Source organism: Melospiza georgiana, chromosome 3 (genome assembly GCF_028018845.1).
Source record: "Melospiza georgiana isolate bMelGeo1 chromosome 3, bMelGeo1.pri, whole genome shotgun sequence".
Taxonomy (NCBI): Eukaryota; Metazoa; Chordata; class Aves; order Passeriformes; family Passerellidae; genus Melospiza; species Melospiza georgiana.
The window spans coordinates 104438675-104510374 of NC_080432.1; the positions used below are offsets into that span (position 1 = coordinate 104438675).

At 39.1% G+C, this 71700-nt stretch overlaps 1 protein-coding gene across 3 annotated transcripts; it reads left to right on the forward strand.

The window, feature by feature from the left end:
* Positions 1 to 2991: 2991 nt before the first annotated feature.
* On the forward strand, positions 2992 to 56863 carry IBTK (inhibitor of Bruton tyrosine kinase). 3 transcript variants are annotated; one of them, XM_058020480.1, is made up of 29 exons: positions 2992 to 3141; positions 11511 to 12178; positions 15486 to 15582; positions 15914 to 16038; positions 16882 to 16992; positions 18190 to 18360; positions 19455 to 19572; positions 21316 to 21496; positions 22824 to 22947; positions 25645 to 25822; positions 26537 to 26711; positions 27536 to 28129; positions 29479 to 29565; positions 30481 to 30563; positions 30664 to 30701; positions 32505 to 32598; positions 32986 to 33087; positions 33843 to 33960; positions 35620 to 35680; positions 36374 to 36501; positions 37814 to 37926; positions 38506 to 38654; positions 38844 to 39007; positions 40155 to 40247; positions 41361 to 41516; positions 46381 to 46533; positions 52934 to 53002; positions 53103 to 53235; positions 55526 to 56863. In XM_058020480.1, exons 2-29 carry the CDS (start codon positions 11855 to 11857, stop codon positions 55649 to 55651), a joined length of 4065 nt encoding a protein of 1354 aa, XP_057876463.1. In that variant the 5' UTR covers positions 2992 to 3141; positions 11511 to 11854; the 3' UTR covers positions 55652 to 56863. The 3 variants fall into 3 exon arrangements, with proteins under 3 accessions (XP_057876463.1, XP_057876464.1, XP_057876465.1); XM_058020481.1 differs by having other exon boundaries at positions 41364 to 41516; XM_058020482.1 differs by having other exon boundaries at positions 36374 to 36469; positions 37812 to 37926.
* Positions 56864 to 71700: the final 14837 nt, after the last annotated feature.

Below are 71700 nucleotides of genomic sequence, written 5' to 3' on the forward strand. Positions count from 1 at the left end.
ATTGACAGACACATGTTACGTGTGTCAGGAACTTACAAATCTACCAAAACCAAAAAAAGTAATTTAAACAGAGCCTCAAGTTACCCTGTTTGAGCTACTTTTGCTTTACAATATTACTTTTGCATCTCAACATAGCTCTGCAAATCAAGCTGTAGCATCCTGGTTCTGTGAATAGTTTGCTGCTGCTTTTGCAGAGCAAACAAGATAGCAGGAATTTCTATTATTGTGTAGGCTGGAGTAAATTAGAAAAACCTAAACAATAAACAACAGGCAAAGCAGTTAACAGCTTATTTTCCCAAGCATATATTAAAAGTTCTGCAAAGATAAAACTCTTGCATAGAAAATGATAGCTAAAACCCTTTGGTTATTCTGTCAAAGTTTTGTCTGGCTTGGACTCTAATCAGGTTCTATTCATGACTCTGTTCTTTTCCCACTTTTCTGTGTTGCTTGCTGCAGTTTTCTATTCTTCACAGTAGCATTTATTATAAAGGACCTAAGGGGCAGTCCAGCTTCCAGATATTATCATTTTTTTCATATGGAATCTTAGCCATTATTCTACTTTAAGCCTCTTCATCTTTCCATCAGGCTCTTTGCTGCTCCAAATTCGGTCCAGGCTATTCACTTGAATTTGTTATTATGCAACAAAGCATTGCTCAGAACTGACTTGAGCCGTATTTGGACCTCCTCGTGTCCCCAGATGGTCATCTCTGTCCTTAGGCCAGCTGGCAGCAGACTTGGAGTGTGGCCACCTCCAACCTTTATTTGTGACTGAAGCACTAAGAAACTATCACTGGGAAAATAATGCATAAATAAATTTCATGTAGCTTGCAGTTTTAGTTATAATGGTGAATGTCTGCTGGCAAACCAAATGTTTATACAGAGAAAATCATAGAGCAGATTGTATGGTTCACATTAACTGAGTCAGATGGCACGGGTAAAAATGCTTGGGATTCACCTAAATACAATTCATACTGGATCTTTCCCAAATTGAACTCCTACTAAAGAGCATAACTTTTTTCCCAACTGTTTTGTGGTATTAAAGATAGCTATGCTCTTTCAAGGTCATAATGCTCACACAGCATGGATAATGCTGTGGCTTTAAAAAACATATAGGAACTCTGGCCATTACATTAATATCAATACATCATTAATGTTTTTCTTGGAAAAAAATACATCAATTTCTTTTATTTTTTTAAAGCTGATGTGTGCTTGTTTTACTCTGTATTTTACTTTGGGTACCGCTTGTCTTGGGCTCAGCTTCCTGCCCTTAAACAGCAAACCCTAATCCTGTCCCTGATTTAATTTGTAATCTGTGCCGCCTATTGCATCACCCAAGACATCCACCAAGAAGGGCTGAGCCCTCCCGGAGTGCCCCGCAGGACTCACGGCTGTGCCAATCCTTGTGCCCCGCAGGACTCACAGCTGTGCCAGTTCTTGTGCCCCGCAGGACTCACGGCTGTGCCACTCCTTGTGCCCCGCAGGGCTCACAGCTGTGCCAGTCCTTGTGCCCCGCAGGACTCACGGCTGCGCCAGTCCTTGTGCCCCACAGGACTCACAGCTGCCAGTCCTTGTGCCCCACAGGACTCACAGCTGCGCCAGTCCTTGTGCCCCACAGGACTCACAGCTGCCAGTCCTTGTGCCCCACAGGACTCACAGCAGCAGCTGTGACAATCCTTGTGCCCCGCAGGACTCACAGCTGTGCCAGTCCTTGTGCCCCGCAGGACTCACGGCTGTGCCACTGCTTGTGCCCCACAGGACTCACGGCTGTGCCAGTCCTTGTGCCCCGCAGGACTCACAGCTGTGCCGATCCTTGTGCCCCGCAGGACTCACAGCTGTGCCAGTCCTTGTGCCCCACAGGACTCACGGCTGTGCCACTGCTTGTGCCCCGCAGGACTCACGGCTGTGCCAGTCCTTGTGCCCCGCAGGGCTCACAGCTGTGCCAGTCCTTGTGCCCCACAGGACTCACGGCTGTGCCACTGCTTGTGCCCCGCAGGACTCACGGCTGTGCCAGTCCTTGTGCCCCGCAGGGCTCACGGCTGTGCCAGTCCTCGTGCCCCGCAGGACTCACGGCTGTGCCAGTCCTCGTGCCCCACAGGACTCACGGCTGTGCCACTGCTTGTGCCCCGCAGGACTCACGGCTGTGCCAGTCCTTGTGCCCCGCAGGGCTCACAGCTGTGCCAGTCCTTGTGCCCCACAGGACTCACGGCTGTGCCAGTCCTTGTGCCCCGCAGGGCTCACAGCTGTGCCGATCCTTGTGCCCCACAGGACTCACGGCTGTGCCAGTCCTTGTGCTCCGCAGGACTCACAGGAGCAGCTGTGCCAGTCCTTGTGCCCCGCAGGACTCACGGCTGTGCCACTGCTTGTGCACACACCGCCTTTGCTTACGAGACTGCCCCGAGACGGTGTCAAAAGCCCCACAAAAAATCAAGCTATATCCGACACATTAGACCATTTGCTCTGTCAGAGAGAGAAGCTGCTGTGGTGTAACACGGTCTGAGTGGGCACAGCCCCCTCCCTGCTTTCTCGCCATTACTTTAGGGGACCCACAGGCTGGGTATTTAACTATTTGCTTTTGAGCCCTCCAGGAGGGAGGCGTGACCTTACCAGAAACCCATCCCACCCCCCGCAGCAAGGCACGGTGCTTCTCCGGCCAGGACTGCCAGAAGGAGGCCTCTAAGCTCTGCCCCCTTCCGGATAACTCCAGCCCGTTCCCTTGCCCCACACGAGGACCGATAGCCACAACCCAAACCCCGCCGGCCATCTTGGTTTAACCCCTGCAGCGCCACAGCCGCCCGGGCCCCGCCCCCTCGGCCCCCTGACCCCGCCTGTCAGTCAATCCGGGCTCGGCAGCGAGGGGCGGGGCCGAGGCGGCAGCCGGCAGCCGCAGCCAATCGGCGCGCGAGGTGCGGCGGCGCGGCGGCCAATCGGCGTTTCGCTTCTTCGTGGGTGCGGCGGCCGCTGTCGGTGCGCCCCGCTGAGAGCCGCGGGCCCCGCCTGTCGCCGTCGCTGTCGCCGGCGGAGCTGTCGCGGTAGCGGCTGCAGCCTTAGCCTGGCCCTGCCCCGGAGTCACTGAGGATGAGCCCCCGCGCTGCCCAGCGCGCGTCCCGCCCTGCCCGCCCGAGTCCATTCATCTAGCGACTGGTGAGGGGCGGGCCGGCGCGTCCGGCGGGGGAGCCGCTCGGGGGACGGTCCTGGCGGAGGGGTCGGGACCGCGGCGGTGGGCGGCTGAAGGAGTGGGGAGAGCTCCGGGCAAGGCAGCCAGGGCGGGTAAAGGACGGCCGGCCACGTAGAATGGGAGGGGACCGGCTTCGTGGCTCGGCCTCCTGTGTCAATAGTGTCTCGGCGCTCCTCGGCTACGTGGACGCGTGCGGTGGGAGCCGGCCCGGCCCCTGCCCCTCTGCCTGCCCCCGGCCCCGCTCTGGCTCCCCGAAGCGCTGCAGACCTTCCCCCGCCCTGACACTGGCAGGAACCTCTGGCCAGGTTTCCTTAGCTGCGGCTTCAGGGAAAGCCTGGCGTGTTTCTCTCCTTCTTGGTGCTGCTTGTCTGTTTTTGGTAGCCGCTCACGGTGCTGCTGTGTTAGACCAGCGCCGTAAGCACTGCAGAGCCGCGGTCTCGTTAAAGTGTCCTAAGTTATCTTAAGAGCATACTTCCATGCAGCCTTCCTAGGCGAAATACAGCTCTTTTTTTGGTTATGTGGTCAGTGTAGCTGTCTGTCTTTGTGGAAACTGGTCACAGTTTGTGGTTTACAAAAAACAGTAATCGCCCGCCAACATCTGGTGTGGGTAGGCTGCAGTAAAACTGTACCAGAAGTTCCCAGTTAATTCAAAAACGTCACTTTTTCCCAAGATGGAAAAGTCCTTGATGGATTTATCGGACATAATTTGAAGTGGGGTGAAGTTCTTGTGCGCACTTGTGGTTTGTTGTGTTTAACTTCCCTTCAGCATTATCTGTTTCAATAAAGCCTGAAGCAAGATCTTGATGGATTGTGGAAGTGACTGCAGCTGCACTCACTGTACTTTTGCCTATAGCACTTTGTTTTAATTTTTTTAAATAGTATTAAGTTATTAAGCATAAGCAGTCCTCGGTATTTCTAGATAAGCACAGCACAGTATTTCACAGTTTACTGTTTATGTCCAACGATTCCCAAGTGATAGATGTGCTCTGACGTTTGGAGCTGAATTTAGCTACCAGTGGTACTTTGGTCTTTTTTTGACAGATGTGTCAGCTTGTAATTGGCAGTGCTGCTTAGCTCAGCTAGGAGCAACTGAATTAGGGTTGTTGCATTGCTGCATGTCTCACTCTGATAAGGATTATGCTGTTGTTGTTGAAGGTACAGAAAATCTGGAGAGAGCCTCTAAAGGTCACTTGTGCTGGGGTGTACCTGTGCTGAGTGGTGGCACGGAGGCCCCATCCCAGGAAAAGGAGCAGCAGTGGCCCAAGGGATGTAGTGGGCATGGTGGAATGTGGTGTCTTTCAAGGCAAATTGGTTTTCCTTCATAGCTTTGCTTCTGGGCAGGTCACATTTTTTTATAACTTGAGCAGTTTGCTTGTTGTCTGGCTTGATTTGAGAGCCTCACGTGCATTCAGTTTGTCATTTGAAAATCCTTCCTGACATATCATCTGAATCTTTTATGAAATTTGAACAAAGGATGCTTTGTCCACTGTCTGGAGTAAAAGGGACTGGAGTTTTGATGTTTCCTCTTTGTGTAACAGACACCTTATTCAGAGGCTCTGGGTGGTCTGCTGAAGCCACAGCTGAGGGAGAAAAGAGATCCAATTTGCTTGTACTCAGGGGTTGTTCCATAAACATTCTGAATCCTAGTGACTCTTTCTAAGTTTTTCTCTACTTACTTGCTTCTCTTAAAACTTGCTATCTGAACTAGAAGCAGGACTCTGATATCAATTTTGTGCATTGAGGAGAGCAGAACCCTTGTTTTCTGTGTCTCAATGCTCCTATTATATAGTCGAGAAGAAGCTGCTTTTTTAAAGGTCTCTGTGGGAATTTCAGGCTGCTAAACCACTCTTATCTACTGCATAGCTTAGATTTACCTGCTTTTCCTTGTACACTCAATCACTTTACTCCCCAGAAAATACATTTTGTGTTCAAGGGGTTGGAAAGTGTAGATTTTTGCCTGTTCTTCAACAAACATACAAGGAATTTGTGGCCAGGTTAAACTATCTCTGGATATGTAATCTGAGCAGCAATTAGTAGTCTAACTGTTTTTAAAGGCTGTGTGCCACCTGTGCTTTGTTTATCTAGGAATTCATCTGTGTTTCCTTGAGGATATCTTGCTTAATGCCAGTGCTAAGGCTGTTATATTATATATATACACCTAGCCTCAATTTTCTGGTCACTTTTGTCAGATTCTAAACTGTTTCTTTAATAGGTGTTAGTGAAAGTTGCCTTGAGGTAAGAATGCAGTCAACAGAAAGTCCTGGAAAAGTGGTAACATGATAGCAAATTCCCATGGCTTTATTTCTGTAAGCCGTTTTTTATTAGCTTTCTAATCAAGTAGTCTGTTTAGTGAAGTTTGCTTTAGGTACAAATATTTTAAGGATTTCTGTGCTGTTATGGTTACAGGGCTTTTGTGATGTTATGAAACAAATGTGAATGGACCAACGTGGAGAAATGTCAGCATGCTTGTTTAAAAAACAATCCCCTTCCATTCTGCCCTGGAAATATTTAAGATACTGCAATACCCTTATAAGGATAGAGCTAACCTTCCTGAAATGTGTGATGTTGCCAGTCTCATTTCACTTTGCAACTTATTATCAGAAGGAAAAGAAAATTAATTTAGTGCCTTCAGAAAAAACACATTATTTTTACTTTTCTTTTTTTTTTTTAAAGGAAGGGTGTTAGGCTTGACAAGGAAAGCTGTATGCTTCTTTTATATGAAAAATAGAAACCATAACTTAGTTCTTTTTTAGGAGAGCCAAATTAGGGGAGCTAGGTAATTTTTCACCATGTGCATTTTAGGTGTGACTTAGTAAAATTAAGTGTAAAATTAGTAAAATTCGGGTGTGATTTAGTAAAATTAATAACACTGAAAAAATAAATTATTAAACTCTGACAAAAAAGCAGTGAATGGAATGAAGTTATGCCAATTTTAAGGTCTTTAGAAATATGTTTTTAGTAAATCAGGCCAAGGATGGGTTTCAGGGCCATGTGACTAATTTGACAGTTGAGTTTCTTTAATGCAGTGCACATTGAAGATGCAAACCCAGCAATCTGTCTTTGAGTGGTGCTGAATTCTGAGTAGCTGAATCTCTTCTGTGTTCTCTTTCACTTCCATGTAAGACCATTGTCTGTATTAAATGAAAAAAGGCTCAACAGCAGCTACCAGCCACTGTCTTGGTACCAGTACCCACATCCCTGTCAGCCAGGTTTTGGTAGCTCTAACCAGTCCCCACATCCATGTCAGCCAGGTTTTGTTATCTCTAACCAGTCCCCACATCCATGTCAGCCAGGTTTGGTAGCTCTAACCAGTACCCACATCCATGTCAGCCAGGTTTGGTAGCTCTAACCAGTACCCACATCCATATCAGCCAGGTTTTGTTATCACTAACCGGTACCCACATCCATGTCAGCCAGGTTTTGTTATCTCTAACCAGTCCCCACATCCATGTCAGCCAGGTTCTGTTCTCTCTAACCAGTATCCACATCCATATCAGCCAGGTTTTGTTATCTCTAACCAGTACCCACATCCATGTCAGCCAGGTTTTGTTATCTCTAACCAGTACCCACATCCATGTCAGCCAGGTTTTGTTATCTCTAACCAGTCCCCACATCCATGTCAGCCAGGTTTTGTTATCACTAACCAGTACCCACATCCATGTCAGCCAGGTTTGGTAGCTCTAACCAGTACCCACATCCCTGTCAGCCAGGTTTTGTTATCTCTAACCAGTCCCCACATCCATGTCAGCCAGGTTTTGTTGTCTCTAACCAGTACCCACATCCATGTCAGCCAGGTTTTGTTATCTCTAACCAGTACCCACATCCATGTCAGCCAGGTTTTGTTATCTCTAACCAGTACCCACATCCATGTCAGCCAGGTTTTGTTGTCTCTAACCAGTATCCACATCCATGTCAGCCAGGTTTTGTTATCTCTAACCAGTACCCACATCCATGTCAGCCAGGTTTGGTAGCTCTAACCAATACCCACATCCCTGTCAGCCAGGTTTTGGTAGCTCTAACACCTGAGTGTAGGCTTTCAGGAAGAATTGAAAGGACCACAGATGGCAGTTCTAGTATCAAATCAGACTGAATGTTAGAGACATACATTGACACTGCCACCCATGAGGTGAGGGTTGGTTGCTGTTTCCTTGTACCTCTGAGCTGAGAGCACACAACCTCTGTGGAAATGCTCTCTGGAAAAAGAGAAAATTTGGGATGCATTGATAGCAATGATAGAATTGATAGAATATGGTACACAGAGAGAGGTTTCTGGAACTTCACAGTGGGAGGCTTCTGCCAACTCTGCTTTTCCCAAATGTTGAGATTTCATGTCTGCTGTTTGCAGGAAATGAAATCTATCACCATCATCCTTAGTCACTAAGGTATTTGTAGAGTCTTTGTTCACTTCATACTCAGGAGAGGTGTGACAGCTTTGATTTTTGTAGTGGCTTCCTGAGAGAAACAGATTTTTGAGACAAGCACAGTGGGTGCAGAGCTGCTGTTGAGCTGTAGGAGTTCTGCCTCCATAGGGTCAGATGATGCATGTGCCACCTTCCTTCTGGGAGGTTGTCTGACAGCTCTGGTGCAGCGGTGCCTTGCCTTCCCTGAGGGGGAGAGCTGAGTAAGACAGCCCTCCCTGCCCACTTGCAGGAGGTGAGATACCACAAACACTTTCTTGCTACTAAAGAATTGCTTCCAAATTGGTTCCAATCTTTTAAATTTTCCTGGGCTGTGAACATGTATAATAAATAGCTCATGTCTCTGAAGGCTAGAAACCCACTTGCTGCTGAAATAAAATATCTTTGGGATACTTTGGATGCTGCTCTAATTCCTTCATTTTTTATGACTTTTTTCTATAACGTTAATTAGGAATCAGTTTTTAAAAATAATTTGAATTCCAGATAATGCTTACTGTATCATAAAAGTGTTAAAAATATTATAGCCTTCTTTAGCTTTTTATGTCTTTTAATAATTACAACATTAAGAAGACACTGGTATTGTAACATGGATGTGATTCATGCTGAGAAGCCCACAGAAATATCTGCAAATTAAAGTGGAGACAGATAATCAAAATGGCACCATGTTCCAGATCATCTTAATTCAAAATTTAAAAAATGTTGGTGCTTCCTGTTTTGTGCTTGTTTTAGGTGCTCACTGTTCAGCTGGGACTCCATATACTAAAAGTAAGCATTTCATAGTGGAAATGCTTTCACACTGACCTGAGCTTCAATTCACAATTTGAAAGTTTTAAGGTTTCTCTTAAGGACTTCCTTTGTGGACCAGTCAGGTTTGATGATCACCTTTTTCCAGATTTTGTTTTAATGTGACAATGTTTGTTGCCATTGTGACAGCCTTAAGTGAAAACTTGATCTACAGCCTTCTGTCTTGAGCTCAAGGTGTATATATATATATATATATATATATATATATATATATCAATATACTAATGCCATATTTAGTTTTGTAATGTTTACAGTAAAGAAAGGCTGGGTTGGAATGACTTATAAAGAAATAATTCAGCAGGGTCAGGTTTCACATAGCTGAAGTAAATGTCACTGTGATGGAGTTAGTGTATGATAGGCAGGCTTATATTTCTGTTTACTAACAGGCTTTTTATTCTTTTAATACTTGATTTGTTATTCACATTATTTTGGTGTTTGGTAGGCTGGAGCTCAGGTGCCTTCAATAAGTTTTTGTGTGGCCTCTGTTCTTTTCTTGTAATGGCACAAATCTCAGGATTTGCTTTCTTCTGGATCATTTTCTCATGCGATTCAGTGCTTAGATAGGTGTGGATCTACACAAAGGAAGGTATGACACAGGGGACAGCAGGACTTCTTTCTTGGATGGTGGTGCCATTTCAGACCAGTTTAACAGATTAGTCAACCTTATGTCTCCCCTGAGTGATTTTTCTTAATGTTGTTTTTATCATTACCTTTATTTTCCTGTGTAGCAACAATAGTAATGCTTAAATAATGAGCTGTATTTAAGATGTGCTTTACAAGGCATGCATAAAATTTTTACTTCTTCCATGACATAATTCTGTTGCCTAGTGTCATGTTGGTGAAATGTGATACATTTTTTCCTGTAGATCTTGAAATGTTTGGGTTTTTTTGTAGATTTTTTGTTTTGGTCTGTTTTTTCATGAGGGTGTTTTGTTTTTAATTATTAGTTTTAGAAGAGTGTTTGATGTGCTGGCAGTCTGAGTGTGCTGATAGTTACCCATCACACTTCGATTCATTGGAACAAGAAGTCAGGTTGTATTCTTGAAATCAGAGCTTTTTTCCAAACCTGTTACAGTGATTTACTTCTCTTTACAATCTGAGGCTTGAGAAGGTCAGAGGACAAAAGTCCACACATATATGTGATAAATTTCTAGTGTTACTGCAGAAGTTTGTATGTTGTTTGGAAAATGCCCTGTAGAGTGAACTAAAGCTTGCTGTGACAAATCTAAGCTGAACAGTTGTGGTGAGTTCAAGTCTTGTAAAGATTTCCTGGTGCTACCCCTGGTCAGGGATGAGGGACAAATTGTAGTGAATAAAAATGATTTTTGTTTTCTTTTTCATTTGCCTGCTCTTTGAACTTGTTTTGAAGGTATACGCTGAACAACTTCTGGTCCATAGATTTGCATTCTGAGTATTGTAACCCTTCTGAATGAGGTTGAAAAGTAATTGTTGGAGGCTTGGTTATGAGATATTTAAATGAATACTCTGGACTAGATTTTTTTTTTCTTGAAAGTTTATTTTCTATTGCTAATGTTTGCTCTAAGCTGATTGCTTGCAGCTTTATGAAAATCTTGATTCTTAAAACAGGAGGAGGACTGGGATTTCTCTTTTCCAGACAAAATCATATTTTTCTGATATGTCTTTGCAAATAAAGTTATTAAGAAAATATGGTTTTAGATTTAGTGGCTGAAAAGCAGTGGAAGCTAAGCTCAACCTTTTTGATGGGGTTGGAGTCAAGGAGTAGGATGTGAACATTTATAATGAATGCTAAGCTGAGTAGGATGGGAGACTTTTGTGTTTTGTTGGTTTTCTTTTTGGTGTTTCTTATCCCTGTCTTATCCCCCCCCATTCCCCACTCTGAGGGCTTGTTAACATTTTTAGTTTGTTCTTTTTTAGCTTTCAGGATGGCATTGCTCAGCTTCTCTTGGAATATTTTAATTGTGGGTAGAACAACTTTAAATTGCGTTTTGCATAGCAAACAAAAACTTGAACTGAATACTGTTTCACTCAGTTTGAAACATATCTGGAAGGCTGAAGAGTGAGTTTTTGGGGGTGTTGTGCATAGTGATGTATGTAGTTCACTTTTTCTGCTTTCTGAGTTTGTGTGTGATTTTTGTACTGAAGTCTGCACATCTTGTGACACTTCTGACTGTAACTGCAGACATTTCGTAGGCCAGGTGAGTGTTTCTGTCAGGCCTCCTTTACTTTTGAGAAGAGGGATGCCAGAGAAAGATGTATATGCTAAAGATAAGTATGCACAGCTAAGCAGAAGAGCTGGATGCCCCAGACTGTAAATATATATTTTCATGAAGAATTATTCTTATTTTTGCTTCCTTTCTCTTCTTTTTTATCCCTTACCCCTTCCAAGTTAGACCTCTTTTCTTCTTGCCTGTTTCAGGAGCTTTAGACCTTAGCCCTGCGTGAGTGCTAACAGCCTGAGTTCATGTCTCTTGTACAAGCTGCTTTTATTTGCTTTGGTGCCATCCTCCATCCCACCTTTGTGAGCTCTGGGAGTGGTGGAGAGGATCCTTCCTATTGATTCTGCAGAGTAGAATTGCCAGGGACATGGAAAGGTGTTGGGGCCAGGGAAGAGAAAGTGGGACACAAGCCTTTGATTGCAGTGGCTGTGAAGATTGGTGGTCTCTCCTTCCTTCCTTCTGCCACGTTACTAACAATGCCTCTGTTAGCAATGGTGTACTCAGCAGCTGAGGGGATTTTCTGGTGGATGGCTTCCACCCCCCCCAGTCTTTTAGGTCAGTTCTTAGTTTCTGATGACAAAGTAATGATACAATTTGACACTAAACAGTCAGGATCATGAGGATTCTCAAGGTGGGAAAGCAAACTTTTTTGGATCTAGTTTACTTTGTGGCCTAAACAACTTATGTCAAAGAAAGGTAGGAGGTGCCTTTGGAGGCTGGGGTGGAGAAGGGAGTAATGCTATTTTAATCTGATTGAATGTCTGAGTATAAGCTCAGATGGCATGGGGCAGGTCAGTCAGCCCTTGTCACATTGTCTTGTCCTGTACTTGCTAGTTTGATATGCAGTTAAATCAGTACAGTTGCAGGGGTAAAAGGCTTTTGTTTACTAATCTGTTCTGGTATGCTCTCTTTCAGGTCTCCCTTGCAATTATGGAGTTTTAGAGGAATAAGGTAGTGTGGAGGGGGAATCCCCCTCTGCACGCTAGAGGTAGTTCACTTTTGGAATTTTCTACGGACAAGATTATTTGTTATATAAGATGGTGAAATAAGACTTCTAAAAATATATATTTATAAATATTTATTTGGATCAAGTGCCAAACATAACAGTGCAAAGATTTCTAATGGCAGCTCAATAAGCTTGGATTTACATCCTTGGAATTACAATTTTTCTAAGGCACTGTGTTGTGTACTGAATTGGAGTGCCTTGATACACTTAAGGGTTGTTCCCCTTAAGGAGAAGAGCAGCTTTAGCACTGAAGATGAATTCTTACATGCCAGAGTGCACTTCAAAGTGTCGATCTCTACAGCATGCTCTGGATGTTATTTCTGTAGTTACCAGAGGAAGTGAAGGCCAGATCAAGGCCTTTCTCTCTTCTTACTGCTACAATGCTGCAACTATCAAAGATGCCTTTGGTAGGAACGTTATACATCTCGCTTCGTCCTGTGGCAAAAAAGGTGTGCTGGACTGGTTGGCTGAGACCAAAGGAGTGGATCTCTTGGCAAAAGACAAGGAGTCTGGATGGACAGCTTTGCACAGAAGCATATTTTATGGATACATTGATTGTGTTTTGTCATTACTGAAGGTGAGTGATTTGCAGCTGTAATTTTCCTTGGCACCTACAATTTTTAGAGTTGTATTGCTTTTGTAAAAGTTTTTTAAACTTGTATTTTTAAACTTGACTGGAAGCCTCCTGAGGCTTGTCTTAATACTGGGCTCAGATTGCAGTGCATTGATTTACTTGAAGGTTGTTTCTGTTAATACAGATGTCTGCCTCTGCCCATGCAGAAATCAGCACTGAGAAAGGATCCCTGATTATTTGTGGACTTCCTTGAAGACTCGTTTGTGTAGATGATATCAGGCTCAGGATCTTAAAAATAGAGAGTGATCAGACTAAAGATACTCTGAAAATAGACCTGCAGTAATTGTATCAATTGATGTTAGAGAATATAAAAAATAAGGGAAAATTAAATGGAGTTTTAATTAAAAATTAATCTTATATTTAAGAGATAAACAATTAAAGATATGGAGCATTCTATTAAGTGACTCCATTTCATTAGTATTTTAAACCAGGGCTTTTGCTCAGTCCCCCTTATTCCTTTCTTACAACTATTGTTTCTTGCCATCCAATTAGCAAGTTGTATATATTTTTAATTAATCTTCCTTCTGTTCCTCCTTTTGCAAGTACAGCAAAGAGAAGAGATGTTTGTTTGAGATGTTCAGAGTCTCTTTAACCATGTGAGAAAATGAAATATTTGTGGTTCAGGGTTTTTTAAAAAGAAACCTTTTAAGGCAGAGAATGTTCCATTTTGAATGCAGTCTTTTAAAATTACAGTGACTAGCCATTTGTAGATGTAACTCTCTGCTTCCTACAAGACTTTAAATAGAAAGATGGTGGATCTGGTAGGGTCTGATAACTGTTAAATATTTATTTCATGTGCTGTCCCCTTACAGAGTGGGGAAGCTTTCATTCAACTTGAAAAACGTAGGTGTTTTTATAAGCATTGTACGTATGATTCTGTTCTCTAGAAAAGTGGAAACTGTGCACGTGACATATGAGAAAGTTTTCAGTCCTCTAGTGCATGTGTGTATATCTGTATCTTTGATATTTGCTTACAGGAGGCCTGTACAGCCTTTCCCCAATGTCTTTACTTTTCTGTGAGTTACATAAGTGAATGAGATTTTTTTGCTAGCCAGCTCTGCTGATATTCTTCTAAGAAGCAGCACAAAACGGTTCATGGAGGGTGCTCTCTCCTCTAGTTCCTTAACTGAAGTCTGTCTGCTGTACTGTGTTATGAAAAGGATGTGTTCTTAAGGTATTATAGCAACAACAGAAACTGATGGAATTGTGAAATAGTGGAATTTCATAATGGAATTATGAAATAGGTGAGATAGAAGGAGATCTAAGATTGCCTAATCTAGCCCCCATGCTCAGGCAAGGTCAGCTAGAGCAGACCAGGGCTAGGTCTGGTTGGATTTTGAGCAGAGCATCAGACATTTCTGTTCCAATGTTTTACTATCAGTGCAGTAAAAGTGTGTTTTAGATTTAAACAGGATTTCTTACATGATAGTTTGTGCCCATTGCCACTTTTTCTGTCGCTGGATATCATTGTCATCCCTACCTCTAACCTCCAATTAGGGATTTATTATGTATGGTAAGGCATGCTGTCCCCCTCCCCCATCCCAAACCTCCTCTAGGCTAAGCATGCCAGCTCTCTCAGCTTCTCTTTCAGTGTCAGATGCCCCAGTCATTATCTCGATGGTCTTTTGCTGAGCTTGCTCCTGTGTGTCCTTATCTGTCTGGGAGTCCAGACCTGAACCCAGCCCTCCAGTGCTGAGTAATGCTTGCTGGCAACACTCCTGCCTGCAGCCCTGGATGCTTTCAGCATTCTTAACTCTGAGCCTGCTGGCTTGTGGTCATCTGGTGGTCTGCAAGAGTCCCTAAGTCCTTTTCTGCTAAGGTGCTTGCTAGGCATTCAGCCTCCAGCTGTACCAGTTCACCGGGTTGTTCTTCCCCAGGGCCAGGATTTGCATTTCCCTTTGTTGAACTTCATGTGGTTCCTCTTCCTGTTGCTCTAGCTTGTCAAAGTCCCTTTGAATGTCAGCATAACCCTCTGACTTATCAGCCACTCCTCCTGCTCTCCTGTCATCACCTTTGCTGAGGGAGCAGCACTCTAGCCTGTCATCCAGGTTATAAGTCAAGATGTTAAACAGTACTAGCTCCAGAATGAGCCTCTGGATTCCTAAACTAGTGTGGATGACAGACTTCTGCTGTGGGCTGGAGGTGTTCTTGGCTTATTCTGAGGCTGTATCTAACTATAAGATTTGCCATGCTGCAGTTGGAGTTTGTTTTCACAAATTCCAACCATGTGAATATCCCTACAGCCTCTGTCTGCTTGTGAACATTTTAAACAACTTCCAGAAATGAAGAATATCCAGCTATCTGTTAGGTCATAAAAATAGGTCAGTCTTTTCTATTATATGGTGAATTAATCCCAGCCCTGTTGCACTAGGGTTGTCTTTATAATTTGGAGAATGTGTGCTGTTGTTCTTCTGGGGAATGTTTTATTCAGAAAAAGTTGTATTTCATGTGTTTGCCTCTTAAGTGTGAGGTTTTTCCAAGGTATCCTTTGTATTAGCCATGACCTCAGGTACAAGGTATGCAGGTACAGCTGAGTTGGCTATTGGGTTCTGTTTGAGGACATCTGGACTCCCCTTTTGGGAGGTGATTGATGGAACTTGACTTCCTTCCTAAAATCAATGCTGCTGTAGCAGCAGTCTTTTTTATTGAGAAAATGGTATTTACAGAGATTGTCTGTGTCTGTCTAAGTTCTGAAAGAATGACCTGTGCATGCTTTGTGCCTCTGAACCTTCCCTAATTCTCTCTTTCCTGGCTGTTTGTGTCCTCTTGCCTTTTCTCAGCAACCATGAAACTCTGTTCCTTGCTTGTTTTCAAAGTAATAGTATTTTATTTTTTATTTTGTCACTTGTCTAGCTTGTCAAAACTGATTCTGTAGAATGCCAGTTTAAGAACATGCATCCTTTGAAGCTGGTAAATTAATTTTTGGTGAATACTTGCCATTCCTAGATGTCAGTGCTTTATCTTCACATCTGTTTCCTTTGTGTTTTGCTGGTTACAGTTTATTATACAGTCAGTGTTGAGACAATAAAATCCATGTTAATATATCAACAAGATGTATACATGGCAGAACAGATTTGCAATGTTCTTGGTTTATTTTAGATTTGCATACAGTTTACTTGAATCTGAAAATTTTCTTTTATCAGTATTAAACTTCAATTAAAGATATGATTTGCTCCTTAAAAGGTTTACCTGGTTTACATTAAGCTATGCAGTTAAAATTAACTTCAGTTCTTCTCCTCTCCTCTTTCAGCATGGTGTCAGTCTGTATGTTCAGGATAAAGAAGGCTTATCAGCCCTGGATCTTGTGATGAAAGATAGGCCTATCCATGTGGTGTTCAAGAAAACTGGTAAGAAATAAAATAGTCTAATTTGTATTTTGCAATGAGATCTGTTTCAACAATGTATTAATGAATGCACCAGTGTATACAATGTTTTCTATTTTTAATAGTGACTTCTTAAATTGTGAGATGCCTGATGCTAGTGTTGATCATCTGTACAATATTATTGGAATATTTTGTCATGGTACCTTACTTCTTATAATACTAAATGTTTTTAAAGTTCAGTTTTAGGTAAAAAAAATTTCCTCTTCAATTTTTAGATAGAAATAGCAATTGCTGTTTTTTGAAGTCAATGTGCACAATACTGATACATTTACCAGAGAGGATTTTTTCATTACAGATCCCACAGAAGTCTACACCTGGGGAAACAATATAAATTTTACTTTGGGCCATGGTGGTCAGCAGGGTAGACATCACCCTGAATTGGTGGACCTTTTTCCTCGGAATGGCGTGTACATTAAACAGGTATTCCTCATGTATTACACAGGCACTTCTCCTGGGGAGGGGTGTGCAGGGGGGAAAAGTGACCAAGGGGAGTTATCAAACATTGAAGATTTCCATGGAAAAACAGTTCTTGGTGCTTTCCCCTCTCTGCCCACCTCCTTACCTCCCTTCACCCCCATTCACCATCACTGAAATTGTGGTTCTCTGTTTTCTGGGGAGAACAGGGGTTTCTGTGTTATTTACTTTGGATATATGGCTTGTGTGTCATTAAATACATTCAGGAACTTGACACTTCTGTAACTGTTTTGAGCTGCTGACTTCCTGTGTGACTCCAGTCACACTTTGAACTGAAGTGGAATAATAAATGTGCTTGGAACTTGTTGAATTAAAATTCATCTTGTGTTCAAAGCAGCATATGCTGTTAAGCACATGTCTCTAATAACTTCTTGTGACTTCAGTTTGAGAATATTTGAAAGTTTAAAGTACAACTTGAGCAAACATTCAGGGCAGACAATCTGTGCTGCAGTCTTAACATGTTTTCTTTGGCATTTCTGAGGCAGCACCGTGAACCTTAAAATTCAGTCTTTCGAGTTTCTGTTAGCCTGTGGGGCCATGCTTGATCTTATTTTAATAAACTGAAACTGTTGATCTCTTCAAGTAGCTTAAGGCAGTACATAATATGTTTAAAGCAAGTATTTTATGTGTCCTATGATTTAATACCACTATCTTACTTGTATTTTCATGAATATAGCTTTAAAGCAGAACTTCTTCACAAAGTACTTACGACAAGTGTTTTCAGATTATCCAGAAAAATTAATCTGTCCTATGTTGCCTCTTCCCATGCATTTTTTGCTCTTTTTTCAGGTGGTACTCTGCAAATTCCACTCTGTGTTCCTTTCCCACAAAGGCCAAGTGTATACATGTGGACATGGACAAGGAGGGCGCTTGGGTCATGGTGATGAGCAAACCTGCTTGGTATGCTGTCTTGTGTTACTCCTTGTAGTCTGCTATGATGTTTCTTTTATTTCTAGCAGCAAGGCTAAAAAGGGAATTAGAGTTTCTGTCAGTGTACTTTCAAAATGATTTTGCTATTCATTTCAAACCAATCTCCTTGCTTCCCACTAAGTAACAGAAAAGCTTTCCCAGTGCTAATAGTGAGGTGGCAGAGAGTAGAGAAGTGTGCATTTAATTATAGTTTAACTTCAGATAGCTAGATGCTGTGGTCAAACTTGTGTTATGGCTGAGTTGATTTAAAGGCCAGCTGATGCTAGATAAGAGGAAGCAAATGTTTTTTGTCTGGGCTTTTTGGCAGAGGAACAGCAGTACAGTGCTGGGAAGCTGTAGTGGCAGGAAGAGGGCTGGTGGGGTTGTTTTTTACTAGACTTATGCAACTTAATTGAAAAGTCATTTTCATTTGAATAGTACATTTGCTGCAATGCACAAAATTAAATTTGAGAGGACTAAATATGATAACAATACAATTCTTAGATGTAAGCATCTTATCCTACCTTGTAGCATGCATTTATCTTGCAGCATAGTCAATTTTAAAAATTTATAATATTGAGTATATGGTAGAACTTGATATTCTGTTGCTGAATGCTATAGTGGAGACTGGAGCTCACATTTTCTTACTTTTTTTAAAAGAAAGTAATTCTGTTAAATTAGGATTTTTTTTTCAAATTGTTTTTCAAAATTGTGATGTTACTTGGTTGAATAAAGGAGAAGTCATGTTAGAGTGCATCGAGACTCAAAGATACAGAACTGCTTCCTTATTCTGTGAAATAAGAAAGCAGGATTCATCAGGATTATCCTGTGTTGGAGGGAGATAGCTTTAGTGTTTGTGGTACTTAAAATACCACGTGATAGTTAATATTTGTTCAGCTGTTCTGAAGATGTAGTTTCCAACCTAATTCCAGAGCAGGTGGTTTAAAATTCATCTCTCGTCATAGAAAAGGACATTTCCATGATAGCATTTCAAATGAAAGTAGTTAATCTTACTGCACTGGATGTGCTTGTTATGTTAATGAGTGTGTTGTGTGCTCAAATGCATTTTATCTTTATTTCAATATTTGGTCATGACTTTCTGTTGGTGTCACTTTAGTTTCATGGATGGCCACTGGTTAATAACAAAACAATATGCTTTTGTATCAACTCTTTTTTTTCCTGATTCAGGTTCCAAGACTTGTTGAAGGCTTAGCTGGTCATCAGTGCTCCCAGATAGCTGCAGCTAAGGATCATACTGTTGTTCTAACAGAAGATGGATATGTTTACACATTTGGTTTGAATACTTTCCATCAATTGGGTATTCTTCCTCCTCCTTCTAATTGCAGTGTTCCAAGACAGGTAAAAATAACATCAATCAAAGCTTAAATGTTTGGTGTTGCTGTTTTGGTTTCTCTTAAAAGAAAGTAAAATGTGAAGATTATAAAAATAACCACTAAGCTTTTTCAGAACAGTAAAGTTTAATGTGAGTTCAGATAAATCTTGATTCTATGTTATCAGACATCTCAGATCTTAACTGTATTCTGATAAATGTCTGAGTTTGTAACCTGAACAAGACCAAAATTTGTAGTATGATACAAGGTACAACTGCCAAAACCCTTTTCTTCCCTCTTCCCCAAATTGTTCTGTAGCTAAAGTATGAATAGATATGTATCACTTGAGAATCATGGTCTGAACTCCTTTGGATCACTGGATGATGGATCTCAGGGTTGGAGCATTACATCCTTTGCTGGAAGCACTGGAGTTGGTGCTTTGGGAAGAGTAGTGACAGGGAAGAGGGGGTATGGGCATCAGCAGCTTAACTATATTTCTATGCCTAATATCTATTTTTTTTTTTTGTAAGTAAAGAAGCTTTAACTTCATCTGAAGTAGAGCAACATGGCACTATTAGTGTCAAAAAGAATGATTGGCCAAAATGCAACAGGATAGTGTTTTGGGGTACCGTGTGTTCTTTAGTAGTGTAATGACAGCTCTATATCCACAGTATTTGCCATGATTTTATCATCTTAATATGGAAAACTTAAGTTAAATGTGAAGTGTGGAATTAGTAGTGTAGCGTTCTGCAGTGTGTTTAGGCCATTAGGACTTGCAAGTTTGAACTTCTAGTTGACATTTTGCAGCACCTGAGTCTTTTGTGGCTGTGCTATTCATGTCCTGTTCAGTCTTGTTCAACATCTTACATATGAAGACAGCCTAAGGAGACTTGATTCTAGTTCTGATTAGCTATTACAAAAAGTTTTGTTCTTTTTTTCATTAGTGCAATAGTACCCCACTTGACAAACTTCTGGAATAATCTGATTTATTAGACTGTATGTGGATTGATATTAGTGCTTCATTCTTAATGACTTTAGGAGTTAAATGTTGTCAGAAGTTTGTACATGTGAAATTCACCTGTTGCTACTTAATATTAAGATGTACTTTGGATTTGTGCTTAGGTTCAGGCAAAAAACCTGAAAGGTAGAATGGTGATTGGAGTGGCTGCAGGCAGATTCCATACTGTGCTATGGACTAAGGAAGCAGTGTATACCATGGGGCTGAATGGCGGCCAACTAGGTAAGGTAGAAGCATTCTGACAGTAAACCCAGCCATTGAAAGATGTTGTTCATGCTTAACCTATCATCTGCTTCTGAGAACAGAAGCCTGGATGAAGCTTTTTTCTCTCTCTCTGGTTGTTTGTTTTTTTTAACCAATCTGATGACATCATCCTTTCGCACTTCTTTCAAAGAATATTTTTCATTCCTACCAATTACTTTCACATTTAGAGATGACAGGAGCTTGTCAAATGTAGCTCTCATTTGAACTCTTTTTAACTTTTACCTTCCATGTATCTTGTGTGGTCCTGCCACTGGAGACTTTGAGGAAATGGCATGTTGCTGTGTTGGAAATTACTCCAAGGCAAGCTTGTCTCCTTCCAGCAATCTGGCTGGCACTGCCTTTAATAAACTATAAATTAGCCTTGAGCTCTCCTGCCTATGTCCTTCTTTCATGAGGCACTGTAAACATGCTTCTGATAACTTTTTCCATACTATCTTTTTAAAGTTAAATACTTGCCTATATCTAGAATTTTTTCAGCAATACCATTACCAGAATCTTCAGTTAACTTTTTCTTATTCTGAAATCAAGAAAGAACCTTTTAAAAATATATTACCAACTAGTGAACTTGATTTTTTGTATGAATGGGGCATTTTAATTGCTTTTATCTTTTTTAATAAACAGGTATTGCTATATTGATTTGGATTTGCATTTTTGCAGTTTTGGGTCTATGGGCAAACAAAACTATTAGCTATCTCTGGTACTTAATCAGTTCTGGCCTCAGGTTCCAGGTAGTTTTGTATTTCTATGTTAAGGTGTCAAAGGTATGTGAAAAAACTTGTCTTTGTCTGAGAAATACCTTAGTAATGAGTGTCTTCTTGGGGTTTTTTGCCTTTTTTTAATAAGCACCCATCAAATAAGCTTTTTTTATGGTTGCTTATGTTTTTGGGATTGTTCTGGCTAGCATGTGGTCCAGAGCAGTACCATAGAGAGACAGTAATTGAATCTTAAGTGATGTTATCTGTGTCAGCTGGGCACCATGGTAGACCTGTGGTGGTAAACCTTGCCCCCATCAGATGTTTGAGCATAGCCCTACATTGTCCTGTGGCAGGGTTGCTGCCAGCTGTAGAGGCAGCTCTGCTGCTTGTTTCTTGGTATCTGTGCTCTGCTCTGTGATGCCAAGAATCAAAAATCAGGATTATGCCATGTATGAGATTCCTGATGTTAGGTTTCTTGTTGCAACAGAGCAGCAATGACCTGTTTGGTTTGTTTTCAGAGATATTGCATTACAGCTCCAACCTTTTCTGTTTCATGTAACTGCTGCCTTCTTGCTTACCTGCAGTTACAGTAATTTTTAGACAAGCTTATTTTTTCTGTATTCCAGTGTCCAAAATAATCTGTACTTTATGCCAGTGTTATGGTAGTTCTACTATCTTGAATTTTTGTATGATCAAATAAATACTCTTTTTTGGGAATCAAAGCAGTACCACCACATTAAATAGCTTCCCTGTTAAATATGCCTTACTTCATTTTTATGTATCAGGTCTTGGTTTTCAGTGAAGTAGTGGTTGTACTTGGTTTGTAGTGAAGTAACAAGTAGGTGTGGTGGGTCTCATCTGCCTAAATATTTTAGAGATAAATTATCCAACTACCTAAAAAATCTCCTGGAATTTAAAGGTTCTTCAAAGTAGTGTCATAAAGTATCCTTTAAATGCACAATGTGTGGAATGACAAATAATCTTTTGAGTGTGTTGTATTTTCTAGGTTATCTGCTGGATCCTAATGGAGAAAAATGTGTAACTGCACCTCGCCAGGTCTCTGCTCTACACCATAAAGACATCTCTGTGTCCCTGGTCTCTGCAAGTGATGGCGCTACAGTATGTGTTTCTGAAAGAGGAGATATTTATTTACTTGCAGACTATCAGTGCAAAAAGATAGCTTCCAAGTATGTGTTACTTTTCTAATTTGTCATGAAGAACAATAGGGGAAAATTTCACTGTAGTTGTATACTTGCAAGCTATTTTCAATATTTTTGTGCATAAAGTACAGAAAATACAGTGGTGCCCTGTAATTTCTTCACTGGTAGTTCTTTCATATGAACGTCTTTTGGTTTTTTTTTTTTTTTTTTTTTTTTTTTTACAAGAGGCTAAGGTGCCACTTACTGTTTACCAAAGATATTTAAAGAAACACATTAGGAGGAAATATTATGTGCCGTAAATTTAAAGACATTGAAACTGGTATTTTTCTTCCCCTGTTACTCTGATTTTGTCTAAGTGCATCTTGGTAGAGATGTTGAAGATCTGCTATTCTGTTTATTTATGTTGTTATGATTTTGAATCAGTGATTTGGGGTCTGAATTTCCTAATTAATGTGTAGATATAGTACATTATAAAGAGTATTTAGGTTGCAAGGAGGACGTTGTGAAATCCTCTGGTACGTCTGCTAAAACCAGGGTGTAAAACCTGTTGAAGAAGCTGGATTCTTGACTCATGAATTTAGGAAAATATTTAATCCTGTTCTCTTTTACTTAGTTTGTAATGGCAGATTAGAATAGATTTTTTTTAGATTTGATTTTGCCCACATAACTCCCCCCTGGTTTTTCAGCTTCGCTTCAAATTCTGACAGTATTTATTGACATATTACAGCTTAATGATTGCTTTATACTTAATTTCTACATAGCTGTAAGTGAAGGTGTTGACACTTGAAGAACCTTAATGCTGTGTCCTGTGTTCTTATGCTAAGCAACTGAAAAAAGATAATGAATATGGTTTTGATCAGCTAAAAACCAAGACCTAGCAAACCCTTGAGAAGTGACCTGCTGGGACAGGATAGATGTTTTAATACAAACAGCTGAACAAATTTTTGTAATGATAAAATCAAAGCTACATAATCTACTGATTTTCACTCATGGAATGAGTGACATTCATGAAATGTAATTCATGTAATGAATTTCACTCATTGCAATTCTTAACAAATGTAATTCTCCATTTGTGAAGAATTACAGATTGTTCACAAAATCTGTAATTTTATGAAGAACTTACAGGTATACAATCTGATATACCTAAAAACAAAAGAAAAGTTATAATCTGCTGTAATATTAGCAACTATGTTAATAGAACCAGTAGAATGAAACTAAACATAAGTAATTTTTCAGTGTCACTGCCTCAGCTTTACTTTTTTACTGTTTGTGTAAAATAAAAAGGTAACTGTCATAGAACCAACATGAAGTACCCAATAGGGAGGTACTAATTTAACTTTTTGTGTTCTTTCAGACAGCTGAACCTTAAAAAAGTTCTTGTCAGTGGAGGATATTTGGAATATAAAGTAGATACCCAGCATCTTAAAGAAAATGGGGGTCAAAAGACTTGCATTCTGGCACTGGATGAAGCTGGAAGGGTAAGTTGTTATAATTATAATTATATAGCAGGCTGCATAGTGATTAATTAAACTTTAAACGTTAGACAGGACAAAGTCATGCCTAGAAAGTAACGAATTTCACAGAATCATAGAATATGCTGAGTTGAAAGGGACCCACAAGAATTGCCAGGTCCAGCTCCTGGCCCTAAACAGCGCCATCCCCAAGAGTCACACCAGGTGCCTGAGAGCATTGTCCAAATGCTTCTTGGACTCTGTCATGGTTGCTGTGACCTCTCCTCTGGGGAGCCTCTTCCAGTGCCCAGCCATCCTCTGGGTGAAGGATCTTTTTGCTGTAAACCTCCCCTGACACAATGTCAGGCCATTCCCTCCAGTCCTGTCACTGTCACCACAGAGCAGAGATCAGTGCCTGCCCTTTCTTGTCCCCTCCCAAGGAAGCTGTAACTGCAGTGAGGTCTCCCCTCAGTCTCCTCCAGGCTGAACAGACCCAGTGCCCTCAGCTGCTCCTCACACAGCTTCCCCTCAAGGCCCTTCCCCATCTTTGTTGCCCTCCTTGGACACTCTCTGATAGTTTAATGTCTTTCTTACATTGTGGTGCCCAGAGCTGCCCCCAGCACTGGAGGTGAGGCTGCCCCAGAGCAGAGCAGAGCAGGACAATCCCCTCCCTTGCCCAGCTGGTGATGCTGGGCCTGATGCCCCCAGGACAGGGTTGGCCCTCCTGGCTCTGGGGCACTGCTGGCTCATGTTCAACTTGCCACGGACCAAATCCCTTTCCCTGTCACTGCTTTCCAGCATCCCATTCCCCAGTCTGTCCATACATCCAGGGTTGCCCATCCCAGGTCCAGAATCCAGCGCGTTCTCTTGTTGAACTTCATGTGGTTGGTGGTTGCCCAGCTTTTAATTTGTCAAGGTCTCTGCAGGGCCTCCCTGCCCTGGAGGGAGCCAGCAGCTCCTCCCAGTTCTGTATCATCTGTGAACTTGCTCAGTATCTCTCTCAGTCCTGACTCCAAGTCACTTATGAAGATACTGAAGAGAACAGGGCTGAGGAGCCCTGTGGAGCAACCCCAGTAAATGACAGGTCACCAGTCTGATGTCACCCCATTCACTATTTTTTTTCCCTTACTATTTAAGTGCTGCTTTACAGGACCCTACTAAATCCCTTTTTTCGATCTGCTCACTGAGAGATCTCAACCTTCACTGCCATCTAGTGGTGTTTACAAAGAAGCTTTTCCTGCTGAAATGCGTTCTTAAAGAATGTTGAAAAAGGTGCTTGTATATCAAAATAAGGAGCAATGTGGTCATTTCCTTTTCTTCTCTCTCATTTGGCTGAATAATGTTTTGAAATGATCTTATCTTTTCATTAGGTCATTAGTTGTCTCAGAGATGATAAACTTTGATCATGTGAGGTGTAGCCTCTAGCATCTGTAGTATTGGTAGTGCCCCTTCAGCATCTTTGGGACACAGCTTTAGCAGTAAGGAATTACTTGATCTTCCTGCACCAGAGGAAAAATGTCCATGTGCATTTCATATCTTTCCGTGTTGAATACTGACAAGTATTGGGATCTTCAGTGCTTTCAGGCATTATAAATTATTGAATAAGGAGAGGAATGGCATCTTAACACTTGGGTTTACTGAATCAGTGCTTCCTGGTTTGGTTTGATTGCACTTTCTTGAAGGGAGTACTGTTTAACCTAGAAAATAAATGTCATAAAGGGAATCTTTTATATACATACTTGAAGAGAAGATGTAAAGAAGATAGAGCTAGGCTGTTTTCAGTGCTGCCCAGATCCAGGACCAGAGGCAGTGGGCACAAACTGAAATAGAGCAGGCTCCATCTGAATATCAGGAAGCACTGAGGGTGGTTCAGCACTGCCAAAGGTTCTCAATTAAGGTTGTGAAATCACTATCCTTGGAAATACTGAAAAGCTGTCTGGACGTGTTCCTGGGCAGCTGGCTCTGGGTAGTCCTGCTTGAGCAGAGGGTTGGACTAGACAACTCTGGAGATCTCTTTCAATTTCAACATTCTCTAATTCTTAGGGCTCAAGGCAGGGGAAGTGAAATAGGTTACTCAAGTTCTTCTGCCCCTTCCTTATGTGGATGCTAACAGACCTGTGCAGGTCCTTCTGTGGTAGGAAACGAAGGCCTGACTTTAGCACTGCTGATGCCACATTCTGACTTCACCTTGCTTGGGGCTGTCTTTCAGACATGTACAGTGTACCTTCTTGGGGTCTTGCTGTGCATGCAGTGGTTCATATTCCTGAGGGTTTTGAAGTTGAGATTTTTGTCAAGCAATTAACAGGAAAATGATTTAAATTTCCAGTGTGCTAGCTTTGAATTTTGTCTAATTTACAAGCAAACCAGCTGGACAAATCTGTAAATTAAGAACTAGATAAAACTTGTTTCTTGACTTGACACCTTTTATTCTCCTTGTCAAGATGTCAGTAAAACTTGTCCTATGCTTGACTGTTGTGAAGATATTTCAGTATTTAGAGAAGGTTTTCAGATGCTCTTCATGAGCAAATGGATCTTGATAGCATGATAGATTTTCCTTGTTTTACTTGTGGATTCTCTCTAATAGATGCTCGTAACACTTTATCCTGAAATTTTTAATGTCTTTCTCCTTTTATATGTTCTTGTGTTTAAAAAGTAATGTGTAATATGTAAATGCTTTCAAATGACATGAAGATTTTCCCTTTCTTGAAAAATTTGATATTATAGGTGTTTTGCTGGAAGTCATCTAACAACTCCATGAAGCAGTGTCGTTGGGTGTATGGCCGGCAAGTCTTCATGTCTGATGTTGCCTTGAATGGGAATGAAATCATGTTTGTGACACATGATGGTGAAGCCTTCACAGGGAAGTGGCTGGAAGAAGGGAAAAAAAACTCAGAAAAGAAAGGTTAGCCATGATTTCTTAGTGGTTTTTAAGTACTTTTAACTCAGTAAAAAAGTTTAATTGAATCTTTACAATCTCTAATAGTATTATTATGTGGCAAGTTTGTTCTTTCCTCTGTGACTGACAGTTTTTAGCATTGACTGCTACTGGACTCCTTCCTCAGTAATACTAAGATTGACTTTGCACCCTTCAATATACCTTTAGGTGGAGATTTCTGGGAAAAAAAATACTTCTGGAGAATAGTAGTAGCACAATGATCTAGTGTAATGATCTTGTCACATATTAGATGAGGAGTCTGAAGAGAATTGTTACTGAGCAAGGGAAGGAACATATACTTGCTTGCTCTGCTAAGTCTGTGAAATCTGTTTCCCAGTCCCTTATCTGGGCACAATTCAGGGGCTGAAGCAACTTCCACCTTATTAGCTTGGCTCATATTACTGAAAGTAGGTCCTTATGGTTTGTTTTTCTGCAAGGAATGTATCTGTCTCATACAGGACAAAATTTTAACTGAAATTGTCAGCTCTCCTCCTATATGTTCTGTAAATAAGCAAGCTGAAATGTTCAGCATGGTTTAGCCTTATTCAATTACTCCATCAATGGACATACCAACGTCATAGTCTTGCTTTTTTTTTTTGTATTAGTTGTCTTTTAATGAGCAGGATCTTTCTATGATGTGTATTCACTTTCTTTTTTTTTTTTTTTTTTTTTTTTTAACAGAACCTGTATCAAGCCTTCAGCATCCTTCATGTGATGTGGCTTGTGAACATGATACAACCAGTGTGTATGAAAGAATTCGACTTCAGAAGCTGACTTTTGTCCACCGAGCTGTCAGTATTGCCACTGATCCTAGTGGCTGCAATTTTGCTGTATTACAGTCAGATCCTAAAACCAGGTATATTTAAGATAGCAACAGCTGTAATTTTTCCTTTTTTTTGTGTGTGATTGTGATTGAACATTTCTTTTCCAAACAGTTTTTTGGCTCATACAGAAGTCACAGTAAATACAGTTATCCATACTGCTAGAGAATAGTACTTTGTTAGTTATTATGTTGAAGTTATCTAAAGGCCTAAGCTTATGTATTTGCATAATAATACACATTATTGATGTCTTATCTGAAGTGTTTAAGGCTAGCATTTGCCATGTATTTCCTAATACACTCTGAGTTCTAAATACTGTAGAAATTTACCCCTTCAGTAATCACCAATAATCAGCTTTTAAGTAAAAGTGATGGGTGAATTTTTGTTTGGTTGGAAAGAAATGTATAAAGTGAAATAAATAAATAGAATACTGGGCCATGTTTCTTATGCTCTCATAATAGTTTCCAACATTTGTGATAAATAGCTGAACATTAGCTTTTTTCCCTTATTGCTTTAGTTTGTAATATGAAGTATAGCAAGCACATTTCTGTGTTTTCACATTGGAAAAATGAGCTGAAGATAAGATAGTTCTGATAATACTGGTACAGTATAAAGGCAAAATATTATATATTATAAATACACTGAAGCTCGACGAGTCTTCTTTAAGTAGTTTAATTGCCTAAATACCATATTATTAGTTATTCTTGTAAAGAACAGGACAAGAAATATTGAACAGTGCAGCAATGTAAGAAACAAAGAAACCAAATGAAAACATCATTGTTCTCGTCATTAAACATACTATGTAAAATGTGATGAAGGTTTAAAATAGTGTTTGATTATGGATTTAATTTTGTTTTAGTCTCTATGAAATTCCAAGTGTGTCACTATCAAGTTTTGGAATGGATTTTGGCAAACTGTTGGATGAAACAGATGAAATGGACAGCATCCATGATGTGACTTTTCAGATTGGCACGAGGATGTACCCTGTGCACAAATACATCTTGGCCGTACGCTCCGACTTCTTCAGGAAGCTCTTTCTTTCCAGTGACAGCCAGCTAGACACTCCAGACATCTACCGTAAAGATGAGGATGCTGTTGGATGTGATCTCTATGTAATTGAGAAGGTCCATCCAGATCTGTTTGCATACCTTCTGCAGTTCATATACACTGATACTTGTGATCTTTTGACTCATGGTTATAAGCCAAAAATCTCATATAAAGAAAAATCAGACGAATATCAAGATACTTTAATTTCGAATCTCAGCAAAATGAGCTTTGATGAAAATGTCAATGGAAAGTCTGCATTTGAGATTTATAGAAATAATCAAGTGCAAGTTATAAATGAAAAACAGAAGAGCAAATCTAAAAAAGGCAAAGCTGGTGATGAAGCTAACCTCATTAAAATGTTGCAAAGTGCAGCAAAGAAGTTTGGGCTCAGCAATTTAAGTGGAAGGTAGGTGAAAGGAAATGCATTTCTATTTGACAACCTCTCCCTGTAGTTTTATTATGTAAGCTGATCTAACTTCAGTTTTTATGACAATAGTGAAAATTAATACACTGATGTTAGAATAGAAACTAGGGGTAGATGATGAGGGGATGCTGCTTAGGAACTGACTGGGCTTATTTGCAGTACATATAGGAGTTTCAGGTTGATGGGTGGTGAGCTATTGCATCACTATTTGGGCATCACTTGGTTTGTATCTGCTCATTCTGTTAGCATTACTACTATGTTCCATTCTTCTTCTGCCCTATTAAAACTGCCTATCTCAGCCCACAATTATACTATTTTTTCCCCAGTTTTCTCCCCCATCCCACTGGTGGCTGGTGAGGGCAGAGTGAGTGAATGAGGGACTGTGTGGTCTTTAGCCAGATGAGTTAAACCATGACAGTATCCTCTAAGACATGAGCTCTGTGAGATTTGATATCTGGGATAAATCATCTGGCTTTCCAGAAAGACTGTTGTAAAACATCAGTACTGGTTATGTTAGAGACAGCTGATCTAACTGAATTTTGAACTGCATAATTTCTATACTGTGGTCTGTAGTCTAGCAGTTTTTTCACGAGACAGCAAATGTGTTTATTGTAAAACACCACAAAGCAAATTTAAATTCTTGCTCAAGTGATGTAATTTTTATGTTACATACTGAAACAAATGGAATTGAGATCCGATGTCTCTGTAGAACTGCATTAATCAGTTTGGGTTTTTTTTTTTCCCTGCTTTTGTCTCTTCCAAAGAGGGATATGAACTTTTTCAGGGCAGTTTTCTTACTGAACTTCTTGCATACACAGCCAAGATGTGAGGCTGCTGCTAAAACTGAGTTCCTAAGTAATATTTCTGTGGTAAAGTACTTTGCTTTAAAGGTGTATTACTTTGTAATCCCCCAGCAGCACTCCTTGAGTCTTTACCATCCCATTCACAAGCCTCCTTTATGAATTAGGATGCTAAAAAAGCCTGTGCTGAATCCCAGCCACTGTCTTTGCTCAGTTTATTGGCTGCTACTGATACGTATTTAACCTTCTGGTTTTTGACTCTGTAATATTGAACTTTGGCATTAACTATACAGTATAGGTTTCATCTCAGATAATAAATACATATCTAAGGTGAGGAAAGAATGTCAGTTACATTTTGCATCTTCCTTGAAGACCTTTCAAGTAACAACTGGCTTCTATTTTTGTAGGATGATTTCGTTTTCATGTTCACAATATGAGCCCACTGAAGTACTGTTACTTTGTGAAACTGTTCTTAATGGTTTGAACTGTATACTAATTGTGTTGCCTATTACCAATGGTAATAATTTGCAGGTTGGATGGAGTCAGATTAGAAAATGGAAAAATTAACGTTGTCAACAAGAAGAATGGGAACAAACCAAAGTTAAATCAGAAGAAATGGTAATTTTTTGAAATCAACTTTCCCTGCCCCACTATCTTCCTCTTATGTCATTTCTTTATATGTTAAGTAAGGGCTGAAGTTGATCCAACTGCATTTTAACTTCTGGTGTGCAATTGTCTCTGTCAGAGTAACTCAGGTTTGGAAGTTCTCTGTAGATATTTATAGACTTGATCTGTAGATCAGTAATTGGGGATAGATTACGTGTGATATATCCTTGTTTCTTTTTACTGTACCTTAAGGTGTTCTGTGGATTAACTGTGTCATTGAGTGCTAATGCCAGGAGAAATGTAATGGATAATCCAGTCAAAAGCAATTTGACTTTTGTAAATCTGCTTTCTGTAACAATAGGAATACATGGATTGGAAATAAGCAAATGCTTTCTAATTTGCTTTTAGCAAAGTGATTTTTTTTTTTAATTTTATTGATGTGATCGAGTTACTTATACCCAAAGTCCTGAATAGTCTGTCTATATAGGAAAAGCAACATTGCATGACAGTAGCTGGTTTCACAGAATTGGGCTTCATTCCTAAAATGCATCATCAAAGCCTATGGTACCTCCTGATATTGAAGAAATAGGTAACTTAACCATTTAAGACCATTTAAGATTGATGAAAATAAGCCATAATTAATTTATTTAATCATAGCATTTTTGAAACAGCAATTGACTGAGTTTTGAAGGAAATATTTCAGATGGAATTTTTAAAGCTTAACTTTGGACAAAGAAATTCTCCCTGGAAAGTATAGTGCCTGTTCTTTTGGGTTCATGTTCTGTGGTATTATTAAAGGTCAGGTGTGTGTTATTTCAAAGGATAAATCCTAACTTGCTAAAGTTATCATTCAGTTGTAGAGTTTACAACTTGTAATAGTTGTAAATCTGAATAGTCACAGTTCTGATGCTATTAAATATCTTCTAGTTCATACCTCTGCGATGTGACCCTGAAATCTTTAGATGGAAAGGAATTCCCGTGTCATAAGTGTGTACTTTGTGCAAGACTTGGTATGTGTGTGTATTTTTATATCTTTATATAACATAAGTTATATTGTCTTTTTTAACTGTCATTTTATTGCATCTTGAACTGAAATGCCTTTCTTTACAGATTATTTTCACAGCATGTTAAGCAGCTCATGGATTGAGGTAAGTTTGCCAAAACCACCTGTGATGGTACTTTTGTTTTGCATCAAATAAGGGACAGCTTTTCAGTTTTTCCTATAATAACATATCCTAAATGCTAGGTAAAAGAAAGGGTTGAATTCTTTGATTCTATTTGCAAGGAAAAAACCCACAAGCCACATTTTTGGTTACACTGTATTTGTACTATTGAGATTGTGTATTAAATGAGAATAGCAAATGTAATACTGTATATTGAAGGAAATTACTGCTTTTATTTTAGGGGTTTTTAGTTTGAACTAGTTCATGGATTTATAAAAACCATTGACTGGACTGTTCTTATGGGATACTGCTTTGGATGAATTTTCATTTTCTTTCTGTAAAAGATTGTACAATTTAAATAGTATCCAGATTGGAATAGCTTGTCATATGTACTGAGTGCATATGTACTGAGTGTCATATGTACTGAGTGCAAGAGAGAACAGGATTGAAGGTCAGTGTGTAGAACTCCAGCTGACTTTTGCTGTTAAATGAAACAGAAGATACCAGAGACTATGCTACTTAGTGACCAACTGCTGTTTCAAAAGGTGTAGATCTTTGATTTGTCTTGGTTCGTATTTGCCAGCTGTGTGTCAATGCCCTGGTTGTTCCTGGACATTGTAATTCCAAAAAATGTCTCTGTTTAACTACCTGATCACTATTGATAATGTTTATGGAAAGAGAGGAATGGTCTAAATGGAGAAGCATTTTTCTGAGACTAAAAACTAAAGCAGTGTGCAGGAGTTCCTCAAATTTCTAGTTTTCTGGCAATACATTAAGAACATTCAGTACTTAAGTGAAGTACTGGCAGTTCTGTTCTGCTGTGAAACAGAACTTCACCTGTCCTCCAGGTTACTGTGCTGCCTTTTCCCAAGTCATCCCTGAGAAAACATATTTGCAACAAATTATGGATTTAAGGGTTTTTTTTTGAGTGTTGAATGTCCATTTGTATCATGGTTTTGTATATCAGTAGTATATAGTTCATAAGTTGCCTATTATTTTGTAAGTCAACCTAATTTAACCTAAATTAATAAGTAAATATTTTATGAAGCAAGGGCTGTAAATGTTATATAAAAACCTTAATGTCTGTAAGAGATTTTTAACCTTTAGAAGGAAAATATGTCAGTGCCAGTAGTGTGTTCTAAAGCAAAGTAAATATTTTAGTATGAAGCTTTACTTGGGTACCAGCTGAAGTAAACCAAAATTGTTTAGCAATGATGTTGAATAAACACAGATGGTGACAGTTGTATAGTTTAGTGGCCAATTTTTTCTCTTACAAAAGCTTTATCTTTATGGTTAGGATGGTCCAAATGTAGGACTTGATCAGGACCTTGTTTTCAGAGGTATTAACAGTAGCGATTACTTCATTATTATTGTTATTTGGGAACTCATGATTTCATTAGCTCTTTTGACCAGTTCAGCAGTTTAGTACTTGCATAGAGGGTTCCTGTAGTTCTACTTTTAGGCAATTGTTGGTAAAGTAATGTAGTCAAGGAGGATTGTTAGAGTAGATGATCAAAGTGATCAAACATGAAACTGTTTCATGGGTATTTATTCAGAAGTTTGAACAGATTTTAATTGCTTTGCTACAATCAATTCTTGATTGAGAAACTTGGACAGATTTTGTACTAATGCTTAAGTACTTGATGTTGAAAATGTCGCCTTCAATCTGAGTTATTTTCTTAATATAGGTACTGTCTTAATTTTGCATTTTTTCCGAGTAGTCAGCCTCTCTTATTCTTTCTATTTCTTCTTTTTTTTTTTTTTGCTTTAAATATTTTTGCTTTTTAGGCTACCTGTTCAGCTCTGGAAATGCCCATCCATTCTGACATACTACAGATAATTGTGGATTACTTGTATACAGATGAAGCTCTTGCCATCAAAGGTGCCTTTAATATATTTTCAACTGTAACTCTTGCAATTTTTATACTTTTAAAATAGAAATTCAAAACTTAATATGCTTGTGTTGGAGTTACGTTTAAAAAAATCAAAATTCTTGACTCTTTCTTTGGAGTTTGAGGGAATAGCAGTACCCCAGGCCTTGTTTTACTTTTTCTTTATTTTGTCAAACTGCAGTTTTCCTTTTCCCTCCTTCTGTTGCTTCAAAAAGTGAATTGCTGGTGCTCTTCTAAGCTATTTCTTGTGCTGTGAAAATCCCATCAAAATTTGCGAAGCCATTATATTTGTGCTTTGGTAAAATTTCATTGAAGCTGTCTCTTTTATAGTTGCTTTTGATTTGCCCCCAGTGTTTATATGATGCTTTGTTTTCCAGATTCTCAAAATGTGGAATTCATATGTAATGTTCTTGTGGTAGCAGACCAGCTTCTTATATCCAGACTCAAAGAAATCTGTGAAGTAGCCATTGCAGAAAAATGTGAGTCCTTCCATATGTATTGTAAAGGGTTAGAGAACAAAAAAATGCTATTTTTAGATGTTCTTGCCTTTTGCAGCACAGGATTTGTGTATCTTCCTTTCAGGTGATTACATTTTGATGTTCATTGCACATCTGCTAATACTTGCTTCTTTAGTCTGAGCAATATTCTAAGTTAGCATGATCTTCCATTACTTATGCTCATGCTCTTTAATAAAAAAAAGTAAAAAAGAAAAAACAAAAAAAAATCTAAACCAAATGAAATCTTCATTTCATTGAATTGAAATTTCGTTTTTTTGAAATATGATAAAATGAATTCTGTTTTTATTTCTGTCCTTGTATTTAGTGTTCCCTCTCTCCTCTTTCACTCGCCTTATTTTTTCTTTATCTGTGCTAAATTGGAGCATTTGGACGTTTAACAACTCTTTATGCTATTTATGAAATTTACTATTTTTCTATTTTTATCTTTCTTTTTCCTTTTTTTTTTTTTTTGGACTGCTGGGTTTTAATATTTTGAAACTGATCTGTTTGTAGGCAAGGCTTTTTAGTTCTGTGCAGCAGCCATGGCATACCAGCTGCCACAAATAACATGGAGCTCCCTATTGTTTATGGCCATTGGAGCATTAGCATTTTTTCTAGGAATGGGAAATATAAGATATGTTTCAATAACTAGATCATGCTGCACAGTAAGTCTTAAACTGGCTTCTTGATACTACAGCCAATTATCTAATATAGTTTGTTGGTTTTTGTTTCTGCAGTGACCTTAAAGAATGCTGCTGAGCTGTTGGAGTTCTCAGCAATGTATAATGCTGAACAGCTAAAATTGTCCTGCTTGCAGTTCATAGGACTCAATATGGCAGCTTTGCTTGAAGCAAGGTAAGCAGGAATGAAAATATATTCATGTATTAGTTGTAAAATCTAAAAAGCCCAAAAAGGTAAAAGGATTGGAATAACTAATATGGAGAGTTTAATGTCAAAATGCAGCTGAATGCTTCTAGCTTAAAGGTAGTCTCATTTTTGTCAGTTAGGGAGAGAGAAGCTAGTTAAATCTCTGTACATACTGTACCAGTTCTGTAATACAAAACCATATGTTACAGTCTGGCATGAAGAACCTCTCTGGAATTCAGTGGGCTTTAACATTAGGTCTAGTCTTTTCTAGGGTTTTAAAAGTGTTTTTGAAGATGCATAAAGCTGCTGTGGTGCTTTTCCGTTCATTTGGAGGTTGTTTTTTGGGGGGATGGGGATTATTGTGGGGATTTTTTGTTTGTTTTAGGACTGTTTCTTTGGGTGGATTTTTTTTTTAAAAACATGGTTGTTAACAATGAATATTTGATTTGTTTTAAGCAGGTGTACTAAATAGTTGCTTCATTTTCCAAAGAGGATGGGCCTGTCCTCTGGTAGTCTTTTTGCTTTAATGTCTGCAGTGAGAGCTGAACAAATTTATTTATTATCCTTGCTTTCCACAGTGGTTCTAAAGTTCTGAGAAGCTGAAGGTGTGCTCTGGCCTTCCTTCTGTTGATGCATTTGGACAGGCCGTCAAGTTGTTTCCTAAGTACATATCATCTTCTCAGAGCAAACCTTATCAGCACTGAATGAAGTTCTTTTCTAGCAAAACCTTAAGAAAAACACCAAAAAACCAAGCCAAAAAAAAATCTCAATTGTGAGTTCTCTCTGTCCTTTTTGTCAGACTTCTTTTCACTTAGAGAAGTTCTTTGAGGTTTGAAACAGTTCAGGATGCCAGCATTTCATTGCCACGTCACACAGTGGCTTCCCTTGCATCCCAGATACAGAAGTTCATTCATATTAGCAATTTCCCTCTTCCCCTCTCTATAAAATATCAACATTCTAACCTTTGATTTTGGAGAGAAGAGTAAAAATATAGTAATGTTACCTTAAATATTACCTGGAATTCAGACTAGTTTCCTCTTAAGCCTACATGTAATTTTCTTATTACAATTAGGAGTCTGGCTACATTTTAATGAAAATCTGAAAATGTTAGTGTTGGGTAGAAAGGGTTTTAATTTGAGAGACCTTGAGAAACAGAACTAACTCCTGACGGCTTTTTGCAAGGAGAACTACTCACATGGACAAGACAGTTCTGTTGAGTCAAGTTTGTTGCTGTAGTATTATTTATTGGCATAAATCTATGTTGTGTGTTGTGTTTGACTTTTATGGAGAATTTACACAGATTTGGAGTATTTAGATACATGTCAGGAGGACGGTGTGCAGAAGTAGGTAAAGCTACCAGTTCTTGGTAACTTAACTATATAGATCTGTTTTGGCTGTGACCTTAGGTTAAGGTAGGTGGGAAGGTTGTGTGTTTAATCCTACCCTACAACAAAGGTATTGATTAGTTTTTATTTTGTGTTCAGTGTCTTCCTTTAGACTCTGACCGCCATGAATAGGTGATAATAGCTGTAGGTGAGATTAATCCAAAATGTTAATCTGAATTTTTAATTAATGTGATTTTCTTTTTATAAGTTGCTAAGATGACTGTGATATTTAAGGATAAAAATAATTATTTTTTTATTTTAGGACTCTGGAAGTCTTAAGTGATGAAGTTGTGAAGGATCTTTCTGTTTATTACAGGAAAATGGTAAGTTGTACAACTTGAGTGTAAGCTGATTAGGTGTAAAATGAGAATGGATGTGATAAATACGTACCTGAAGAGTCTGTAGGTGATAGGCTGAAATGGAACATCTGACTCAAAAGATAAAGTTGTCTTCTGCTATTATCACTCTCAAGGAGTCTACATTTCATTATTCACTAGCTACGGCTGCTACAGTGTTGTGTCTTTTAAATTAATTAGTTATACACATGAAACATATTAATGTTCTGTAATTAACAGTTGTTGCTTGGAACAGTGTAAGCAAAACCTAGGGAAAAGAGCATCCCTTACTTAGAAGGAAGCTAAAATGTTCAGGTTGATCATATAGATGTTAAAATCAGTAAGAAGAATAATGTGAAAATTGAACTGTAATGCAATGGTGAAAGCCAAGACCCATTATAATCCAGTATTCTCTTACTGTAAAAGATAAATGCTTGCAAAATCTGTAAGCTTTTTTTTGCCATAAGTTAACAATAGATGAAACATAGGCATTTTGTGTCTGTCACTTAAGATACTTGTCCAATTTTGCTTAAAGATATAACTTAAGTTTATAAGCTTGTTAGGTAATTAATTACCTGATTTGTGAAAGGATTTTAAATGATGAACAGTTTTGGCCCTTTACATAAATTTGCTAGCATACAACTTCAGTGAAACTTAATGTAACAACTTCTGCAACTACAGATTCCAGCTATGGTCAGGAGAGTAATTACTCCATATCCAGATGGACCTGATATAAGTTCTTTTGAGCCTGAAGATGGAGAGAACTTTGTCTTTTTGAGGGAAGAAATGAATACAGAACAAAATTCTCAGTAAGTGTTTGTTTTTCATCAATATTTTCACTAGATGAACTGTGTGTGGTATTGGTGCCTGACTGTGTTTAAGTTCAGAATTGAAAGATTAAGAAACGAGATTTCAAAGACCATTATCAGTTTCCTTAAGTCCTTGAAAATGTTGCAAAACTGCAGCAGAGAACTTTCAGCTTATAAATGGCGTATGAGTAAAGGTTGCAAAATGAGCATTCACAGCAGTGTTTGGGGGTTGTGCATGTGATGAGAGTATCTGTATATGTGTGAGACCAACTGTGCAGTTCATTGTACTTCACTGCATTAGGAGAGATCAAAAAAAACAACAGACTTGAATGTACTATAGATCTGTATGAAAAAATGTGATAATCTAAATTTCTTGATATTAAGAACTATCACAGACTTGTCAAGTGAAATACAGCGCGTTGTAGTATGATAGAATGTCTTGGTAACAGGCTTCCAAATAGTGGGATAAAATGTCAGCCTGCAGAGGAAACCTCGCCTGAAATATTGTGTACTGTCCTGAGCACGTGTGTCAGGAAAAGTTGCACTGAATAAACTAGTGTAGGTAAGAGCTAGTAGATCAAGGCAACTGAGAGGATGTTTTATATTCAACTTTAAACCTTCCAGTGTTTTTCAAGGCAGGGTGGTACCATCTAGGGAATTGGGTAGTCCAAGGATTGAAAAATAGACACCCCAAGTATGGTAGTGCTGCAGCAGTGGTTAAGTAGTTATATAGTTACTTAACAAAAATCTGCTTAAAGAAACTTTGAAATAGTGCACTGTGGCTGCATTTCATATAATTCTGAATATGTAGCTGCATTTCATGTAATTCTGAATATCTAGTAGTTTTGTTAAAATGAAAGATGCCTTTTTTAATTTGATTTCACTCTTCCTAATAGCATTTAGGAGAAAGCAAGAGAGAAAAAAGTGGAGAATTGTATGTAATTTGCTTTATGTCAGTTGCTGTGATATGTAGCAGGTTTAATCTGACCTAGGTGGCAGTGCCAGCCTGTGCAGCAGCTGTATCTTCCAAGTCTGTGTGCAGTGTAATAGTCCAGAGGCTAGATCTAGATTGGAAAGAGTTTTTTTCTTTTCCTCCTGGATTCTTCTTTTCCCCCAAAGTCATTTATGAAATGGTTGTGCCAGTGCATAAGCAGAGAGGAGCAGGCAGAAAGTGCAGGCTGCTGAGGTGAGGTACTACTGTTTGAAGTATAACTGCTGCTGCTGACTGAGAAAGGGGACGTTGACATGGGGAGTTCTCAGTTTCTTTGGCTTTAATGCATCCTGTGGATTTTTTTGGTCTTTTTCCTATTAGGGAAGCCCTTTTCAAAAAAGCAAAAACTAAGGCAAAAAAGAAGCCAAGAAAACGGTCTGACAGCTCTGGAGGATATAATCTGTCAGATATTATTCAGAGTCCGGCCTCCACAGGTCAGTGGGAAAGAGATTCCTTTCAGGTAGAAAAACAGAGCATCAAGTGTAATATGCAATGCAATGTCTGTATTTCAAGAAGGAAATCTTAGAAAGATTATTTCTTTTCTAATGAACACTATAGTTGAATTTAAATAGTGAATTCTTAAGATAAGGGTTTTTTTGAAAGGGTGTTTGTCATTGTACCCAAGTTCAGCTAAAAGCATGTATTTTATCAAATAAAGATAATACACATTTTCTTATGTGGTTTTAGTAATTGGAACATTTCTGTTGTGGAGGTTTTTTTTCTGAAACATAAAGAATAAATTATTCACTTTTTATTGAGAAGATGGTAGAAGAATTTAAAGGAAAAGTGTTGTTATTTGTATATTCTGAGACAGAAGAAGAAAACTAGGAGTAATGTTAGTCTGAAAAAATATTTAGCATAGCAAAAAATTTGCTTTTACTTACCACGGGCTGGTATTCTGGACTAGGTAAACTTCTGATTGCTTTATATTCATCGTATGGTGTTAATAATTTTTGTGTTTGTTAAGCATTGTTTAGTCTGGCTCTCATGATTTTATCTTTTTGTATTTCTAGGCTCAGTAAAACTGGATAAAGCCAACTCAGTAGACTCACTTCCAGAACTCTTAACATCTGACTCTGAAGGTAGTTATGCAGGAGTGAGTAGTCCCAGAGACTTGCAGTCCCCTGACTTCACAAAAGGATTTCATCCAGAGAGGACTGAGGTTGGATTTCCTCTAAGCAATTTTTTTGTTTATCTAGTCCATCAAAAGAAGAGTTTTTATTTTAGAGTCTTTCTGTGAACCTGTTGTACAATGGAGTAGATGACTTTGAAGAGTTGTAGTTTATTTGATTAAGAAAATAAAATTTAGTGTTTGCAGTGTTTATTCAACTATTTTCTGCCTGATCTTTAGATGAAGGACAAAGTATGCAGTCTGGGTGTGAAACCCTCTCACCCTAACAAGGAGATGAAGTCATACAAGGGAGCATCAGCAGTGATGCAGTCTGTTCCACAGTCCATTCCCAGTGCCAGACACAGCTCTGCAAGCTCTCCCAATTGGGTAGCAACCAGTTTCAGGTGCAGTAATATTTACAGTTGCTGGTTTACACTTGGTAGTGAAAGCTAACAATGGTCTATGTAGACTAAAAAGCTATTTGCTCTTCAAAATGATTGTACACATGAACTCAAGATCTTGGTAATTTAATAAAAGGAGAATATTTTGTAATTATTAATTGAGAAAAACAATGCTATATATATATATAATTCCTTTTAATTGCTTCCACTCCGTACTTCTAATATCTGTTTTTATAACACCTACTTGGTTAATACTGTGAAAATACAGGAGAGTTTTTTGTAGAATCATACCATGCCTGAAGCCTTTAGAATCTCCACTGTACTTTGACATTTTTTATGCCTTTAGACTTACAAGGGCTGTAAAAATCAACACCACAGGTTTAACTGGTACACTTGGTATAATGAAAAATTGAGTATTGTTTTTTGTGTGTAAGGAGAGATGGAGGAAGTGCTGATTATATTTTATTCCAAAGCCTGTCCCTGAATTGAGTTGAATTGCAGCTTACTTTACAGATGCCTTTAAGTACACACATTTTAATTTATAGTTTTCGTAGAGCTTGGGAATGTTTATATTTAATTCATGCTTATTTCTGTGGAAGTTTAAAATTAGGTCATGTATGAAAAAGAGACTGATATCTGAAGTTTAAGAATGTTACTGATGTTTGTGTAGCACTCTGACTGCAAAAACTGTTTTGTTTATCATGTGAAATATTTTCAATCCTGCACTCAAAAGATCTAATCCAACATTCAGAGCTGCAAGCAGTGCCTCTCTATAACTTAGCATGAGCATTTCACTACTAAATAAGTATCCTTATTTAGCTATCTAATTTTTTTGAAGTAATCATAGTGTTAGGTATCTAATTTTTAGGGCTCTAATTTTTTTAAAGTAATCATAGTTCACATCTTTTTGTTTCGTACTATAATGAGTCTTGAAAGTATTTTTATAGTGTGCTCTTGAATACGTATATATTTATAAAAGTCTTGTCAGAAACATTTTATTTGAGGTTTGCCATAATTGAGGAAACAGACATAAATTATACAACCAGTTACCAATCCTATGTATGATTTAGGGGATTTCAGTGAAGACTGGAACTGTGGAATGTAAGTAAAAATCAGTGTCTTGTAAGGTAACTTTTTATTTTTCATTTAGTCCTGCCAGCCCTCCCGCTATGGATCTGAGAACCATCATGGAAATTGAAGAAAGTATGCAGAAATGTGGAACCATGCCAAAGGCAAATTCAAGGTTGGTAAAAAACCAAAATCTATAAAAAAGTGTGATAGGCCTAAGTTGTTATGAATTTACTTAGTGGTTTAGGCCTTTCAGTTTAAAAAAAGCAGGAGAAAAGTTGTGCTATTTGCTTTTGAACGGCTTTGTTTACTTCATTGTGTTGTTTTTCTTTGAGCATACAAAATGAATTCCTTTATTTTACTCTAGTCTTACTTTGTCAACTACTGCAAAAGAACAAGTAAGCTAGTATCTGAAATAAGTGGCCTGTCCTGATGAGCCTTTCTGTTTCTGACCAAAAAGAATTAATTCTTGCCCTTGGACTTTGGAAATTACTTGTGCACGAGTACTGGATTTGAGAAGCTCATTTCTTGTCTTGCATTCTCTGACCTCCCCAGAAACCATGTCTTGATATTAACAAGTCTTCAGACAGAAGCAAGTGGGGTTCCTCCTTGCAGAAGCATCTCAAAAGACACAGAGATAAATGTGCTTCTTTACAAGGCAGTGTGTTAAAGCTAGTGTTGTTTAAGTGGCAACGTATGGAAGAGGAGAGGAGGTGACTCTCATGACCTTTGAGGTGTGGCTTTCTTACAAAGGAGACTTAGGACAGTACTCATGGAACCTGGTAAAGGCTTGCAGGATAGATTCAGAAACTGCAAACAAAACAGCCAAGACTGAAGAATCCATATAGCTTAGAAAAGGAGTATTGTTGCAGATAGAAGAAATGGCTCTATGCTATTGTATACATTTTTTTAATGTATGAATATTTTTGGTTTAAGGGAGCTAAGCTTGAAAATCTCTAAAAAAATGACAAGATTAGAAAGTAATCTTCATCTGGTGGTAGTCCCCTTTTGGTGACTTGATTCCTACTCTGCATGTTTTCATTTATGGACATCTATGTGAAGAATATTTCTGTGATGTTTTCTTTCTGTCACTCTTGATATTAATTGATCCTCTTTTTTTTTTGCTTCCTAGCCATCTGAGCCCTTGTTTCCCCCTTGCCTTTTGGCACTCTAAGCAAAGTATTTTTAGGGAACAAGTTATTTCTCAGTTTAATTTGCAGGATTAAAGGTGAGTCATCTCAAAGGACATAGATCTTACAAATTCTTTCTTTGCAATGTCCATTCACAGCAGAATGGTGTCTCATGGAATCAAGCTTTCTCAGAAGCAAAGGAAAATGATTGCCCTGGCAGCAAAAGATAATGGATCAGCTAGCAGCCCAGAGCCTACCACTCTAGTGACTGCACCACCTCCACCCACAAAAGTTGCAAAACTAGGGAATGTGTGGTATGTTATAAATCAAATATCAATTCTTTTTCTTTGGAGAGTTTTACATTGAATAGGCAGACTGATCTATTTGAATCTACATTTGGAAGTAATCTAGAAATGCAAAGGGAGTAGGGAAGTGCAGTGGTTGCAGTTTAACAGTTCTTTGAAATTTTGCTCTGAGTCAGAAGACTGCACCCCATCTGGTGCTTTCCTGTGTACAATGTTGTATTTGCAGATGGTGCTGAAGTAAACCATAGAAGAAGAAGAACTAGCTCCAAAACTTAGTTAGGAAGAAGTTATTGAAAACCATTATGGATGGTGCTTTTTCTCTGTCAAACCAAAGGAAAATGTTAGCCCTTCCTGGGGGAAGGTCTGGAATGACTTTGGACTAGAGAAAACTGACCCAAATTAGGGATAACAAAGTTATCTAGGTGTCTTGGAGCTGGAGGGAGCATTGGATGCTTCTAACAGTTTTTATGGTGGAAGGATGCATAGGGGCTTAAAATGACTTTGAATGCTGATCACATACAATTTAGAAGTTTGAGTTTATATCATAGTAACTAATGCAAAAATAGTTTATCATCTGCTCAGTGAATTAGGTTTATAACAAATATAATAAGGTGCTAGCCCAAGTCATGCTTTGTTCTTCACTTTTACTGTTGGTATTGGATAAAACATAACCAAAACACGTAGAAGTTTCAAACTATGTAAATTTAATGGGTTTAATTATCTCAGGAATAAACCTATTTGCATGCTCTATGCATGAAGTAAATGTTCATTTAAAGTTCATTTAAGTAAATGTGGCCATTTTTCCAGTTTTCCCTGTTCAAGAAGGTCTAGACTTTTGTTGCAGATACATTTGTACTGTTACCCTAGAAGAATTGTCAGTCTCCTCTCCCTGTAGCTTATTTGGTTGTACCTCAGTGGGAGCAAAGGTTTCAGCATACCCATCACAATCACTCTTAAGCTTTCTCTCTTCTGAATTGATTTTCATCCATGTACACCTAATACTGAAATTTAGGGTCTCATTTACTCCCCCAATCTCTTAAATTTGTTCTGTTGTGATATTAGGCAAAGCCCGCAATTTTATTTTTAACAGGAAAGACAAATGAGTTGGTTTGCGTTTAAGGATTCAGACTTTTCCTGATCTCTGAACAATAATTGAGACCTTGACAAAAGGAGAAACAAGGTTTGCAAGATTCATCTTGTGAAGTCTAGTGAGTGGATGAATTTGTATCCTTAAAACTGCTCCTCTCAAATGCTTTGAAGAACATGCTACCTGCTTTACGCAGGTGATTTTGCAGGTCAAGCAGCGGGTTAATTATTTGCCTTAGCTAATGGAGGTGTCACAGGGCTGTTACAGCTCTGAGGCTTAGAATTTACTAGGAGAAACTGATGGTTGAATCACATGTTGATGAGCAGAGTAAACACTGAGTCATTCTATCCTTTATTAAAAAAAGGATACTCTATCTACTGTTTGTAATCTCACCACTAATGCTGTAATTATCCATAAAGACAATTAAATATAAAAATTCTAAGAAATAAAGACAAAATTGTTTATAGAAATAAAATGAAGGTGAAGGAGAATCTCCATCCTTTTATCATTTGCAATGACAAAGTATGAAGGAAATCCTGAGGCAGCTGATGTCTTCTTTGCCTTAGTCTTTATTAGTAAGTTGAGTCATTCTCCAGGTACCCAGCCCCATGGGCTGGAATGAATCCCCCATAATCCAAGGGGAATGATATGCTACACTCTTAGACACACACAGGTCCATGGGGCTGGATGGGAGCAACCCAAGGGTACCAGGGGAGCTGGTCACAGGTGACCACTGAGCCACTTCAAATCATTTACCAGCAGCCCTGGTCAAATAGAGAGGGCCTGGTGTCTGGAGGTGAGCCAATATGACACCCATCTAAAGAAGAATTGGGTGGAGATTGTGGGGACTACATTCTGTCAGCCTGAGCTCAGCTCCAGGAGGCTCATGGGGCAGATCATCCTTAGTGCCTAACATGGCATGTGCAGGACAACCGGATGGTCAGGTCTAGCCAGCATAGATTTAAGAAAGGCAGTTTGTGCCTGAATAGTTTGACTTATTCATACTGTTTGTCTACTCTCTCATAGATAATTCTTTACCTATAGAGTGTTATTTAAACTGCAAACTGCCTATGAATTCTTCCTTGTTTTTAAAAAGCAAATAAAGACTGATTTTTGAATATCCCTCGATAAATGTCTCCAAAAAGTATATTGTGCTCTTAAGGTTCGGATTAAACAGCTTTTGGAAAGAGCTGGGCCTACTGTGTTACACAAACCATCTTAGGTGGAAAGGCTAGGGTATATTTCAGGAGGATGGAATCCAATCTAACGCTCATGTGGTCACCGTGCGTGATTCCACTCGTTCCTCCTGCGTTCCTCTGGCTGCCGATCTGGAAAATGCCGGTAGCTCAAGAGTTCAAGCGCAGAACCGGTGGGAGTTCTATGAAATTTTAAAATTAGGCCTCACTGCTGGAAGAAAGCATTTATTGAATAAACTTCAAGCTGCTTTAGGCAAGCGATCAATTATTGGATTGCCCCTGCTAGTTATTCAGAGTACTTTTGTGTGTAAGGTAGAATGGGTATTACTCATCTGCGCTAATATTATATTTGCAGTTAGTCTGTAAATTCACAGTGGACTGTTAATCGACTGCATTTGGCAGTCGATTGAGCTTTCCACACTTGCAATATAGTCAAAGCCATAGAACTTGTGTTCCAGTGAAATCAGATATTCAACTTGGATGTTGAACACAGTGAAGCACACTTGCCAGAAGGGTGTGGGACCTTCTGGCTTTTTTGGGTTGACTGAAAGTCTGTTATACACTGTGCCCTACCTTTTCCACCAAGAGAAACCTCCAGTTTCACAGTTTTTTGGAAACTGAACCTTTCTTTCTTCCTTTGAAGAGAACTGAAAATTAGAAGGGAAAAATAAAATGCTGCTCTAGTAATACTGTGAAAAAATGTCTAAAGTTAATTGCATGTTGACTTTATTAGTTCTCTAAACCTACTTTGATCAAGGAATTGGGAGTGTTGCTTACTTGTTTTTGCCTTTTTTAAGCTCAGGAGAGTCTATGGCTTTTCAAGACCAGAGGCGTAAGAAATTTGAAATCTCTCTTGAGAATTAACAATTGTGATCCTGATGTCTAGGTTGTTGGTTTGACAGCTTATACTTAACATCAGCAGCTGTTTTGGAACTCCATGCTTTGATGGTTTGCAGTTACATCTTAGAGAACCATAGTCATACTCTATGGTTTTTTTAAAGTATAAACTAGTTTTTCTAATTTTGCAAATTAGATAAAAATGTCAATGTATCAGACAGGACAAGCTGAAATTTAGAGTTGTTATGTGCTTGGAAAATTTTGTACCACCTTTCAGACAAATCATTTTAAGCCTCAAATAATTGTTTTGGATAGGTTCACAAACTGAGAATGACACAGTTGATTTTTTTGGGAGATGTTGTTTGTGGGTTGGTTTTTTTTTGGCTCTCTGTTGCAAGTGGATCTGATTGCAGTACAGAATTTTTATGGAAATGGATAAATGAAATCAAAGTAGGCTACTTAAAATGTTACTAGCAGAAGCAGCTTCTGTGACAGCAGATCCCATGGACCATATGCCTACTCAGTATAATAGTTTTGGGGGAGTTCTGGTCAAACACTTACCTGAACTTCTGTGTGCCAGCTGGTGGTAGGAATAGAGGATGTGCAAAATGACTCTGAGCCCCTGTATCTGGAGGTTCCTATTCCTCTTTCTGTGTCTTCTCTGTTGCTTATCCAATATTTAAATAAAAGAAAAGGATCCAGACTTAAGCCAGGGTGGTCTAACACCACACATCATACATAGATTTCAGGTGCTTTTGTTGTAACATTTCAGATACAATGTTGTGCTTGTAAAATTCCCTTGTCTTTGTTACCTTAAATTGTGTCCCACCCAGATGTAGCTTTAAAGTCTTTGACATGGGATGCTGCTCTTCTTATGGCAGTTGCACAAACAATTGTCATTGTATAAAAAGCTTGTTTTACTTCTGTAGTGCTTATGAAGAATTAATTTCAGAGCCTTGATAGGTAAGAGAAGGACTCATGGTAACTGCCTTGGGTTCTGTAAATAAAGAGGTTTTGGGTTTAGAAAGTGGTCATGATACCTATGATGCTAAATTGTCATGTTTTCTTACTGGTTTATTTTTGAAAGAGAATATGCAGGCTCTAATTCAGTAACTTGTGCTTGGACAAGTAAAAGAAAATTGAGGATATCAGTTTTTTTGAATTTCACTGTGGATTAAGGGTTTATAGAGCCTCAAGCAGGTATGAGTAAACCATTCAGTATCTTGGGAAGAAAAGATCAGGTGTACTTGACTTTTATGGTGGTAAACTGCCTGTGTTAGACCAACAGTACCTGGAGCATTGTGATTTATGAAAATACTTTTCAAGGACTAGCACTGTTAGAAAAGGTGCAGCTTGTCTAAGAGAAGCTATCTATGAAAAAAAGAATTAATTTATGAAAAGATGAGGTGGGGGGAATAGGTGGAGGAGTGAGGTTTGATTTTTTTTTTTTGTTTTTTTGTTTTTTAATTCTAATAACATTTCAGAACTACTGGCTTCCTCTCTTCTCATAGATATTTATTTCCTGTTCTTTATCTATATGACCCAAAATGACTTACTGTAACAGATGGGGTCTAGGACAATAATGGTGGTATACAAAACCGAAGTAACAATTCATTTTTAGTAGTAAATGTATTTTTATTTGTATATTTAAGTAGAAAAGCCTCTTTGCTATCTGAATAATGGAATAATGTGGGATCTGGGAAAGTGCAAGTATCAAGTGCAATGGTTTTGTTTCATTTTTGTTTTTGAAAAGGTCATCTTCATTACATTCTGCTTTGCCAAAGTCATTCCGTGATCTTGTGATGGAAGAAGAAAAATGTATGAATGTGAATAATTCACCTGGTACTGGTATTAAAAGATGTGGATATAAAGGATCTGAGGATTCATCTGTCCAAAACACCATAAGGTAAGAATACATTTTTGATGATTTGTCAGCCATTGTACAAGAAGCACAACGACCTGTTGAATTCTGCTAAAATAAGAATAAAATTGTAATTTAAAAAGAGCATTCTTCTGATGATTTTGTTAATAAGATTTTATGAATGAAATACTATAAAAAATAGAAAGCTTAAAGACTTGAACAATTTAATGCCACTGCTAATACTTGGTTTCAGTTTCAAAGTGTTTGTATCCATATAGATGGATACATGTTTATATATATTTAAATATATATGTATATATATGTGTGTGTGTATATATATATGTATGTATGTATGTATGTGTATAAAAACTTCAGGCTCCAAACAAAACATATCTGAATTTGTTTGCTTATGTATCTATGTATCAAATGATAAACCAGTTTTTTCTAACCTCTGCAGTAATTAGATATTCATGAGCATTCAGATATGGCATTCATGAAATATTTTGCTAAGAAGTATTTTTGTGTAACCACTGAGTGGATAAAACTAGTTTATTCAAACACAGTTCTGGCATTTCCTACTCTGAGTTTTCTTATAAGATGACTTTATTGTTTAAGTGCAGTTTTTCATGGATTAGGCAGGCTTACAGAAACATCGATGCACTGGTTATGTCAGTGTGTTATAATTACTGTGGGGCTACAGTTCTGAGGACAAAATAAGGCATGTGTGAATAATATCTAGTTATTAGACAATACTGCTCTTTGGTCAAAATGTTCTAGCCATGCATCCTCTTTCTACCTCCAACAGAATCTCTGTTCTGGGTTAAAATAACTGCTTAAGCTGAGGAGAGAATCTCAGCCTTATTCTTGAAGGTCTGTATGACTGAACTGCCCACCCACCTGCATCTCCTCCCCCTATCATGAATAACTTTGAATGCTAGATGTTTAAAATATATTTACAAAACAGAGAGCCTGAAAATCTTTCAGACTCTGTCACCTACTGTCTGGAAGCACTGCAGAGCAGCTGACCCACAGTGGTAGGGAACCCAAGTGTGACAGCACAACTGGCTGGTGGCTTCCCTGGCAAAGGCACAGCCCCAGTGTGCCAGAGGGAGCTGAGCAGGGCAGGCTCCGTGGCAGTGAGCACAGACAGGTGCATTGGGATCAGGCAAGGTTGACGTCAAACCTGCAAATCAAGTCAGGATCAGGAACAGCAAAGCTGGGCTTGGCCATAGCTGCAGCACAGCTCAAGAAAGGCCTGAGGGACTGAGCTTAAGTGAAGCTCTTGCATAAAGAGAGGGAGCTTCTGTAATCCTTCACACAACTCTTCTTACAACACAACTTCAGAGCAATCTGACTCAAATTTACACAGCTGTGCTGAGGGAGAAGTTTGCAGAGCTGTTGGTGCACAAGGAGCTGTGTCATTTTCTGGCTGTTTTTTTTTCATGAACTCCCATTCCATTGTCTTCCAGTAACTGACTCCTCTGTGAGGAAAAGAAAGTTCTTCTGGATCTTGCTTTTAGTTGTTCAGCTTGTATAAAAACTGGTGTTTCCCTAGGACAGAAGTAGTACATGTTTCACTGCTATATAAAGAATAAAATGAGGATAGAAATGTAGGAACATTGTGTGTGGGATAGTGTTGAGAAGAGCAGTAGGAGGCATTTGGAGTGTGTGTGAAGGGGAGGCATTCCTCAGGAACAGAGTGATAAAGATGAAGTTACTGTGGTGAGTGGAGGTGTGGGGACATGAAACACAAATTTGCAGAACAGGTATTGTTCATTTTGTTGCTAGGACAATAATAAAACTTTTCATTATATGGGAGATGCCAGGGGCTGGTAATAAGAGAATTTGCACTGGATGCTATTATTAGCTTTGCCACAACAGCTCTGTAATCTTCATACAGTCATTTCTTTTCCTTTTGCATTGCTCTGTCTTGTCAGTGCAGTCTGGCCTGTCTGCATGCTCACAAAGTGGACTATTTTAGCTGAATGCAGGCTTAATACATTAAATGTCTGAAAATGATACATTAAGCTAGTGGAAGACTAGTAGATGGCTAAATTGACTATCATCACTTTGAAGAGAAGGTGCCTCCAAAGCCATTTCAGGTTGTTTTTGAATTGTCTCTGAAGATGCCTTTTTTTCCTAGTAGGTATAAAGAGCCTAGGTGACTAGTTCCTCCGTCTGAAACTTAGGAGTGGAGTTTCTAGTTTGAGGTAATTTTTTTGACTGTACAATTTTGTCAGAGTAGGCTCTGATTTTTTACCTGAGGCATTTAAGGGCTATTTATGTGAAGATTAATTATCTGCACCCTTACCCCTTCCTTTTAAAGGGGAGGAAATTACACAAACATAGAGATAAACAATCCTCATCTGTTCATGTGAGACTTGGTGATGGGACACTGAAGATACTTGCATGTCATTATGTTCCTGCTTTGTCTTTCTCCTTTGGATAAACTGTGCACTAATTAAAAAGACAGTTTCTTATATCTCTGGATGAGGGTATTTTGGATGGTGACATAAGCATTCTTCTATGTGCTGTCACTTGCCAATTTTTGCAGTACAGATCTTTTTTTTTTTTAGGTAAACCATGTCATGAATTGTGGTGATTTGAGCTGCATTTAATCCAGAGGCAGATCATTCCAAGAGCTGGGGCATGTGGATGTTGCTGTGCTGTTTCCAGGGGCACCTCAGCCTTAGGAGTTATGCTGTGCATGTGTAGCTCCCAGTCCAATTTCAAAGCATGGGGCTGACATGACTTAACTCAGTTGTGGCCGCCTGAGTTGTGTTCACGGTGTTACTCCAGGGAGCAGGGAAGCATCTTAGTGGAAACAAGTGTTTGCAGCTTCGTGTGTGGGAATGGCCTAGTTCTGTCATGGCTAATAATGAGCTAATATGTAGCTCATGACTCAAATGGTACAGCAAAACCCAGGAGGGTTCTGCAGGAGACCAGGCTTTGTGTTCTTTTTCTGAGAGCAGTTATTAGATCAGGGAGGCCCCAAACCTGACCTGGCGTCTCATGAACAAATACTCCAGAAACACTAGGGGGCTCAGGGCTGGGACATTTTGGTGGCTGCACAAGAGTCATGGCAAGTTCAGCCAGCTGAGTTAATCAGGTTGGTTCAGTACTGATGATACTTGGCTGGTTTATTTCCATGCAGAACCATTTATGTGTCTGCATCAGTCTTAATTTCTAAGACTTCCAGATTTCCAAGTTCTATGTTTTTGTGGCTCTTTTTCCATTTTTCTGTATATGCTAGCTTCACATTTCCTGTGTATTCCATTTCTAGTCATTTTGATGCCAGCTGAGGAATTAATTTAGAATGTTGAAATATCTGCAGTTGATTTAATATCTGGACTGAGTTAGCAGTCAAGCTTGTTAGCAAGGAACACAGATGTACATATGTACAAACAGCTTCAAAATACCTGGACTTCTTCCTACATTTTAAAGCCCCATTGACTTTAACTGAGGGAGATGATATAGGTATTTACTTATGTTTTAATTGATCGCTAGAGCATACTGTGATGCTGGAACTATTAATTCCAGTTTTGGGAAATTCCTGCTCAGGTGATTTTTTACTTGTTATTTGGGTTTTTTGGCTTGTTTGTTTGTGTAGAAGTCGGCACATTTGTTAAGTGTAGCAATCCAGTTGGGTTCATTTATAGTGTAGCTGTCAAATCAGATACTGTCAAATGTGCTGGAATGTGAGTATTATAAAAGCAGGTGGAAAAAGAGATGAAATTGAGATTTAACATCAGTATAAAAGCACAGAAGGTTGCCTTCATCTCCTCTTTGTCTTCCTTTTCTTTCGTTCTTTTCTGTTTTTCAGTGTTACCTTTAAGTGCAGTAAAAGCCTTGAACACTTGCAAGGATGGGGCATCCACAGCTTCCCTAGAGGAAGACCTGTTCCAGTGCCTCACCACCTTCACAGTGAAGAAGTTCCTCCTAATCTAGACTAGACCTGCACTCTTTCAGTTTGAAGCCATGTCCTAACATTACATGTGCTTGTAAAAAATCCCTGTCCATCTTTCTTTCAGGGTTCCTTCATGTATTAGAAGGCAATAATTAGGTCACTCTGAAGCCTTCTCTTTTCCAGGCTGAACAAACCAATTCTCTCAGCTTTTCCCTGGATGGAGAGGTGCTCCACACCTCTAATTTTCTTGGTGGCCTCCTCTGGACTTGCAGCAAAGTCCATGTGGTTTTTGTGCTGAGAACCTCAGAGCTGGATGCAGCAGAAAAATAGTGCCCTGCTTTGAAATCACAGAATAATTTTGACTCTGTAGTTTAGCCTCCTGCTCAAAATAAGTGAAACTAGATCATGTTACGCAGGACGTGGCCTGGTTGAGTTGTGACTGCTTCCAAGAAAATACCCCAGACTCTTTGGGCAGCATGTTTCAGTGGACAATCATCTCTGTATGGTATTTTTATTTTTCCTTTTATCTGTGTAAGATTTACTATTCTACCTCTTGTGTATGTTGCCTCTTAATCTGTCATTGTGCTCTTCTAAGAAGATTCTTGCTTCATCTTTCTCTGTCCTGCAGTTAAGTGCCTCACTTTAGGATTAAGAAAACATATTCTTCCAAATTCTGGACCTGTCCCAACCTAACAGCATCCTTCTTCTATTGTGGAGCCAAAATTGAGGATGATACTCTCTATGTAGAGGAAGAAATACAACTTCCTCTGCCTGCCTTGCTGCAGTATTGCTAGCACAGCCCAGCGCACAGGTGGCTTTCTCTGCTGCAGAGGCACTGGCTGGTAACATCTTCCACTTATTGTCAGCCAGGACTCTGCAGGTTCTGCTTTCTCTCTGCTGCTTTCTAGCCAGTCAGTCCTGGCCAGTACTGCCTCATGGGGCTGTTCTTCTCCCAATACAGGACCTTGCACTTGCCTTTGAAATTCATTGGTTCTCAGTTGCCCATTTTTCCAGCCTCTTGAGGGCTTCTGAAAGGCAGCCTGACATCCAGAATATGCACCATCCCCAACCTCTCCACAGCCAGCTGTGGCCTGCTGAGGGTCTGTTCTGTTCTATTCTGTTCTACCAAAGATGCTTAACAGGATTGGTTCCAGTACCAGTCCCTGAGGACCCCCACTAGTACTTAGTTTCCAGTTGGACTTTGTACAGCTAATCCATTTCCAGACCATTTTCCACCCATCTTGTAGTCCCATTTACTCAGTTCATATTTTTCAGACCGAGAACAAGGATGCATGACCTGGCAATGTGCATTGTTTGTTTTGTGGGAAAAAATTATGTTTTGTGACAAAAAGCTCAACACGATTAATTTAAATCCGTTTTTGATGATGGATGTTGGATTTCAGATTTTTTGAGATCTTGCCCTTACTACTTAGTGGTAGGAATCATGTTTTTTGTTATCCTTGGAATTGTGTTCTGGGGAAAATATTTCAGACAGAGAACTTGGTTGTTACTGGAATTCTCTTAACTTTCTATAGATTTTTTTTCTGTTTTATCCAAGAGCTTGTGGTCACTTACAAAGGATTACCAAAGCATTAAAGAAAATTGAGAGTGATTTATTTAAACAGCAACACCCTTAGAGTTGTTTGCAGTGCCATAGAATAATTCAAAAAATGTTTGCCAGCATGTCACTTTATGCTGTAATACTTTTTTAAGGTTCTGGAAATTGCAAAACTATTCTGTCAAAGATAGGTATTAAATCATGAGAATAGGGCCCTCTCTTCCTACTGGCGTAGGATTTTTCTGACAAATACACTTGTCTCTTAATGAATACAGTGTAACAAATGTGAGCTTCTTTTTGTTGAGAGGTTAACATTTTGCTACTGGATAAAATACCTTCCTGTCAGGAACTACATAAATATTTCAAGATTTTTTTTTCTATTCTGTTAATTTTAGTTTTATGCTGTTCTTGTGAATGTGAGAGGTGGTTACAGGATGTGTACAGAAATTTCTTAATTTCTGGGTTTGCACTCAAAGAATTTACTCTAGTGAGATTGTAGCACTGACTCTTTTGCATGAACCACTTACTTTGAATGCAGGACAGTTCAGTTTTTTATCTTGATTCTTTATCCTTTTAACTTGAATTTTTTGTTCATTCATATTAATTGCTAACTTTTATGGGTACTGCTGTTAGTGCATAACTCAGTTGGCTAATTTACATGTAAAAAAGCAAAAGAGCTTTTTTTTTTAAATAATCAGAAATAAAACTCCTTTTATCAAATCCTCAGATGTTAGGAAATGCCAGAATTAATGCCCAAGATGAAATTCTGTTAGGGTCTGGTAGTTAGAAATGAGAATCAGTGTCTTTTTCAGTCTCGGTATCACACTTAAAAACAAATTCCACATTACATGCTCATGCCTTTCCTCTGTAAAAATCCTACACATTTGTTGTGATTTCCTACTGCAGTTTTGTATTTCACAATGTGATGTAGGAGAATGCTCTGCCAATGACTTTTTCTTTCCTTTCCTACCTCTCTCCAGGTGCAACACTAGAAGTAATCCAGGTCTGGAGGACCATGTTCTGGATTCTCCACAGCTGGAGAGTCATAAGTAAGTTTGGTAGTGGCGTGTGTCCTGGAACTTTTTTACTGTGTGTTGTGCTGATCTTGATGTTGCCTCATAATGTTGTTTGGTTTTTCTTTTTTTGCAGTCCTTGGTCAACAGCAACACCAGCCAGCTCTCCTGTGACAGCACCTGTCATGTTCTCAGCTATTGTAGAGGAGGAGCTCCAGCAGGAAGCTGCTCTTATTAGGAGCAGAGAAAAACCTTTGGCATTGATCCAGGTAAAGTGCTAAGTTACTGCTGCTCTAAAGTAACACAAGGAGTTTCCAATGGCTCTTTCAAAGATCAGTTATTAGTATTAATTGTGTATTAGTACATGTCATTTACATAGTGAATAGCAAATATAATTTAATGATAACTTCACACTGCTATTTGATAAGGTCTGTTAAAGTCAAAATGGCTCATAAATGTGATAAATGTATTTGCAGCTTCAGAGAATGGTTGAGTTTGGAATGAACCCCTGGAAATTGTCTAATCCAAACCCCTGCTCAGAGGAGGTTTAGAGCATGTTCCTCAAAGCCAGACAGCCTTTGATTATCTGCAAGGATGAAGACTAATGGCCTCTCTAGGAAACCTGTTCCAGGGACCACCCTCACATGAAAAAAGATTTTTAAATGCAATTTTCTGTTTTCAGTCTGTGCCCATTGCCTCTTCTCCTGTCTTTGGGTACCACTTAGAGGAGCATGGGTCAGTTGTCTTTATTCTCTCCTAGCAGGTACTTATACACTTTGATCACTCTAAGCCTTCTTTTATCCATGTTAAACAAGTGCAGTGTGCTCGGCATCTCCTCAGTGTCAGATGCACTGGACTCTTAATCATTTTTATGCCATCTCATACTGGGAGATCAAGAAGTGGACCCAGCATTTCAAGTGTGTCTTGCCAGTGCTGGGTAGAGGGAAAGTGTCATCTCATTTTTCTGGCAGTGCTGTCCTTCACAGAGCACAGGAGGCTGTCACCCTTCTTTGCAGTATGAGAGCAGTGCTGGCTAAAAGGCTAAATGGTCCATCAGGACCCCAGCTCCTTTTATGCCAGGCTGCTTTCCAACTTTTCAGCTCCCAGTGTGTACTGGTGTCTGGGGTTTTTCTTCCCAGGAGCTGGACTTCATGTTTCCCTTTCTTGAACTTCATGAGATTCTTTGTAGCCCATTTTTCAGTTTTGTCTGAGTCTCTCAGGCAGTACAGCTGTCTGGTATATCAACCACTCCTTCCCATTCTCTACTGCTTGCAACCTTGCTGAGGGTGCACTGTGTGTAATTGATGGGTAATTGATGAAGGTGTTAAACAGTACTGGTCCTAGTCTCAGTGTTGGTGTGGTGGACTTTGTGCCACTGGTCACACCCTCTTCGAGATCGCCAGTTCTGCCAGTTTTGTCTGTCTCACGTTGCATTTATGAGGTGTGTTCTTAAGCTTGTCCACTTAAACTCTTAGTTAATACTTAAGCTGTACCATTTTCCCAGGAAGCACCTAGTGGTCATTCAGATTCCCTTGCCCTTCTTAAAGGGAGGAATGACACTTGATTCCTCAGGAATCAACCTTATTGCAACAATTTTTCAAAGATTTTTCTGAGAGTGGTCTTGCAGTCCTTTTGGCTCGTTCTGATCTCCAGGACCTGGCATTGCTAGTGACATGATCTTTACACCTAAGACCAAGATGAAGGTCCCCAGCCTTTTCCATGTCTTTTTCATCCAGTAGTGGATCCATGTTGTCTTTTTTTGCAGTAGAAGCCTGTTTTGCTGCCTTTCATATTCCTTGCCAGATTTCACCACAGATGGCCTTTAACTTTCTTAATTCTTGTCCTTTGTGGTCACATAGTGTCTCTGTTCTCCTTCTGTGTGACTTTTTTCTGCTTCCACATCTTGTAGGCTTCCTTTTTTGTTTGGGTTTTGTCAGGAGCTCTTCTTTTCAGCTGCGCAGTCCTCCTGCCATTCTTATTTGGCTAGGAAGCTCATTGGCCTGGCCTGTTCTTGAGCTTGGCAGAGGTGATCTTTAAAGTCAACCAGCAGTCCTGGAACTTTCTTCTTTCTGGGGCCAAATCCCATGAATTTTTCTAAGCAGATGCCTTCACAGTCTTCTCTTCTAAAGTCTCAAGTTTTTTGCTATTTCTCTTGTTCCCAGCTTTCAGAATCCTGAACTCCAGCATCTCATTGTCATTGCAGCCAAGGCTGCCCTCAGCCTTCGCATCCCTGACCAGTCCTTTTTTTTTTTTTTGGCAATATGAGATCCATCAGAATGTCTCCCTTGATCACCTCCTTCATCATCTGTGTTAAGAATTTTTCACCAATGGGGAGGTGTCTTAGAGTGTTTGTGTCCAGCTCTCTTGCCTTTCCAGCAGATATCAAGGTGCCTCAAGTTTCCTATGGAGGAGCAGGGCCTGAAAACATGAGGTTTCTTCAAGCTGTCTGAAGAATGTATCATCTACTACTCCCTCCTGATGAGGAGGTGTGATGCATTCAGGACCAGTAAAGTAAATGTAGACTTGACACTGACATACATGCTCTTTTTTTCCTTCCAGATTGAGGAGTGTGCTATTCAAGACTTACTGGTCCACTACGAAGCTTTTGACAACCCTGAAGAATTTGTGACCGTTGAAAGGGCTCCACAGGGACCTATAGCAGCACCCATGTGGAACAAGCACTAATTTGTACTCTTCACAGTCCTCCCTCCCACAGTTCTCACAGCTGTATGTGCACTTTTGAAATTGTAATTCTTCTTACAAGTAATACAGGACTGGAAGAATAAGAATCGTGTAATTTTTAACATCAGCATTAAAACACTGCCCATAATCACTAGCTATTGTTAGAGAGAATGAAATAATGTGTTCACTGTGTCCTTTACCCACATTATCTATTGGATGTATGTTTTGACAGCATTTCTTTAATGACACCTATAATTAGTAATGGTACATGAGGCTGTAGATGGGAATGTATTTGCTAATCTTAAATTATAAGGGTTTTTTGTTAAATTAACAGGTGAAAAGCGAGTGTTTATTTTGTGATTTAACGTGGAATTGAATGTGCAGAATTAAACACCTTTAAAGTTTGGGGGTGTGTCCTTCAGACCTTTCTTGCAAATTGGGAATATTGGGAAAAAGTTTTTGCTTGAACTTCATGTAAAAGTATAGTTTGACAATGCAGTTTTGGTTAAGTGATGTGTGCAAGTCCTGGTTCCCTGGTTGCTGTGGCCAGCACGTTTCCCTGTTGTGCCCCAGGCTGTGCCCAGCCATGGCCTGTGCTTGGCTCAGCTGTGCATGTTTGTCACTGCTGTGAGTGAGCCCTGCCTCAGAGCAGCCAGCTCTGTCTTAAAGTAAAGCACACAGCTCAAGAGGATGTGGTGCCATTTATTAGCCCATCTGTAGTCTAACTCTGGTAAATATGGTATGGTTTTAGAACCACTGTGTTTGGGGATGATTCACTTGCAGTGCTGAGGAAATCAAAGATCAGTGTATACGTTGTTGAAGCTGTCGGGGCGAGTGCTTGACTGGGAAATCTGCAAATACCTGAGCTGCAAAGATTATCATAGACGGCTTTCAATATTGTGTTCCAAAGTTCTCTGTGCCTGGTTGAAACAAATTTATAGATATTAAAAAAAAAGAAAAAAAAAAGTAGCCTTATCTGCAATATTTTGTCTAGTTTGTCTTGTTTGTATAGGTGTGTTTGAACTTGTGCTTCCTCAGTAATGTCAGTACTCATGAACTCTGGAAAACTGGAATGGAGAGATCTACAGAAAATGAATGTAAAAAATTGATCACTGTGTGATAAAAGAATCTTGAAAAAAGTGATGTAGATATGTCTTAATGATTTCAGGTCAAGCTACACCAAAAATATCCCCCACAAAAATTGTAAAAAAAACCCAATAAACCATAAAATCTTGATTTATACAAAGTTAGTGTACTTTTATATGCTGTCTATATATAATCAATTATTTAGGTAACTAGAGTAATTGATAAATATTTCTTCTGTGTCTGAAACAAGAACTGCAGACATTTTGAAGCTACACAGGCCAGGAAAGATGTAGGTTTTGATTCTGTTTTGAATTCTACTGGTAATTCATTCACTAAACTGATGGTAATACTTGCATTAAAGGCTTTACTTGGTGCACTAAAGGGCCTTAGGGCCTGCTGAAACTATCCTCTGGTTTAAAAGAAAGCTTGTGTACTGTGAGAAATAGCTATAGAAGCAGCAGGCCTTTCCAGGTGGGAACTAATTTATTATCAAGTGTAAATTTGCTAATTTGCTTTTTTTTTTTTTTTTCAAAATATGCCATTGAAAATTATCCTGAAATTTTAAGTGGGTTGATGTTTCACCATGCCAAAGAGCTTGACTGCTTTCAAGTTGAGGTTTTATTGTCCCAGTTTGTTTAGGCATCATCACTGGTTATATGTAATATTCATAAGCAAAAGTGAAGAATGATCAGTGTACCACTCTTCTGGAGTTGAGAACACTAAACTGCTGTGATTGAACAACTTTGTTAAGGCTAAAATGTGTCACAGAAAACCGTCATTTTCTAGCTCAGATGCCCAACTTTGTGGCCTTTTTTCTTTACTCCAGACATGAATTCAGCTCTCATCACATTTTGTCATTTCTGGGCTTGTTAACTCCTTTAACTTGCGCAAAACCACGGTTCAATTCCCAGGTTCTGGTGAACATAATGCAGCACATCAGAGTTTGCAGTAAAGAACAATATTTCACATATAGATTTATAAGTTAAAGGAGATGTATTGCAGCTATTTAGTGTAAGAAATACAACTTTAACAAAAGGATTCTACTCAAGTATTTGTTTTGTCTCAAAGACAAATGAACCATTCTCTCAAATAGGTTTCCTTGAATAAGCAGTTTGTCTTTTCTCCTTCATCATTCATTATCCCCAACTTCAGTAACTTCTTAAAAAATAGAGGGATAAATAAAACTTGCGAATTTTCCTCCTTCAAATGGAGGAAAAAAAACCAATTTAAAATTTTAATAATACTGTGCTACCTTCAGGACTTGCTGTTACTGTGTCAAGGCATTTGAGGGATGCATAACTCTTCTGCACTGTAAGTAAAATGAGAGACTTCAGTCAGGTGTAGAATCTTTGCTACTTTTGTTCCTCAAGGGTAGAGGTTGTTTTAGTGACTAATCTGACAGTATTGTTGAATGGAATTTCCATATTAGGACTGATTGTGCAACCTTTCACAGAACAGAATTGACAAAAAAATTACTGAATTTCCTAATTTAGCTTTTGTTATGAATCTTGATGATACCTTCCTACTGTATATTTTTTAACTGAATTTCCCATCCCCCACCCTATGGTTAGCATCATTTGTAGGTGGTGATAGATTATTTTAGCTGCACATTTTAAAATGAACACTTTTGAACTTCAAATGTGTCCATTTTTTTGTCCCCATGCCTGCCCCTCCTTTTTTTTTTTTTTTTTTTTTTTTAAATAATATAAAAAGAGACTCTGAACTGTTTTGACAGGATTCAGCTTGATTGTGTTCATTGATTGTTCTGCCATTGAAATGATGTTCTGCAGCTCCTTGGCAACCTGGACTCTCCTCCTTACCCAAACAATTGCTAGCTCTGATGTAAAGACAAGTCAGAACAGAACACTGGTGTGTTAGATCATATTCTAAATATAAAGGTAAAAGATTTACACAGGAATAAAGTAATTTAAGCTCTTAATCCTTGACTTGCAGGGTGTCACCAGAGACACTTTGTAGTAACAGGAGCTGTCAGTTAAGGTATCAAATGATCTCGGAATGTGTTCCATCCATTCTCACTCCAAGAAAAGTTTGTAGAACTCCACTAAAGTGCCAGGTACTTAAACTGAAGGGAAAGGTTTTCTCTATGGCCTGATGTGCTGGAAAATGGTGAGATGTTGAAGCATACAAAATGAATCCCTCCTGTAAAGGCTCTAGATGTGGCAGACCTGAGAAATGCCAAGAGGGAAGGGACTATTTTTGTAGTGTTTCAGGTGTCTAACCTTGAGAAAAAATCTTCATTAATTGCAGAAGGCCAGCAAATCCACAAACATGCAATCTGAGTTTGAAGTGAAAGGGTTTTAGCAATGATGCAGCAGAGAAGTTCTTGTGAGTTTAGGGAATCCCTCTAGTGGCTTGTGTGAGATGTTTCCTGCTCACAAGAGTGGTATCTGACACAAACTCTACCTAGAAAGTTTTTGCTTTCCAGTAAAATTCTTCCTGAACTACAGTGTGTATCACGGAACAAAAAAAATGGCATTTTTATAGCAGCTTTCAGATACCTGCATGGGACACTCATTACACTAGTCCTTCAGCACTTGTAAACTCTGCTTGGAGGAAAGGAAGCTGGATGTGAAGAATGTGTGGAAATGAAGATACTCCTCAGGTGAGGTGCCTGTTGTTCTAGCAACAGTTCTGCTTTCTGTTCTCTTTTCTGTTTTTCTATTTTTCCCTGTTTTTCTGTTCTTCGGTTTTTCTTTCTGTTGTTCTGTTTTTCTGGTTTTGTTTTTCCTTCTCTATTTCTCTATTTATCTTTATTTCTATTCCTCTTTCATTCTCTATATTGATTTCTGTTTTTATTTCTCAGATAGTATACTATTTCTTTAGCATGACCTGTCTTTTATCCCCTTATTTTGTGGCACCTGAATAACATGAGAAAAGAGAAAACATTTGCAATGACTTCAGGTAAGGACTGGCAATACTAATAGTTAAAAGTCTGCTCTTTAGATCAGCTTTGAAGAATGCACTCTGGATTATCAAGGTGTTGTTTAAAGTATGCTTTATTTCCTGTGATTCAAGTGACTGAGTGTTCTGTTTCTATACAATATATAGATTTCAGCTCAGGCCTGAAGCATGAAATTGGGCCTTGGTGAGTGGAGAGTGACTGAGCTGAGGTCACAGACAGTAAAGAATTGGGCAGTCAAGTGAGGGCAGCATGACAATTCTGGGGTGACTTCTGAGGACTCTGCAGGGGAGTTCTCTCCAGGTCCTGGTGCCTGCCTGGGCTGGGTCTTCTGCACCTCCATTCAGAGCACGTGAAGGTGCCTGAATTGGCATGTCTCAATCTTTGCAAAGAGGGAGGAAAATTCCTTGGTTCATGTTTCCTGAAAACACCATGAGTCTGTCAAAAGCATTAGCTTTGTGCTGAGTGCATTTTCTTTGTGTGGCCCGTCTTGGAGAAGGAAATACCCAGTCAAAATTAGGCCACTCAAGAGGATTCATAATCTCATGGAGTGGGAGAACAATGTGCTCGTTCAACTGCAGTTTTCTTGGAGGAAACTGATCCAGGGAGATAGAAAAGTTTGAGTCAAGTGGTGGTTTAGGAAAGATCATCACACTCCTTGATCTTGATTTAAATGAATTCTTTGTAGATCTACAGAGTTTTTTTAAAACACATATTTCTAATGTTTGGGGTCAATTCTTCCAAATCATGCATGAAGTTTTCCGATAATGACGGAAATATAATTGTTAAAAGCAGGGATATGCTTGGGGGATTTTTTCCTGTTTCATTTGCATAAAGGATGTATGAAAAACAGATAAGCAAGCAAACAAACAAAGGCAAGTTGACCTTACAGCAGACTTAAATAGATCCCCTGCATTTGCTCTCAAGCAAAAATGTACAGCTGAGGGAAAACGGAGTCAGTTCTCTCCTTAATAGTCATAATTTTTCATTAATAATTCTCATAAATTTTCATGAATAATTCTCAAATAAGAACATGAGCAGGGAAAAATGGATACAGACGTTTTTATATCATTCTCATTACTGTAAGACTTCTTTTTTTTTCCTCTTCTTTTCTCCCTTCTATATTGTTTTAAAGTTTGTTTCATGAAGATAGGGAGAGCGCAACACCCAAGCCTGGATTCTCAACTAATTTCTCACAGGAGTAAGCTGTTTTCAGATATGTCTCCTCAGACTGCATGCCATTAAAGTAGAAGAGGGGTCTTCCTTCTTCACACAGTCATTTTGCCACCCTGTAATTCTGCAGGAATATGCCAGGCAGTGGACCCTGGCTAGAGGGAACTAGCTGCCTGTGCTGTAGGGGGGGTGGCTGGGAGGGTGCCAGGTGCCCTTTGCTTTAAGCACGGCCGCTGTGCCTGCGGCGTGAGCACGGCTGCAGCCCCTGTGCTGCCGGTGATGAGGCTGTGAGAGCTGTGCAGGGAGTACGAGCTGCTTGCTCCTGCCTCCTGCTCATCTCTCTGCAGTCTTCATGATTCATCAGCTGTGACTGCCTTCAGTGTCACTGGGCTTCTAGGCCAATTTTTTATCTACTGTTGTAAGTTTGTACTGAGGGGGACCCCACCATTTCTGCAGAGGTCATAGATGACAACACAGCACTTGGTGATGAGAGCTGTGCTTATGCCATTTGGTGACACAACACTGGGAACAACTGATACGTTAGCAAAAAAGAAAAAGGCATAAAGTATGTATTAAAGTTATTTTTCTCTTTTCGGTATACACATAGATATTTTTGTTCACTTGACCTTCTCTATACTGCCTCTATTGCAATAGGAGGGAAAAATGTGCAAAATCTAAGTCCTTTCCCACTATGTGTATTTTAAGATGTTGACAAGACACCCTGCCCATGTTCATGCATACTGCAAAGATGGAATTGGGCTGTGAGTGCAGCAGGGTTTCCAGGATCACATCTTTGTGTTACACAAACAGTTGCTAGCACGTGGGCTGAAGGAGAATGTGTGTGCATGCACGTGTGCATAGCTGTATTTGCTCATGGTTGTAGAATTGAATTATATTGCACCATTCATCAAATACAGGTAATATGTTATCTCTTCCCTCCATCTCTGTGTACTCAGTGGTAGTGAACCTTTTCATCTGAACTTTATCTATGTGCTTTGCAAATGTTAACGATTACGTCTCACTGTATTTGTGAGGCACACTGACTGTGGACTCTTATCCAGCTTCCAGGTGGTGGCTGTCAACAGGCTAGTAGGAAGCTGGTTAGTCTAAGGCTAAGCAGTACATTATGGTCATGTCCTGAAGGAGAATCTGGAAGTTTCTCCTTTTTTTGTCCCATGTGGAGACTGTAGCTCTTCTGGAATCAGCTATGTAGGCTAAATGCTGAAAGGCTGAATGCCTTTCAGCCAAGATTTGTTCCTCTCTTTCTCTGACCCTCTCTATGAAACAAGTGCAGCTGCTGCAAGAACAGGCTTGCACCAAAAGCAGAGGTGGAAATTCCACTCCCAGGACACTCTTTTCTCATTGATGGCATCAAAAATGAGGTTTTGGCTGAAATTTTGCTGAACACCCATTGTAAGTTGCAAGCTGCAATTTTTTGAGCTACCTTTTATTCATTCTCATCTTTTAGTTTTAGACATCTTCTTTCCTAAAAAAATTAAACCCAGGATTTACTTAGTTTTTTTTCTCCCTGCTCCTTAGCAGCTTCAGGATGAGCACTAATAACTGAAGGTCCAGTATTGATAAATCTTTGGTGGACAGGAGATGGAAAGATTTATGTGCTACTGTGGCACATGGCAACAGATTTTAAGCCCATTGAAAAATAAACCTAACTGCTGACCTGGTGCAAACTTTTGTTAGAGCACAAAATGTCTTTTTGCAAGATGTTGCAAGATTCCACAGAAAATCTTTACTAGCACTATAACACCTTACAGAACGCTTGGGTGTTTCTGTGCCTGTGCAGCAGGCCTCTGCAGATTTCAGTATCTTCAGCAACTTGGGCTAAGTACAAAAAGGAGTTAGAAGTGCAAGTTACCAAGACTTTTATTGTTTCCTTGTTTTGGATCATATGACAACAAACTATTTTCTCCTCCACAGCATAATCTTGATAAAGAATTTTTTTCTGTATCTGTTTGTGTAGTACTGTGTTGTTCATGAGGTGCCTGTCAGCCCATTTCTTCAGCCTGTGGAGGTCCCTCTGGAGGGCAGCACAGCCTCTGGTGTATCAGTCACTCTCCTCAGTTTGGTGTCGTGCAAGCTGACAGTGCACTCTGCCCCACCACCCAGGAACCTCCAGGTGAACCTCTCATTTGGCTTCTGTTTCCAAGTGTGTTGGATGCTGCTGTGACCTTTGTGGGAATTATTATTTGATTTTTTAAATTTCATTTTTATTGTAGGCTGGATGATAAAAAATGCTTTTGTTTGTATCAAAACAAGAATTGAGGCCTCCAGCCTCTTTCTCTTGTCCTGTTTTGGAGAGCTCAGCATACGGCAGACTTCTCCTACTACCTTTCTGTCACACTGGAAATCAGAGCTGGAAATCAGAGGAGTCACATCTGTAGCCTGGGGTTCCCTTTTGGCAAACTAATTATCTCACCAAGAGAAAATTGAATGTCCATGCCTTTGTACTGTGTAGGAATATTTAGGGGACAGTCTTTCCCTTTTGATTGTCCAAGGGCCCTGTTCAAACATCAAACAGTGGGATCTTTGAAGTGGATGGGCCCTAAATTTGGGGACAAACAACATTTGATTGCTGAGATTAGCTCAGTGGGTGCTATTGACACCAAGGTTGTGGGTTTGTATCAACCACTGAAGAGTTGGATTTGAGGGTCCTTGTGGGTCGCTACCAACTCAGGATATTGTGTGACCCAGGAGAACAAGTTAAGTAGAATATAACCAATACCATTAGTCTGAGTACCACTGTCTCCTTTTCAATGGCTCAGGAGTGTTTCCATTTCTCCCCATTTAGGGTGTGAACCCTCTTGCCTTTTCCTTCCCTTTGGTTTGGATGAGACATCACTGATGGGTGAAAGAGATCTTTTCTGGCTGTATCCATCTCAGGCCTCACCACCTACCTGCCTCCACGTTTCTGTGTTACTGAGATGTTAGGTGACAAAAGCTGTCAGAGTTCACTTGCTGGTGGAGTCTTTGTTTACTTGTTTCAGTTGTTTCATTAGTGGGAAAGGAGATTTCTCTGTTCACCACCTCCCCCACATCCGCATTTGTGTCCTTCTCAGCTTTACTTAAAGGCATTGTTGATAGGGAGTGTCAGCATGGTCAGAATTATCCTTAAACAATAGTTTGAAGCAGATTACTCATTAATTGTCTAACTTTAATATATTCATTGCTATTGCTGTGATTCTGTTGTTGCAGCAAGGTCTTGACCAGATTCTCAGAAGCTTTACTGCAGGGACAGAAATATGAAAATCCAGCAAGATTTTAAAGCTTATTTTTTAAATAGGAAAGAAAATGAATCTATGAACTGTTGCAGGCAATCTACTTTGGATAGGACTTCTTACTGGTACTATGGTAAGATGTTTATACTGGCGAGAAAGAACTCTGAAAGGACAATTTTTGCATCAACTATTTTCAGGCAAGGAAAGCACAGGAGCCTTATCTCCCTGTGTAGCCAATGCAAGGATTGTTGTGGATGCCTTTGAAAGGAGCAATGTAGTGGACTGAAAATCAATGCTTTGCCTTATCACATTTAAACTCATTGCTGCTTTTTTATTTTTGTCTTAGTCTAGCTGGGTCCTCCTGAAGGACTGTAAATCTGTTTGCTTTAGCTTTGTATCTCAGGGTACAAAGCTGAAGAATATTTTCAAAAACGAAATGTTTGTGCAAAATAATTCTATGCAAATCTCTCTGATTTAGACTACTGCTTCACAAAGTTTTTGCATGCAAGAATCATGACCTGCCCCAGCTGTAGGCATGTGGCTATGTGGAAACAACAAACTTGCATATTCTGCTCTTTAATTTGGTCCTGTAAACAATTGTCGACTGCTTATCATGGCCAGATATTAACAACTATGACGTATGGTTCAGGATTTCTTTGGGTTATGTGATTGGGTTTTTCATGGCCTGTTTGTTGGAGCTGGTTTTGGGTTTTTTTGTCATACCCATTGCTCCATCCACCACCAGCCCCTACCCCAAGTGAAGTTACAGATGAGAAATGAGAAGTAGAGACATTTAATATGGTTAGGAACTGTGGACTGGCATATGAAAGGTCCCTTTCTTCTTCAGTCAAAGAAAGAATTAGGTTAACTCAAGTAGGAGTAGAGTGCTGTGCATTATTATTTGGACACATATTTTCAGCAAGGATGATGGGATCAGGTAAAAACTGTTGAAAATGTCACTTTCTGTTTCATTTTTGTCAGTTCTGGCATTTGGGAAGGAACAAGAACAGTTCCATGTTTTCATTCTTGAAATATTGCTAATAGCTCATAGCAGCTGGGGGAGTTGCAGTGGGTAGAGCAGAAAAGTGCAAACACATGGCAATTTGAAAGATTTATCATAAAATAAAAGTTGATGATCTTTTATTTATTAAGGACATCAATCAATGTCCGTTCTGGAAGAAGGAAGATTTTATGAATAGGAATGTAATATTTCTTTAATTAACTTATTAGAAGTGTTCAGAGTTGGATGCTTGTAATGCTGCCTTGGACTCTGAAGCAGTATGCTGATATCCAACAGACTCAAGAACTGGCTTTTTTACTCTTGCTCTCTTTTTTAATAACATCTCTTTTGGATTCTACTGCTGACAGCATAATGATGAATTATTTCACTTACTGGATGTTGGATCCCTTTTAACCTTGCTGAGCAGTTCACAGGGAGAGAAAGTAAGTCTTAGGTTTTGTGAAGTCCAACTGTGAGGAAGAACTGGAAAATGTTATAGAATCCTATGTCCTGTTGAGCTGTACACATGGAGTATTTCCCTTGTGGCTTCCCAGACTTTATCAGACTTTATCAGTTTGCCAGCCCTGTTTCCCCAAAAGTATCTGTGCCTCGAATATCTCCAGAAAGTACGGCTGCTTCTTCATGTGCTCTCCTGTGGTGGTGCAGCTGTGGCTGTAGAGGCAATGTATTGAGCCTGAGCCTTTGCAACACTCCTGGCCTCCTTCTATCAGGTTAGCATATTTTGGGTCAGGCTGAAAGGGAGGAAAAAACCCCAAACCAGGTTGTGTTTATTTTAATGTGTTATGTGTTAAACTAACTGAAACATGGTCTCGCAGTAGTAACATTACCAAGGGCTGTTTTAAGGTTTTATGATGGTATTTCATGGCAAATACTAACTATATAGTACCAGAAAGCTTGCTTTAAAAGAAAAAAGAAAAAAAAAAAAAAAAGCAAGGATTATTTTCTCATTAAACCATCTTTATGCATGCCATGGAGGTTACAGTAACTTCTAGACAGTGCTGTGGAGGTACAGGAATGTAAGCAGTGAAGGGGGGGATGGAGAGCTGACTGAAATCAGGAACCAAGTTCATTCTCGTGCACCTTCACATATTCACTTCTATGGTAGGAAATGCTTTCTAATGAGCTGAGGAAATTTCGGGCAAAATTACCTCCATTCCCTGTGGATAAAAGCATTTCAAACAGATAAATTGTCGCAGAGAGTCTTTTGGCTTCGTCCTATTTTGTGTGAGACAGGAGTGAGACACAAAGTGCAGCGTCCTGGTCCTGCTTCTTCTTTCACACTTGTTCTGACCAAGTAAAAAGTCCTGAAAGTTGTTTTCAGTTTCTTTATGTAAGATCCTAGTGCCTGTTCAGGGAGACTGCATCACTTTTCCCTCTGTCATATTTGTTTGAGATGTAAATTTAAGAATCAGGACATCTGTTAGAGTAGATTAGCTGACTTGTTGATACGTTTGTGTCATGGTTTAATCCTGGTCACCAGCTCAACCCCACACAGCTTCTTGCTCATAAAATACTTCTGTTTTTCTTTTTTCTTTTTGTTTTCTTTTCTCTGCTTTCTTTTTTCCTTTTAATTTTTTTCCTGTTTTATTTTTGCCTCTGTTTTCAATATTTTTTTTCTTTTTTTTTAACCTGTAAAAAATTCTCTGGAACTAGTAACTCTAAAATCTAAACCCTGCTGCTAGTGCTATGAGCTGTCATTATCTCTTTGGCTCTTAACTTGACTTCTGCAAGTACCATGACCACTTTAACCAGTGTCATGGGCTGAATTTGGCAATTCTGACTTTTCAGAAATAGCTTTCCTGCTGACAGTGGCTCAGACTTTTGACAACCCTTTTGTTTTTGATGATCCAGTCATCTTTTAAGTGATGCTTTCGACCTGGCTCAGCTTTTCTCTGTGTTTCTTGTCTTTATGGGCACAGAGAGGAATTCCTCTCTGGCAGGGTCAGTCTGGCAGAATAATAAATATGCCCACTTTGAAACCTCTGCTTTTTTTCCCTGTGTCTTTCTAGTGCCTGCCTTAAAATTCTCCATTAGTTGAGATGGAGAAAAAACAGAAGTTTTCTGTTTGATTGTGAGATCAAAGTTCTTGTTCAGTGGATGTGTTTTCACATAGCAAGGCCATTGTCTCAGCAATTAGCTATCCACCTCTCAGTCACTGTAGTGAAGTACCTGTTTGGACTGTGATATTTTTCATTTAAAAATGAAACAGAATAAAAAAATACACCCCAAAACTCCCACAACCCCCTAACCAGCTAAGTGAAAAAAGGGGAAAAAAAGCAAACCCAAAAACCCCCTCTACTCATTGGCTATTATCCTCTAATATCCTCTGCTACTAGTTTTTACCTACTCTTTAAAGTTCTGGCTGGCTCTTGTCAAGAGGGCATTTATTTCAAGATGTTCTTTCCAAGTATTTCTTGACCATCTCTTGATAATGAAGCTGATGTGCAATCCAGCAGCTCACTGCCTTTTCCTGGAGTGGTATTTCTGCTCTGCCTGGCTGATCTCATGCTGTATGCTGATTGCCTCTTCATTCATGCTTTATTTTTCAGGATGTGGTAGCTGGCTTCCAGCTCCCATCAACACTCAAGCTGCACTGTGCTGAGACAGTATCCTGTAGAAGCTTACTCCATTTGTTGTCTCAGGTGGCAGATGTACTTGGAGGTTTTTGAGAAAATATTAGGAGGTTTTGTACCCTAGATTATTGCTCTGATAATGTAGTAGCATTTCTACCTCTTTGGAGTCAGTGATAGACAGTGTGTCACTTATATACTGTATCTGACTTGTAAATAAGCTGGTTTTATACAATTTTATTTTTTTACCTGTGTCTTAGTTTTAGTGTATGTCTCAGGTTTAGTTATCATATACATTTTTTTAATTCAGAAGCTGTGGCTTTTCCTCCCTATGTGAAATTTCAATCTTTTCCCCTTTTCATCAGTCTAAGTGCTGTTTATAGTAAAGTTCCCAGACTTATCTTATTATAGGTTTAATTTGCATTATTTTAGTGCACACTTTAGCATGGGGAAAAAAAGTGTTGATTTTCTCTTTGGTTTCTGTTTTCTTGCTCATTCACTGCTGTCTTTTTTTGTTTGTTGGGGTTTTTTTTGAGGGGTATGACTAACATTTACTTTTTACTTACTGTGTTTCAATAATGTCATCTGTGAGAAATCTCAAAGTTATCAGCAGTTGAATTTGTTCCTGAAACCCCTGACATCATGATTCTGTGCATAAGGTTTTTCCACTGAGTTTTCTACACGACATCACTGCTTTTCTAATTTTATTTTTTCTGTATCTTGTACATTTGCTATTGACTTTGTGCTGGTTTATTTTCTGTATCACTTGCATGCCCCCTTCTCTTTAGTGTTCTTGTTTGTGTACAAGCTTGTTTCTCAGGTCTGTGCAAGTCTCTACTGTTTGCTAGAGTTTGCATCTTTCTGTGCTTTCATTTCAGCTGTTGCCTTTTCCTTTTCTGTTACTAGTGCCATCTGTTCATCTCTGGAAACTGGGTAGTTACACAAGCCTGTAACTTTTTTTTTAGCTTGACAAAATATTATTGTGGGCTTCCTTCAACGTCTTGATAACCCTGTTCAAAATGTCATTCATACATGCCATTTTTCTGCAGCTTTAAATACTTTTGGAAAGTTCCCAGGATTCCTCTCCCTCACTCCCCACAATATTCTGTTTCATTTAAATGCCCTGGCATTGTCTTGTACCAATTTTTAATTGCTGCTCCTTGCTCCACTGCACTTTGCTTCACTCTCCCAATCTCTTTCTCTCTTTTTACTGCAATTGCATGGTACCTGTCTTTATCTAGGGGAACACTACTTGTTATACATCTTCCCTTTAAAGTTCACCTATTTGTAAACAAGAATCTGATCTACTAACAGGTTCTCACTGGTTATATTTCATTTATGCATTTCTTTGCAATATTTGTAGCACCTGGTTTTATGTCTGTTTCTGCAGTCTAAATCTTTATGCAACTTTGCTTCACCAGGGAGCCTCTATCACACTCCTTTTTTTTCTAGCCTTCTTATTATTTCCAGATGCAAACAATTTTCTTTTTTAGCCCAGATTAAGGGTTTTTTTCAATACAATTTAGAAATGGGATTGAAGTTTACAATCTTTTCAGTGCTTCTACAGGGGCCTGTAAAACTGTGGTCAGAAACATCTCTGGTTACAGTTTTCTGTTCCCACAGTGTGTTGATAATTGTTAGCCAGCACATTTGGACACTAAAAGCCATTTCATACACACCTGGGATTTCCCCTTATCTGATACCTTTTAATGTGCTATCTCATATGTGAGTTTTCAACAGTTAGTGCTAGTGTTTTAAAGAAGCTTAATTAAATATCTGTGAAATCAGATTCAGAGAAATCAACAAGACTTGAGTAAGATAAGGTAAATCAATAGAGGGGCTCTGCCAGACCAGGAAAATAAAAGTGTTTCAGCTACTTCCAGCAGAAAGCCTCCAGTACCAAGCATGTCTCCTTTATCCTGTCCTGTGTAAGCTGACACATCATTTCAGAGGAGCTGAATTTTTGTGAGGAGCAGGTGTAGAGCTTGCTGTGGGAAGCTCAGCAGTGCATTTCTGTCTCAGGAACATTTCTGTCTGTGACAGAAATGTTCCTGAGACATTGTCTCACTGTCCTGAGGGACAGACAGTGGACAGCACAAGGAGAAGTCCCTGCTGGGCTGTCTCTCCTTGTGGGCTTTACTACATAAAGTAATTTCACTTCACATTCTTACATTCCTTTTCTGTTCTGAGCAAAGGAAACTGCTTTATATTAAAATTGAAGATTGAAAATAACCCTGTGAATTAAGAATTTTGAAACTCAGCAAGTTTTGAGATTGCAACATTAACTTAATCAAATCCTGATCTAAGTGCAAGTCCTTGACATTTAATGCACAGAGTCTACTATTCAAAAGGCAACTGACAGATCCATAAGTCCAGTAAAACACTCTGAACAGTTTTACACTTGTGAGTTGAGTTGGAATCTTGGTTATCTCTGAATTTTAGCTTCAGCTTCCAATCGTTTGCTTTGTGTGTGGGGCCTCAATGTATTTATAATCCCAGAGGATGTAACTGAGTAAGTTTGTGAACTAAATGTGCGGGATTCCTATGATGATTTTCATCTTTTTAGTTATTTAAGATCTCTTTATTAAACATGTCTGGATTTTTTTATTCTTTTCTTCTTGAAGTCTTCTTTGAAATGTGAATATTTGTGTGCTGTCATTTGCTGCAGCACTCCACAGACACTGCAGTATAACCAAATGCTGAGGTAGATAGTTTCCCTGCTTTTCTCATCTGATTTGTTGACATGTACAAAAATCCCGTGTACAAAAATCCCGTCATCATCCCAACTTTCTCATCATCACTGTTTCTTTGGTTAATCTCTCATTCTCACTGTGGCTTTTATTTTTGCCCCTTTATGTCTGATTTTACATCAATGTGCAGAGTTATGCACTGGCTGCACACACAGAGGCTGCCTGCTGCAGCCAGAGGTCACAGGGGGCTTTTGGAGCACCTCCTGCTCTGTCTCTGCCTCTAAAAGTGGGCTGGACTTGCTTTCCTTGCAGGTTTCTGGATGAGGTGGACACATTTCCCCTGAAAACTTATTTCACATGTAGAAAATACCACCACTGAAGGAGATCTGGGAAGAAAAAAAGGGGTTTTTTAGCCTCAAGAAAATAATAGTAGTGGATCTTACAAAGAAATAGAAATGCACCATGCAGCTGGACCATTGAGGACTCAGCTTAAGCACTTGAAAAATCCTTGTGATAATAAGTATGATGAAGCCTTGCCATGACTTCCCTAGGCAGTCTTCATCACTGATGTCTTTAAGAATAGGCTGTATGAAGGCAGGTGTAACTAATCCCCACTCAGGAGAAGGTGATCTGGGTTCCCATCCAAGCCATTTCTTCCACTTCTCGTGCAGACAGCCTCTTGCAGGGTAGTTCACCTGAAATCATGATCATACCCTCCTAAAAAGGGAGCACTTTCTGCCACTGCTGACATCTGTATGAAACCGAGACCTTTATATAAAGACAGTTATATGAAATGTTCTGCATTAAAGGCTGTAATTACTGCAATGAACTTTTAGTATTTTTAGTGACGGGCTGTGATTAGTTTGATGTTCATGAATCATGCAGGTAAGCATTCAGACCTGCCACTTATTAAGAACACTAGCAATTTTTTCAGGACAAATTATTTTAGAGTAATTAATAACAACTCCAGAGAGCTACCAAATCTCCAGAAATGAATGCTTGGAGGGAAAACAATTACAGAACTAATAGACATCAAAACATAAATCTCACGTGCCATGGCTGGATAGCAAGATTTGACTATCAATTTTTACTGCTTGGAAATTATTTTTCCTTAAGCATGGTCAGAAATTACTTTAATTATTTCAGTTTATTTCTGGAAGTGGCTTTTAATTTTCATCTATTTATTTAAAGGGCCATTTAAAGTAGTTAGAGCTTGGCGTTGTCTCGATGAAAATTATGTATTAACTCTACTATGCCTGTGTGAATTTGCAAAAAACATCCTTTTTAAAAACCCCATGATGTTCTTAAAAAAGAATAACTGTGATTTGGAAAGTTCAGTAACTGAAGCAGGAACCAGGT

Excerpts from the sequence above, each read along its gene's own strand:
- IBTK (XM_058020480.1), top strand. The coding sequence starts at position 11,855 with ATGAATTCTTACATGCCAGAGTGCACTTCAAAGTGTCGATCTCTACAG. Across the intron at positions 32,599-32,985 it reads TGAAGCTCTTGCCATCAAAG|ATTCTCAAAATGTGGAATTC; the intron begins GTGCCTTTAATA and ends TTTGTTTTCCAG. Across the intron at positions 53,003-53,102 it reads CCACAGCTGGAGAGTCATAA|TCCTTGGTCAACAGCAACAC; the intron begins GTAAGTTTGGTA and ends CTTTTTTTGCAG.